The sequence below is a fragment of the Neopelma chrysocephalum genome, unplaced genomic scaffold, assembly GCF_003984885.1.
Source record: "Neopelma chrysocephalum unplaced genomic scaffold, ASM398488v2 Primary Assembly neopelma1_24, whole genome shotgun sequence".
NCBI lineage: Eukaryota > Metazoa > Chordata > Aves > Passeriformes > Pipridae > Neopelma > Neopelma chrysocephalum.
The window spans coordinates 49,354,916-49,415,863 of record NW_020897693.1 but is presented as its reverse complement, the minus strand read 5'-3'; the positions used below and the strand labels follow the sequence as shown (position 1 = coordinate 49,415,863).

The following is a 60,948-nucleotide window of genomic DNA, read 5'->3' as shown; positions in this document are numbered from 1 at the left end:
GCGTGCCTTTTGCTGAAATTTTGGCAATTTTGGTCACAGACGAGCTGTGAGTTCACACCAAAAAAAATAATACAAAAAATTTAAAAAGAAAAAAAAAGAAAGAGGAGGTGGTTGTGCGCTTGTGTCCGGGCTGGCCAGTGCCCCCGCTGTGGTTTCCAGCCTAAGGCGCGGTTCGGTGCCCGGCCCGGCCGCCCCCGCCGGTGCGGGCGGGGCCGCCCCCGGAGCGCCGCGCTGGGGCCGCGGGACTCGGCGGCGCCCGGCTCCCCATTGGCCGAACCGGGTATTCGGCCCCGCCCTCCGCGGCTCTCCCCGCGTTCTCATTGGGAGGTGCCGCGGGCCCAGCCGTAGTCCCGCCTCTCGCTGCTCGCCGTCCAGTCAGAAAATGGTTGCCGGGCAGGTTGAATGGGCCGCCGGCCAATGGGAGGGCGGCCAGCTGGCGGGCGCGGCGCACGCAGCCCCCCCCTCCTCACCCCCCCAGCGCCGCGGGCGGAGGGAAGGGCGGAGCGGAGGCTGCCGGGGCCCGGCGGGGGTGGCGCTGCCTCCGCCTCCTCCCGCGCCGTGTCCCAGCCCCGCCGAAGGGAGGGAGCCCGGCCGGCTGCGAACGAACGGGGGGTTCCTCCGCTCCCAGGTGGGGCGCCGGGCACGGCCGGGGCGGGAGGGCGCGGGGCTGCGGGCAGGGGGCAGGGGGAGGGCAGCGGGGGGACGAGCGAGCGGCCGAGGCGGGAGCCCCGACGGGGCGGGGGGGGCCCTGGCGGGGAGGGGGGTCAGGGCGCGGGGGGACAGGAGGGGACAGCGCGGAGGGAGAAGGGGACAGCGGGGACAGGTGGAGGGGTGTCGGGCCCCAGGGAACCGGGCTGGGCGAGGAGGGTACGGCGGGACCGCGGTGCGGGCACTGCGGCCCCGGGGGAGCCGCGCCGGGCGCGGGGGGAGCGCCCCGAGCGCGGCCGGCGGTGGAAGTTGTTCGCGCAGTTATAATTAGCCCGGCCGGGGTCTGTGCGGGCCGGGAGGAGGAAGGGGGAGGAGTGTAACTTTTCGCAGCTCGGGAAGCCCAAGGTTGTCTCTGGTTACCGCTGCCCACGGCCGCGGGAGGGGCGGGGAGGGGGGGAGGACGGGCGGCCGCAGGAAGCACCGACGCTCCTTCCACAAAGGCCAAATGGTGGCAGGAGCCCGCGGGAGGGCGGCAGGAAAGGGCTTTCCCCTGGATCCCCGGCGTGTCCATTCCGGCACCCCCGAGCGCTGCCGCTCGGTAGTTGCGACTTGTGTGTCTGCTGCAGTTACGTTTTTTAATAGCAGGTTTTTGTTTGGCTCAGTAAAACGTGTGTCAGTCCGGGCTGCGAGCAGGTGGATAGGTCTGGGGGGGAATAAGCTCGGTCTCCTTTATGCGTTTTGTAGATTAATCTCGCTAATAGATGCAGTTAATAATTTCTGCCCTAGTTAGGCCTGGAATTTTTCAAACTATGTTGGAACAGCTCGTTTCCAAAAACATAGGTAGTCTTCTGCTTTATTTTTGATGTGGCTAAAATTCTGTAGTTCAGGCATCTAACTGCAATGTGGAAAATACCATTAACATTGAAATGAACGGTATAATCTCAAAATTCTAAAGTGACCCCTAAACAGGTACTAGGAAGGGAAGACAGGGGAAAAAATTCATTTACTAGAGATATAATTCATACTGATTTACAGCTATTGTGTGTCTTCTATAGTTGTTTTTTTTTTGCCTAACAAATTGGAAAAACTAAACCTAATAACCTTTTCTCTGTACTTCTTCCTGACACTCATCCCAGTCTGAAATCATACAGGGAAGAAGTCATAACCTCAACAGTTACTGTTGCAGGAGTCCTTTAAGTATATAATAAAGGAATTAAATTTGATAACTTCTTGACTTCAGCTCCTTCTAGCAAAAGATTGGACTTCTCAAATCCAACAAACAGTACTGCTTCAGGCTTTTTTTTTTTTTTAGCTAAGGTGCTAAGGTCTAAAACTTTCCAACATTTTAATTTGCTTATTAGCTTTTTTAGGATTCTTTAATGCTAAATACTTCACATTCTAAAACATGTTCTTTTATATTCAGTATGTAGAAAATGCAGTGACTGCACACCTCTCCCTGTGACCTAACAAGTGCACTTTAATGAACCTCAATAGTGACCTTCTGATGTCCTGCTGTTTCAGAGCAAATAGGTTATGAATCTTCATTTGTCTCTTTGTTTGGGGCTTTTTTAATTTACAAATAGCATGGATTTCTTTATAATGGGAAAGAAGTCAGCTTCGAGGAGGAGGAGGAGGAGGGAGATGTTAATGTGTTTGTTGCTGTGGGTTAGATTTGGCTTTCTTAGGTCACCGGCATTTTACTGCTGTTTTACTGCATCTTTACAGTTCCGAGGTTCTGTAAGCGGAGGAGCCCTTTGGTAGCATCAGGCTATGAGTTGCTATGTAAGATGAACTGTAGGCGTTTACTTGCCCATCTGTCTCAATGTAAGACTGCCTTTCACTATGTATTATTTTCAGATTTGTGAAATAATGTATGAACTCTTGATTTTTGATCGTGAAGGACTGTGTTGACCTGGATAGTACTGATCCTTGCTCTTGTGGTACGTTTGTGGTTTGCTGTAGATGGGGTCAGGTGTCTGTGTGTGTGTTGTGCACAAACAGGCATGTTAGGTCCAATCCTGGCTCTAGGCTGTTAGCCTATGTAAGGGCTTTAATTCTTGGAATTAGTAACTGTTTAATTCTTCAGGTGGAGGTGAGACCCCAAGAGCATGGATCATGCGATTCCCTCCACATCTCCTAGCCTAGTCCATAGTTTGCTGTCACTTCAGCCCTTTCACATTTCCCAGAGTTTCCAACGCCTTGAGCTAGTCCATGATTTAATCCATGTGGTCTCTAGTCAAACTGCAGATGTTGCTTTATCAGGGTTTTGATGGAAATGATGCCACACTGAATATTAGATGCAATCATAGGATATCTTGCCAGCTATCTTCTCATACTGGTTTTGTTTATGCTGAAAATGAGGAAAGTTAGGGAATTTAATAAAAATCTAACTGCTTTTGCAGCCTGTAAGTGTTAGAGGATAATTCTGAAATGTAGTTCTTCACAGTGCATGGTATTATCTCCTGATTATCTGAGTCTGGAGATGATTGCAAATGTAAACTGGCATTCAGTAACCTGAAGAAGTATCAGTGCAAGATTTTATCCTAAAGCCTAACACTTAGAGGATCAGCATTCTGTAGTACTCCTTTATGAAAGATAATTTCCACATTTCATGTGTTCATAGGTGAAACTGTTAGGTTCCTCTTATTTCAGTGTATTCATGAACTTCAGTTTTTCTTGCTCACGTTTATCTGTTTTAATAGGATTTAGCACAAATCATTTAAAAAGTTGTATTGAATTGTGTGCTCAATGCTTCTTGTTTAAAAAAATAAAACCACCACACAGTAATGAAACACCCTGGTTTTGTTTTCTTTTTCCTCTTAAGTCACATCATCCTACCTCGGTGGATGGCTTGGCCTCTTTGGTAGTTCAAGACTCTTGGATGACCACGCTTTATGCAAAATCCGGAATCTTCCTGCCTGGACTCCTTTCCGTTTTCTGAGGGTAACTACTTGTATGTTTTTATGAAATTGTATCTTATGTGCATAGAGCACATTCTGATAATTGGCTGCAGATGTTGTTTGTGGGTTAGAATGGTAAACTGAAAAATATCTTTTAAAAACAGGGTATAGAATATAAAGTGAAGTGCTTAGACTTAGTGAATCATATAAGCTCTCTGGTTTGAGTGTTCTGAATTTGCACTACTGCTTTTTTCTTTTTCCATTATAATGAGGAATTATTATAATTCAGCAAAGCATATTGCCAGAAGATCACATTTTTCTTGGAAATTTGTTAACTAAGGCCTCAATCTCCCAGTGAGATCCACTGTTCAGCTGCTAAAATTGAGTGTTACGATCGTGTCTTGTGAGAAGGCAGCACTTTGGATGCTGATGTAAAGTTGTGTGTTACGAGAGAAAGTTCAAAGTGATGTCTGAAAATTATGTACCTAAATACCCCATACAGACAGCTAGAGTAAAGGCATGGTCCTCTATCAGGAAAAGAGCCTTTTTTTCTTGGTTGCTTTTACTGTTAATTGTCCATTTTTTCTGGTATAGTATAGGCATGCCAATTTTTACACTTAATAAGGTGTAACTTCCTTTATTAGTGGATCTTTTAGATCACTGTAACCTTAAAATATGTCAGTATTACGTAGGTGAATGCATCCAGTATCTCTGTATTTGAAGTAAAGAGATACTGTAAACAAAACAGATTGAGAACTGTTCAGTTGACTGGAACAGTTGAAGAGGGATGTCATCACACTTGCAGTTCTAATGATCCTTTGCCTCTCCAGTGGGATGCTTTGGTGGAATGGTGGTGATTCAGTTCTCGTTGCTTCCTCTGTGATTCCTTTATGTTCTCACTTAATTACAGTTTAGTTTTGCTATGGGAGATTCTAGGTTTGGTAAGTCTTGATCATGTATTAGCTTTTGCCAACTACTATTGCTCCTTAGTTTAAATGATTCCAGGCTCTTCTTCTTCTAAAAGAAAAAAGAAGTCCACCCAGAATCCCTGGGAAAAAAAGTCTGCTAAACACACTCTCATTAAAATGTACACCTGTGACCTTTATTTGTAGATGTGGAATGAGACGCACAAGTGACAGGGAAGAGTGACAGTGATTTAGTTTGTTTTCTTTTAAGGATGGAAGTTTCTCTACCCAACACTGGTACTCCCTCAGCAGCTCTCTCTCAGCCTCCAGTGTCAGATATCAGCTGCTGAGAATATGGTTCATCTACTGTTGCAAACAGCCTGGATCCACTCGTTTTAGCTGTGGAAGGTACACATCCTAACAGAGGAATTCCTTCTCCAGAGGAAACTTCTATGCTCTGAAACTTAGTTGCCACAGTTGGTAAAGCAAAGTTCTTACCAGTGCTTTATGTAATAAAATGGGAGTAAGGAACTCAGGAAGATGTCCTTAGGAATTTTCCAGATCTCATTAGACATAACAAACAGATTGTGTGGTTTCAAACAGATTGGAGGTTTCAAACTAACGTTGAAATCAAGGTAAAACTTACTACAAAGTGCTTCATAAACCTCATTTCAGCTCCTAAAATATTTGTGTATGATACAGGTTTATTCTCTACTTCCACAAATAGTGAGTGACACTGGGAACGTTATGAATTCCAGATTAATTCTGTGCTAAACTCGATCTTCTTCTCATTCCTTTTCTATACTTAATGAATGTTATTCAGCCTACTCTTATTTTCAAAATGTGGGGAAAATCCTTGGGTGTGGGGGTTTTTCTGTTTTGTTTTCAGGGTTGGTGTGTGTTTGTTTGGTTTTGGGTTTGTATATTGGTTTTGTTGGGATTTCTTGAGTCTGAACAGTAGCATATCTTGCTTCTGTGTTTCAGTTGCTTTACTGGTAACAGACATGGGTGTATTATAGGTCAGGATTTGTTGATCAAGAAGTTGACATTAATTCTCCTCTCTTTGAGCAGCTATTTTCTGGTCATTTCTAACTCCTGTGAAGAAGTTGTTGCATAGGAGTTTTGGTATGGGAGTAAGGTGGTAGGACTGCACTCCTCCCTGTATGCACACTTTTAGTCACTTGTGCCTTCTCCAGCAGTTACTCATCCTGGCTAAACTGGGGCAGGGCTGAGGGGGGTGGGGAGGCAGTGGACTTGAATACATTTTCATATATTTGAAAGTTGTCTCCAGGCCCAAATTACTTTTTAGTTTGGGTGTTTTCTAAGGTGTTTAAATCCTCCTTCCCTCGCTTCCTCTGAATTTTTGCTAGCAGCCAAGATGTGATGTTGTGGGGACCTCCAGCACTTGCTGAGGACACCAGATCAGATGCACTGTTCTGTGTGGTCTGACAGCTTACTGTGTTACGTAAGTCATGTTCAAGTGATCAGTGCTAAGTCCGGATGGGAGGAAGGGATTTGTGCTCTGTCTGTTCGCTGTACCTTCAGCCTTCCCATTTTCTTGTGCAGCTGGATATTCGTGGATATACGTGGATAAATATGGTATACGAGTCAATAGCCAGTCCGCCACTTAATTAAAATTATTCATGAAGTTGCGTTGCCTAAGCTAAGATGTGTGTCAGGTAGGGGAAGGGTTATCCTTAAAAACAGTATGCAGCATACATCAAATAATTCTGGGAAGTAACCGTAACTGTTGGGATGTTTGTCTTCCTTTGCACTTCCTGCAGATAGATGTGTGCTTGTGAGATGTGTCCGTGGAAGAGAGGGCAGAGCAGGACGTCAGGTTATCAGCCAGCCTGGGTCAGCCACTAACACAAGTCTACAATCCAGAGAGACTTCTACCTGTGTTTACTGTTACATGGCTTCTACAGTTATGAGACAAAGGAGACTTTGAAAGGGAATTGACCAAATTACAACAGCAAGGAGTCTCTAATTTTGATTTTAATACATAAGTTGCGTTACTAAAAACTAGACAGGCAGCTTTCACTCACGAGGTGCTTACATCTCTGCAGAGCTGGTATTTCTGTCCCACGAGAAAAAGTAATATTTCACTTTGAGACAGTCTTGGGCTGAAAAATGAAACAATGTGGCTGCATGGAAAGGGTCAAGCAAGTCTGAATTTAGTAGTGTTCTAAAAAGAAAAGCCAAAAGGGACCACTATCAATTAAATTATTTTTATCTGTATGGTGAAGGCCAGGTACTTTATTGAAGATCTTGCTATTTGAACATATTATTTAATGGTAAAGTAATAACTCCTGTGTAGTTGACTACAGTGCTTGTTTTGTGCGTGGAAAGTTCATGTTCACACAATACTAACCATGGCAGTCATGTTTTATATACTCATTATTTTTGAAGCTTTTCTCTGCTGAAAATTTAAGCTGTGTGAGGTTCTGAGTTCTAAACATTGTTTAACTTGCTCTTCAGTTCTTCCTCATCTTCCAAAAAAGTTTTTAAGTAGTAGTTTGTTCAGACAGAAGTAATGGAAGGTTTTCACGTTTCGTTATTCCTTGAGACTGTTTCCAGCTGTACTTTCCAACCATGTGCCAGTGGCAGCTGTGCTGCGCTATCAGACCCTGTGACAGATGGAGCTGAAATGGTGGCACGAGCCCTGTATTGTCCACGGCACGTCGCAATGTGAATTTTTCTTGGTAGCGTGGAATGTTTCTTCTGAGAAGCTGCACCCTGGCCAGGCCTGTTTGTTTGGTATTCTGCGTGGATTTGCCAACCAGGGACGTGCCTCTTCCCTCCCAAGTTTTTTCAAACCCCGGTGCGGTGTAGGATTACAGGGCATGGATGCTTCTTCCCATCTTAGCAGGGCGGAGTTTCTATGAAATGTCCTCCATGGAGGACTGGAAGAAACTGAGGAATATGCTGTCAGGGACAGAATTTCTACATACAGGCTCCACTGTAGTTCAGTAATGTGAATAGAGAGTTTGGTACTCCTAAATATTGAGTTCACTCTGCGTCCTTTTCTCTGTATCTGCAAGAAAATTTTAATTAAAAAAGCATTCTGCCATAAATGGCCTGTGGCTCAGTTTGCATTACAATAATCAGAGAAGATGAGAAAATTCCAGAAAAAAAGTTATTGAGATGTGTTGTTCCTCATTGTTCTGTTTTTTTTTCACGACAAAAGATTCTAAAATAGATCATCTGAACTCAAAAGAAAATTTGGTTGTGGAACTTTTTCAGGCTTCAAGAAAAGGGTGACTTGCAGCTTGCTGCTTTTATAATTGAACAGCAATGTACAGACCTCACATTTGAAGTTGGCATAAACTTTTAATTTTTGTTCATTTTATTTACTTACAAATTACAGAGTTATCAGATTGGCACGTTCCAAAATCCTGTTACTTGATCCATTTTTTTTTTTGAGATCGGAGTAGGTTCCAGGAATTGGGCTGGAGTAAGGAAGAGTGCAGTTTCTACAGACTCTTTGTACTTTGGTGTGCCCAGATTGTGCTGCTGTGAACTGGCTGTGCTGTTGTGTCAGCTGATGGAAGGGCTGACACTGTGCAGCAGCCGCTCGTGCTCTGGGCATGGCAGTGTGGGGTTGTGTGTGTTTGCTCTCCTTACTACCCAAAATTGAAGTGGGGTGAGCGTTGCATAACTAAATAATGTGATCAGCATCTTCTGTTGCAAAGTAATGCTGTCAAAGAGAGCATTTGAGAGCATGAATTTTGGGATTGGGATGTGATGTCTGCACAGTGCTACAAAAGGACAAGCTGCTTAAAAAATACGGAGTAGTTTGTTAAGGATCTGACCCTGTCAAAAATTCTTGTGTTAGAAAGTAAAGCAAAAGGCCTGATAAAATGTAGATTAGCTGGTAACAAAGGGGCTTTGTGTCTTTTGTAGGTCAGCAGCTGAGTGTGTTTGACAAGAACTGAAATTTAATGTCTCCTGTAGCAACGATGGCACTAGTCATTTTTAAATCCACTGTACCAATGGTACTCTGGTTTTTATTAGCCTTTTCCAAATTTTTGTGCAGCCTCTGAAGTCATCTAGCTCCTGGAGGGAAAGTTAGGGATCCTTGCAATTAGGAAAAAATCATGTTAAACAGACAGAAATTTTATACATAAGGTAGTGTCATGTTTGTGTATTTCAAAAAAAAACATCTTTGACATCTAGAGAGTGGGGAGTATGTTAAGTAGAAACATTTTGAAGTTGGAGCAAATTATGTTTCTTGCACTTCATTTTTCTGGCCGAGTGCTGTCAACTCAAGCATTGTTACATATTTCTAGAATGCTCTGAGACAAATTTTATGAAGGAAATTTGAGCAATGAAAAGAAGGGTGTCTGCCTATATGAGCATGAAGTATTTAGTCTAACTAGGCTACTGTTTGAATTGAAAAGTCAAACGTCATTTTAAGTTGTTTTTGTGTAATTATACATCCTTGCATATGCTAGTTTGCTTGCTCTTTAAGCTTGCTTACAGAATTTAAATACTAGCACGTTTTTGAGATGTAAGAAATTAACATTATTTATATAATTCAAATAGATAAAAATAGTATGTCCTGTGTGTTAAACAAAGCATAAATATATATTTTTTTAGAAATATTAAAAGCAGTAAATTATCAAATCCAAGCATTCTGAATGTATGAAATGTCAGAATTACTGTTTCCTATATGACTGTAATTTCGTTCCCTTATGAGTGTGAATTTTGGTTTGCTTTAATTAATGGAGAGGAAAAAAAAAAACCCTAGTATGCAGTGTATGTGAACAATGGTACTTAGTGAATAAATAGCTATCTTATAGTAATGTTATGAGATAGTGCTTTAGGTAGTGCAGAACATTTAAATGCTACTTAAAATGGAGAGTTAACAATTTTATTGTGAGTTTTCTATGATTTGCAGGCACTGATTTTTTCATGATGAAGGTTGGCATATTTAGCAACAGTTAACTTGTCCTGCGTAATTGTGATTTTCCATAGATTGTGTCAAAAATTATCAGTTACTGACAGTGTTGTCAGTAGTTTGAGGATGCCTGACACACACACTGATTCCCCCGAATACTTTGTTATTATATTTGGTGCCTGAACTTTGTATCCAGATTTCTTCTGATTTTGTTTGTCATGGAGTGCTTAGTACTGGCTGGTTCTGTCTGCTCTAAATGGGGTGCTGGAATGAGGGAGCGATACGTGATCAGTGTGGGAAGATGACCTGGGTGAACAGGCACACCACATCCAGACACCTTCTGGTTTTTAAAGAGATTCAGCTGGTACTGTGGCAGTTTAGCAGAAAACTTCAGAAAAAAAACCAGACTTCCAAAGTTTAAAAGCACAGCACTGGTAAAATTACGAGTAATTAAAGGTGAGGTTTTGTTGTTGTTGTTTTTGTTTCAAGAGTGCAGGTATTAGTGAACTTAAAATAGGCCTGTTAAGTAGAAATGCATTCTCAGGAAAAGTTGAATTTCATCCAGGTATGTCCCTTAAAAAAAAAAAAAAAGAAGTGTACAATTTAGAAGTCTCAAACCTAAACTCCTGTGGCAGCTGTCTGGTTTCTCTTGTGTGTTACTGAGGAGGAGGCACTGCTTGCTTGCTTTTCTGTTCCTGCAGAGGAGCTGAGTTCTCCAACAGCCTTGTCGAGGCAGATGGATGCAGCCACGGAGCCCTGCAGTGCTTCCTGCAAATCTGGAGAAATCCTGAAAGTAAAAGAGGCTTTATCCTGCTGCCTTCTCCTTGTCCCCAAAAGTCTAGCAACAGGCTAGCAGCTGGCAGCTGCGGCCATCAGCTGAGCTGTTGCTGGCAGTAGCCAGTGCTCACATGAAAAGGAAGTTGGGAGGCCCTCGGCAGCGTGCAGGGTCTGGATCATTGTGTATGAAGGATCTGCCCTTAATCTGCCACTGGGTGTCTAATTTATGATTGCTTAATTTTTTTAAATTGTTTGGCAGTGAGGTGTCAGCATTGTGTGTAACCAAGATTTTACCAGTGTTTCCTGTGCACGGTATACATCTTTTTCTGTGTTCTATACAAGTCATTGCATAGTGCTTGTTGTCTCTAATGAAACACTTTAGATTTGGAATGGTAATTGCAAAGTACACGAGCAGATATTTGTTTGGATTGCTTGTATTTTAGGGGGGTGTGAGTGTACAGTTTTTTGTACCACAGTGTTCTAGACCCACCGTATTTCAATGCAAGAGCACACAAAGCAGACTGAAAGCAACTAAATTCTATTTCTTTTCTTTGGTTTACCAAAATTGGTTACTTTTAAAATGTCATTTGATAGCCTCCTCCCTAATGTCCTTAGTGTGAAGTCAGTAGCAGTTTGTGAACCAGCAGCTGTGAGCACTGATTGTCGCTCTGTGAGCTCAGTGGCTCAGCCAGATTCCTTACACCATTTAGCCAAACTACTCAGCTATGGAATGGATATAAGGATCCCATGGGAGGCCCTGCTATTGGTCTTGCTGGGTGGTTCAACTATAGTCAAACAACTTTAAGTCACCAAAGAAAAAGAAGAAAAATTAGTTCTATGGAGAGTTCTCAAGAGACACTGAGCAAGACATCACAAATACCTTAATGACATAAAAATAGGTGTTGAAAACCATCTTTGAAATATTAACTACTATACCTAGGAACAAATATTAAAATGAAAATGGTGAAATATTCTGTATAGTTGTTATGATGCGTAGTGTAAGCATCTGTTTTATTTCACATAGACATTCAGATATTTCTCATTTATGAATTTTTGTACACTATATAATTTAAATGGATAGGAGGCCAAAAGCTCACCTATTAAAGATTTTAAATTATTAAATTCATATTCTCATAGTGGAATTAAAAGTAAACCTTAAACACAAAACTTAGAGGTATATAGCTTTTTAAAAAAAGAATTACTCTATTTCTTCCATATTTTCTGTTTAAAAAGAAAAAGTTGCTGTGAAACAATATAGCTGGAAGGTGCATCTTTTCCATGGAAGTAGTACTGAGTAGGATTTCATTCTGTCTCTTGATGTTGTATAACATCAGAGTCTTAAGTTAACCAATACAGGGGTTTCAGAATTGTCTGTAGAGGTGATAATCTTGCCCAAGGTTAACTCACAATTTCTCTCTTCCAGGTTCATGTTGGGGAGAGGTCTAAAGCGCAAACTGAGTGACTATGAGGAGAACATGGCTGGTCTCTCGAGTGCCTTTGATTCCAGTCGAAGTCTGCCCTATCCACTTAAGAGGCAGTTGGTGCTCAACATGTGCCTCACCAAGTTACAGACGTACAAAATGCTGGTGGAACCGAACTTGCACCGCTCTGTCCTCATCGCCAACACCGTGCGGCAAATTCAAGAGGAAATGAGACAAGAGAGTAACCAGCAGCCAGTTAACATCTGCCCTGGCATTGCTCCTAGTTCTCACAGCTACCCAGGGATGGAGTCATCTGGGATTTCTCTTCAGTTGCCTTCAGGTATTAGTCAGCAAGAGTCCAACTGTTGCGACTTGCGGTCTGTCGAAGACCCGATTGAAAACAGCCTGCTGATAGTTTCAGATGATGACATGTCGTCTGCCATTTCATCTATTCTGAAGGATTTAGACTTTGTAGAAGATATAAGCCCTCCTACTTGTCTGGTTCCTACTGGAGATGACCAGCCAAAGTTTCCAGAGAATACTGGTCTGAAACTAGAAGATGATAGGCAGGATTTGAAGGGAGCTGAATGTGTATTTGGTTCCTTTGAGATTTCAAATTCAACTAGTTACTTGAAGGATTTGGCAATAGATGACATTTTCGAAGATATTGACACTTCAATGTATGATTCAGACTTCTGTTGCCCTCCACTAATGCCGCCCAGATCACCATCTCTTGCTACAGAAGAACCATTGAAAACCTTTCCATCTTGTAATTCTTCTTCAGCAAGCAACATTCAGATATGTAGAACAGATCTCAGTGAGCTGGACCACATCATGGAAATTCTGGTTGGATCCTGATACTTGTTTTACCCAAAGATACTTTTTAACTGCCACTTTCATTTGGTTTCAGGATAAAAGCCACTGGAAAAGTTGTAAAGAGTTCTTTAAGACAAAAACTAAATAACAATTTGTCTGTACTAGAATTTTCTAAATAATTCCAAAACTTAAAAACCAAAAAAGTGGCAGATTTTTTTAAAAAAAGAAATATTTATTTATCAGAACTGTGCAATCATCATTTTCCTTCCAGGGTGTATGTGGAACAATAGGCACATACCCTCATCACCCCTCATGCCTCTTTCAATAAACTTTTTTATGTGCAATTTTTAATTTGACAGAAGAATTTACATGCAAAGCAAATTTCATATGAGATGATCTTTTACAAAGCCTCCACTTTATTTTTAATATCAGAGTCTATGCCAAGTTGGCATCCGTCAAGTTGCAGAGTTAGATCGTGTGGATTGCAGACACATTACTAGAGATGGGTATATTTTAAAAATGAGACACGCTTTGCTTTCTTTTGGTCAGAAAAGCAGATCAAGATACTTACCAGCAAAGTCTCTTGCATTTTCTAAAGCATTCAGAACTATTTATTTTTGTAAATTTTATAGTCTTTCTACATTTTACTACGTTATTTCATCATAGTTCAAATATAATGGACTTATAGTTGGATGTGTTTAGCACTACCTCTGAGCTGAAATGCTTTAACTCTTTCCAGTGCTTCATCTAAGACTGCAGATCTTTTTGTTTCCTTTTTTTTTTTCCTGGGGGAAAGTACTTCTAACTCATTAAGCTGATCCTTTGACAGTGACCTAGCTGATTTGTGAAATCAAGGGTATTCAATGTTTAAAAACTTTTAAGTATTTACAAGTGTAATTTATATGTAGATTGTGAAATTTAACATTTTTCTGTCAGTATTATGTGCTTAGATTTTGAATAATCTTGGCGTTCTTTAAATTAAAACTTACTATGTACAGGTAGCTTTTTATTCTGTTTTGGAAAACACTGTCCTCCAACCCTGCTTTCACTACAATGTTTTAAGATGATTTTTATGTGCAATATTATTTAAAAAGATACACATTTGTATACCTGGCATTGCGGGAAGGAACGCTTCAAACTTAAAAACCTCTAGCACCTTTGGAGGATACTCAGAGAGTCAACCATTTCTGTGTCCTTTAAGAAACAAAGCTGAGAACACTTGTTGCGACACTGCTCTGAGTGCTCCTGGAACACCCGTGGGTGAGTCAGTGCCGATGACTCAGTCCTGCCGTGCAGCTGTGTCCGGGAGAGCTCCGGGTCTGACCACCGCAGGGATGCGGCGCCGGGGCCACCTGGGCCTTGGAACCATCCGTGCTGCTGCCCCAGACTGTGCTGGGGAAAGAGGGGCACGTGTGGCAGGTGTGTGAATAAGGATATATAAACACACTCATTAGCTGAAGACGAGATTTGCAGTGAGAACTGTTTTTCCATGAGACAGTTTGGATACTGTGTCTCAGCCTGAACTGAGGTCTATGTCCATCCCTGCTACCGTCTTCTGAATTACACACTTGCACATTACTTTTTGGTTTGGTTTTTTTTTTTCTCCTTGGTTTTTTTAAGTGATAAAACTTTTACTTTCTTCTTGAAAGCTGCAGCACCTGTCTTGAAAATTTGCAGTTGTAAAAGCTTTGCTTTGATTTGTTTGTATTTTTGGGGTTTTTGTTGTTCTGCTGAGACTTTTCACGAACTGAGCATCGGCAGAGGAAAAAAATGTTGCCTCTATGTTGCATCTCACAGAAGTTGAAATCCTGGCCCTACTGAAGGGGCCAGGGTGTCACCTGGTATTTCTAGTCTTAACTGATGCTGTGGCACACCTACCTTGTGCAAAGATCTCCCTTTTTTACTGTGACTCTCTTGGTTAACAGTTAGCTGCCGATATAATTTGGTATCCCAAGCCAGTGGAGAACCATTTCAGGTCACATCCTTTGCAGCCATCTGGGTTGTTTAGCAACCGAAGGGTATAAATGTATTTATATGCATATATTGTATTGATTCTAATATAAAACTTCTGATCTAAAGTATTTTGAATTGCTGGATAAAGGGATTTGTTTGAAGAGTGTATAAATAGTTCTTGAAGAGGTACAGCTTCAGAATGTACACAGATTGTGCATTGTGTATAGACTACTCTGGCTTTTCCTCAGCCTCTTACTTTTGTATTAAAAATATGACTGAATAAATCCTTGAAATATTAAGGGCCTTCTGCACTGTGATGAAACAGAGTTGTGGTTAAAAAAGTCTTTAAATTCAGTGATGAGGGATAAAATAAAAAGACTGCATCTAATTTCTTTTTGCATTTAAAAATATGGAGTGTTACTATGCAGTAAAGATATTTTGGTATGAAAATCGTATCATGTAGCAAATAGTGAACACTTAATAAATCCACTTACCTTGCAGCACCTACTGAAACAGAACAGAAGAAAACTCACTTTTCAACATTTACATACTAAAGGTTTTTGTATACTGCAGAGAAAGATTAAACTGTTGGTAAATGTTTTATCAACAATTCAAAATGCAATTTTTGTTCAAGTCCTTGCTACAAAGCTCTGTTTCTAATTGGTTGCTTGTGTCACAGTGCCAAGACCATGAGCTGGTGTGTAATGCAGTTCGGTTATGTATGGAATTATGTGCAAAGGGAAGTTTAATTTTTAAATATGCACAAACTAATTTTAAAATCCTTCCATGTAAAATGAAGTTAGAGGCTAGTTGTGGTGGACCTATTTATTGTATGTTTGGAAATAAAAGCCACAGTTTTGCAGTTTAACCGTTTATATTTTGAAGACTTGGTATTTGACTGTTTTAAAAACAAAACAAGTGTTGCACCTTGCTACCCTTTTTTTGGTCTCCCATTCACAACTATCTAACATTTTCTCTAGGATTTTGTATCTTTTTGCCTCTTCCTGCCCTTTCTCCCCAGAAATTATGAACCTCTATGGAAATCACATGTGCCAGGCACCATAACAGGGTTCCACTTGAGGTTTCTACATAACCTGAAGGATAAGGATTCCCTTAGGGAAGCACCACAGCTCAAGCTGGGTGCCTCCAAAGACGGAGCCTGAACACTGAAATTCCTGGGCAGTTATACCTATACAATAATAATGATTCAGACCAATGAAAATATTAAGGTCTGGGGTCTTCATGCTTTTTACTGATTTGGTGGGTTTTGGTGTTTCAGTGCTAAGTGGCCCTTGTCTTGCACAGCATTGCACCCTCCCGGCCTGCTTTGCCCAAGTCTGTAGTTTGGAATTTGTCATGTTCTAATAACATTGTTACAGTAGGCTTTGTGTACTTTAGCTATTAATATTTAAGTCCTGCTTTGTCTGCTCTGGCTGTTATTAGCTCTGAGTTTTGACTAACTCCTTCACCATCGGGTCCTCTTTGTGCATCCCCACCAAACAGGGGATGGCCCACAGAGTGTTTTTATGATCAATGGAGCAGGAGGGGGGATTCTGTTGGGAGCAGATGACACGTTTTTAGCACTTAGCTGTCCCCTGGGTTTTGTCTCCACTGCCCTGTGTAGTCTTCCCAGCCCCTGCAGTTCTTAGTGTCCCCTCAGGGGTTGCCAAGCTTGAAAGCAAGTGTCAGATACGAGTGTCCTTGATGCACATACTGTTGACACTTAAACCTTGTGTGCTTGTCAGGCTGGGACAAAAACCCTGCCACTCTGGGCTAGCGAAAGGCTGTGTGTACAAATTAAACCAGCGGCTCCAGGTTTAAAGGTTTCCATCCCCTTCCTGTTGTGGAGCTCTACAGTGAGATCCTGACTCTTCTGCAATGAATTTCAAGGTTTAAACTGAGGCAGAATCCCAGTTTTCCCTCATTTTTAAGGGTTTAAATTGAGAGGAACCTATTAATGTGCCACTGTAAGAGTTACATGAAGGAGGACCTTCCATTTTAAGGGGTAAAAATGTTCATATATGCATTGAGGCATAACAGAGCACTCTCCAGCAGCCTGGTCAAGTGGAAAGTGTCCCTGCCCATGGCTCAAAAGCCCCATCCAATCTGGTTATGAACAATCTCATCATTTGATTAATGAGACTGCACTGGCTGCTGCTTACAGACCAGGAATTCTTCCTGCCTTTTGTCCTGGAGCCTACTGACCAGAGGGTGAAAAACATGTCTAGAATGAACTTCACAGAAACCTGGTTTTGTGACCACCATGCCATTGTGACTGACTTGTTACTGAGGAGGGCACTGCAGATGCTGCAGCACAGAGCTGAGCTTGTGCCAGTGGCAGTAGAAAACGCTGCCTTATGAGGGGGTGCTGCAGTTCAGTCTTTTAGGAAAATGTTTCTGAAGTATTGCTTTTGGGTCAAGCTGAGATTCTTTAGAGGTAGTGTAGGGTTCCATACACTTTTATAGATTTTAGCCACACTGAAAGATCTGAGCTTAAAACTGCAGAGCAGCTCAGCTCAGTGCAAAGCTGCTTCAAACATGCCTGGGGACATGTTGGTGCTACCCGGAGTGCTCTGTCCAGCTCTGTGTTCTGTGTGCAGGAAGGGACACTTAAAAAGACTAATTTCCCAGCTCAAGCAAGAGTAAAACACACAAAATAGCCTATCTGTTAGTTCTGAGAGGAAGATGAGTTGTAATTTTGAGTTACTAAAAACCAATATTAGAAGTGAAGAATTAAGTTGTGTGAAGTCACAGAAGTGTGTCTGTAGAAGTGTGTGTTATTAAAGCAGATGTTCAGGGAAGCTGGAAGATTTCTGGCATTTCAGGGTTTGCCCAGCATTCACAGCTCGCCTGAATTGAAAAAGAAAAGAATGTTGCAACTTCATTCCATACATTTTTCCTCTCATTAGGACCCCGCTTATCCCAGCAGAGCACTAAGCTACAGCTACACTGGCTATGCTCTGGCACCCAGACTGTGTCATGGGATGGCAATTTTGGAGGTTCTCACCCATTTTTCAGTAGAAGAAGCAGAAACTTCTGGATGTGACTGCAGTAAGCCTGCTGCATCTGCTGGCTGCATTGCTGCTTCTCTTTAAATATTCCAGAGTGGATCTGGAAAGTTAAACTCATATCCACAAAGAAGTTTGGGATTTAACAATTAATTTGAATTGAACTCATTTTTAGCCAAATTCCCTCTGTCGTCTTAACTGGAGTAGGAGTACTCCAGGAAGTCCCATTTTTTAAACTATGAAAACTGATCTTTTTAGATGAGTCTGCATTTTGAAAAAAACTGTTAAGCTTTTACAAGATTTCTTTTGTTTGTTTTTCACTCCATCTTCTCTATATGCAACCAACAGTGTACTTAATGGTATACTTAGAAACTATTCTGGGGTCTGAATGTCTCTCCTCCTTTTTAATCTCTTTTTATTGTTAATATTAATTAAATTCCACATTTTAGAATATGCGTTGAAAAATTTTCAGTCTTTCACAATTAAGTTTGTTTTTTGGGTTTTTTTGCAAAGCTGTTTGCAGCATTCCTTCCACAAAGGAAGCATTTCAGTAATTACATCACTGATTGGAACTTTGTAAAACTTTGTTCTATGGGCATATTTCCCTCTAATCTCAGCAGAGGAAAGAGGCATTCCTGTCTAGCTCTGCTGTCCAAAACTCTTGCCTTTCTCTAGTTTTCACCTTTTCAAAATCCTAAGCAAATGTCAGAAATCTGTGGTATTTGCTTTCCGCAAACACAGAGCACAGTAACATGTCTAGTTCATCAAAACTCAGGATTTCACAGCTGAGAGCTCACAACTAAGATGAGAAATGATGAAAATCGTAGCTTAAAACGTACTAAGACACAAAGTTTTATATCCTCCCTGCACCATTTTCACAGCACAGGCCCTTGGTGCCTCTGGGTGCAGCCGTGCACTCCGGGTGCGCGGCTGTTGCTGGCACGTTCTGCCGGGTGCCGGGGATGGCAGGAACAAGGAAATGACTAAAGGAAATCAACAGCCACTATTTGTGCAAAACACGCCAGAGGGGTTTCCGGCACCCCTTGTTTCCCAGGATAACTGCAGAAGGCAAGGCCGCTGTTTGCTACGCAGTGTGCCTGATGGTGGTTGGCTACACTTTGGTTTGTGAAAGTGATCTCTTGTCACTTGAGTCCAGTTTTCTCTTTGTGGGTGCCACCAAATACACAGATCGTGTCCAAATTCTGATGAGGGCTGGGGGGCTGCCAGGACTCCACAGCCTTGAAGCAGAATTGAATTACTTTGTAATTTGAATTTTGCTGCTCTTTTCCCTAGAAGAGGTGAACTCATTAATCTCAGGCTAGAAACAGGAGTTAAGAGGTCTCTCAGTTCTCTTATGCAGCAGTTAGGGCTCAGGTGGCTCAAAGCATCTGCCCAAAAGGGAAAGACCTTGAAAGGCGGAGCCTCTCACCTTTGGAACCCCAGTAGCTTTTTTATCCCAGTGAATCATAAGGGCTGAACCTTTTTTCATTTCCATTCTGTACCTTGTACAGGGCTGTAAAACCTGGTACTATGAGGGAGAGATGATGTATTCATCCTTTTCCCAGAGTAACAGTGCAAAACATTCTTCAGTACTTTTATCCAATGTTAGCAAAAGCAAAGGCAAACTTGAAAGCCCAGAGGGAAAGAGGGTCTGGGCTCCGGTGCATCAGCGAGTGCTACACACACTACAGGTTGCCCCTTCAAGCCCCTCTGCAGAGCCCCGCTTGTCTGAAAGCAAAAAAAGTGGGATTTTAGTCTTATAATTAATTTTAATAATTACCAACCCCAACTATTCATTCACCCTTTTTTGGCAATTTATTATTTTTGTGAGCTTATGACTACAACCTATTTAATACATATTTAGGTGCTCTGAAAGAATACAATTGAAATGGAAAATGAATTGAAATCCAGTGTTTACTGAAGAAGTTAACCCTGCTCTTCTATCCACATGGAGTTTCCAGGCTGGCATTGCAGAACTCCCTCCAAGGCCAGGGAAGCTGCAGAGCCACTTTCAAACAGCACTTTTCCAAATGCTCTGCTCCACTTACTGAGTAGCCAGTGCACAGCTAATCCCATGCTAATAGCACGAAGGTATCATAAGCATTACTAAAGTTATTACAGCAATTATAATGTCACTGCTGAACAGTTGACTAGGTTAAGGGTTGAAGTCTGTCAGTGCTTTATAATATTTTTAATTCTAAGAAGAGAATAGGCACATTATTAAATAATTAACTGACTTAGTTTTGGAACACCCAAGTTTGTTCCCAGCTTTTTACACGTAAAACATCACTTGCAGTGCTTAGCAAGTCTTTAAAACAAAAAGCCATATAAAATTTTCATATGGCCAAAGCAGCAAATAGATTAGTAACTTGTGTAAAAATTACTACCAATGCATAAATAAAGCTGTTGCAGTTGGCAGGGGAGCACCATGGATTCTCTGAATGACAGTGAAGTGCATCCCCTGTGGCACCCAAGCTGCAGGAAGACGGGCAACAGTCGATAGTTACTATAAAATTTTAAAAGAGCAGCAATTTACAGCATTTTTGTGCAGTGCAAGTCCCGAACTACAACACTGCTCAGCTTTAACAAGCAGGTTATGTGTGGTGTAAGTGTGGCTGAATGAATCCAACAAGTCCTGTTACAATCAGCTTCAACGAGGTGATTTATTTCAGTCAGAAACCAATGCCAGGACAAAACATTTCACTGCCCCCACCCCTATCACCACAGCAGGCTTTACCAGACAGAAGTTAACAGAGTTTTATTTTCCTAAATCCCAGTGGAAGACCCCAGATGTAGGAGGCTCCTCTCATTACATCCAGCAGTGGCAAAGCAGCAGATCTCAGCTGATCTGAACTGGACCAAGTATGAGCAGAGATGGTGACAGGGCACACATTACAACACACCTGAGCTGTGTGTAGATTTTGGCAGGGAAAGGAAGTTTTTGACTGAAGAAGCATTAAGGCTTGAAAGGTCAGTAGTTCAGGAGACTCCAACAGAGTATCTTTTAAGGTGTGATAGCAGCTGCAGCATTTACTGTAAGAGACACAACTCTGCAGAAAAACTTAGCAGGACAAAGTTACACCTTTAACTTCACAGCTAAAGAGGAGAAATCTCTTCTAATAATGTGACTTTAGGTACCTCATATACAGCAATACGTCACTTTCCTAAAGAACAGCTGTAGTCTGTAGTACCAAGTCAGTAACAAAATTAAGGTAAACTGCATTCAGTTCAAAAACAAAACAAAACAAGAGGTTTAAAAGTGCATTTAGTTCAACAAACATCACTACTGAAAAATTTCATTTTTAGGTTGTTTGTAGTGAAAAGGTGCTTCTTCCTTGGGATTTTTATATACTGTGTGTTTTCATTTGATGGTGTGGTTTTCAAAAAGAGGTTACAGGTGAAAAGATGACCATGTCTGGAATCTGATGATACAGAAAGCTGAGTGAAAAAGAAAACTGAAGTTAATTTTTTCCATCCTACAGAAAGTTAATCACTTTGCATATTTCAACTTAACTTTTATAAATGTTCATAAAAATAAAATTAGCATGGGGGGGAAAGGGACACAGCTAGGAAGATAAGTGGAAAACATCCCATTATATGATTTTACTTTCTTAAAATTAGATGGCAACATATGTTTTGTAACGAATTTTACTCTCAGACCCCAAAATGCAAGTCTGTTCCAGAAAAAAATTTGCCCAGTTACCTTAACTTTGTATCATGATTCCTTTCACTTTTTCTTCATCTATTTTAAACCACTTCTCCTTTGTCTAAACCCTGTCTCTATAGTTTACACTTTCCAAGTGTGATTCAGCCACTGTGATCCCTCCCTCACGTACTCAATTAAGAAAGCAGAACTGATCTATGAAGGAATGAGCTGGACAGTCTCTTTTAGTTCTTTATTTCTGAAATCTCCAGCCTATCATCTCTTATGTACAAGGTTCCCAGAGCAGTTACACACCTTCACTGTCCATTGCAGTAAATAGAATGAAACAGAGCAATGGAAGTGTGCCTCAGACTGTCTGTGTCCACAGCAACAACAGTGCTCAAGCTTATTCTCCACTGGGGAAGGGACCTTGGATGAAGAATATTCCTCCAAAATATTTTGTTAAAAAAACAGAATGAGACTGAGGTGTTTTACAACAATGGAGAACAACATAATTTTCATTCCAACTTGCATTGCTTTAGCAAGAAACAAACAAGTGCCCAGGTACCTTTTCTAAAGCTGTCAGAGAGGTTTCAAAGAGCAAAAAACAACTCCATATCCAAATAATTACACCAGGACCAAACAATTACATGAAGACATATGCTAGAACAGCTGGCTACAGCAGAGAGGAACATGTAAAATACACTCTGTAGTTCTTTCAGAGCAATTCTTACCTTGGTCTGGATCAATGCTTTGCAGTCATTGATACTGAATCCATCAAATCTGAAGTCATCATTATTTTTGACATTTGATTCCTCAAAAATATCATCCTGGTTCTCTGAAATGTCCTTAAAAAAACATTTTATTTATGAATTTATTTATACATTTCTATCTGATCTCAAAGTATATAACCTAAAGAGAAGTTTCCCTCAAATAACAACCACCACTAAATTTTACTTTCTGAAGCTGTGTTTCATCATGTGTTCCCCTTTGCATTAGGCTAAAACCAGTTCTACCTACTCACATGAATCTATTTGTGACTCCCATTAATAAAAAAGCCATTTCCAGTTAAAATTAGCCTTAATTAATGCCAAAACATTGCTGAGAAATATACCCTTATCAGTATTTTTAAAAGCAATGTAATTTTCCTGTAACAGAAAAGAAGTAATGATTTAACTTTAAGCTGCCTGGGCATTGATTTAATGCTGGTGTATCTGTGGTCTAGAAAGGAACAGAATGGGAGTTTAATTGTGTTGGAGAAATGTCTCCCATTCTCTCTCTGTTAAATCACAATTCTGTAAAAGTGACTTACAAGTGCAGAATAGGTCTTCTACCTTCAGCACTGTCGTTCTGTTTGTATATAACTTGCATGAAAAGTCAAATATGCCCAAAAAATCAGTAGCTTGCCAACCCCATGCTTCAGCAATCACATATCAACTGAAACAGTTATTTCTGAAAATTACTTGTGACTAATTGATCCCAACTAAATAACTGAATACTTAATCATCTGAGACAATTTCACCTTCTCAAAACAAGAGATTAAACAGAGACATTCTTATTTGAGATCTTTCAACACTGTTGGTTTGGTCTCAATTCAATTTAAAACATATTCTCCCTCAAGCCTTGCAAAAGCAGACAGAGGAATAATCTGAGGAAAAGGGAAGCTGAACACACTTTCAGTTCCTATACAGTAAAAACATCCAGTAATTACTTTAACAGACTCCCTGATTCAAGTCTAATTTTCACGTAACGGAAAGATATTAGAGGCTAACAGTTTTCTCATACTCTGAGCAAAAAAAGTAAACAGTCCTACTGCACACACACCTGAAAGCTAATTCTCCATCTATAACAAAATACCATCTAACAACAGGGCACTATGTAGGGGAGAGTTCAATGTAAAGACAATCAAAGTTCAATCCTGCACAATTTCATGGTTACTTGCACATAAATATGAGGAAACACTAAACTATCACTTTAAAAAGCTCTCTGTAAAAAAAACTTTTTGACTCACCCAGATCTAGTCCCTCATGCATCTGCATGTATAGCTGAGAGAGGACCAGACTCCTAACCAAGTGTTTATGCTGCCACACTGGCAAATCACTGTTCAATTACCTTTTGATTTGCATCTATTCCAAGAACACTCAGAAGGTTTTCTTGGCAATGAGATTTACTCCAGGGATGTCTTAAGATGGGGGTATTATCAGAGTCTCTAAGTGTTCTCCACAGGTTTCCAGAATTGATCCTAGAAAACAAAACAGAGTTTGAGGTTATAAGCTGTATGAGGTTTCCAGTGAATGTAAATAACTTTGTTATTTTCCCTACATACAGTTGTCTACTACCCTACCTCGATCTAACAAGCAACTTATCTTAAAACTCCTTCTACATTCGGACAAACTATCAACCCAATGTACTAATTAGCTTGCATGACAACTAGAGGAAACAGTAAGCCAACATGACTTTTCAGACAAGAAGGGCATTAGAAGCACATTTCAGAGAGTGTTATATGCCAACAGCTCACATCATTCAATTGCTTCTGTGAAATGTGGGCAGAGTTCAGCCCTATTAGTTCTGCACTTTGCGTTTTCTGTGTCTCAAACCTTTCTCCATTCCACAGGTCACAGTCCTCCTCTGCGGCACCTGCTGCTCAGGTGGGTGACCTGCACCTGCTTTGGATGTGCCTGTGCTACAAACCAAGCCAAAGGTGCTCACTGCTGAAATGGTGAGAATTACAGAGCTCTCTCCACATGGTATTTTCGATTCTCACATTGCATTCATCACATATAAAAATCCAGTTGGACTTCATTTAGTACAGGATGTAGTTATCATTGACCTGAATTATTAATCACAATAGGTCAGGGCTTTTTTGTCTGTAGTTGGTACTCTGATATAATACTGCAGTCCCTTTTATATATATTTCTCCACAATTTGATGTTGATTAAAATATAACACATATGAAGAGAACTTGCCAAAAGGATGCTCACATTAAATGTTTTAACTACATTTCTTTTGAGTCCTAGGACCTTTCCCAAGTATAGTCTGACCCAACTTTCTAGATGCAAAGCCTCAGAGTTATGCAAAAACAAATACAATACTGTTCAGTAACTACAATACTGCTCAACAGCTGCTGATCCCTCACAAACATGTAACAAATCTAGAAGCGTTCCAGCTGTTGCAAGAGAAATCTTAGTTAATGATGATAATTGCTATTAACACAACCCAGGAAAGAAGCCAGATGCACCACAGATTCTGAAGCACATCTGGTTTAACATGAGAAGAAGTTACTAACTGGGAAAATAGGGGGGAAAAAAAAGCTTGTGGGTTGTTGGTAGAAGCAGCAGCCTCTGATGATGAAGAAATAAGTGGGATGTGCTGTAAAGAAAGGACAAGCAAACAGGAAGAACAGGCTGCCTGTTGGGTTCTGGCATTCCAGAGGCTTAGTCATAAGAAGGCACACCAACAGCAGGAAAAACCCTAAGCAGGAATTTGTAATTTTGATATATTCCCTTCATTGTTTTCCAATGGCTAAAACACCATCCATTTCCTCTAACAATACAGCACAAAGTTGCTGAAATGAAGAGCGTAGTGTTAAGAAAGATTTTTGAGTGTACCACTGATTTTTACATTAGGAAATAAACTGTGTAATTGCTGAGATTGCTGAGGAACTTTTTTTTTTTAAACTGTTGATCGAAACTCATTACCAAAGTTGATTCTTCAGAAGTTCAGTTATCCCAACATCTTCATTATTTGTATCAAGCACTTGCTCTAAGCTTCTTATGCTTTCTGTGGACTGTGATACAAAGACTTCTGGAAAGCCCAACTTAAATAAATCCTCATAGCTGTGGTCTGCCTAGAAAAAGAAAAGAGAGTTTTATTACATATGTTATACAGGTCACCCCCACAGTCCATGAAGGACCTAGTCCAAAGACTACAGTTTTTCTGGAGATTGTCTTATTGTTTTAAATATTTATATTAATATTAATGGCACAGAGAGACTGAGCCCATAGTTCAGCGTTTTGAGTGTTTATGTAGAATTAGAGGAGGAGAAGCAAGAATCCAAGAGTTTCTGAAGAACCTCAGTCTCCAACTTCCCAGCTTCTAAATCATAGACTGGTTTGCCTATTTAGCACTCAGGACTCCTTCTTCTGCTCAGATAATTCAGGACAAATCTGACACACACATCAACTCCAAAGCTTGTTTTGCTAACTCAGTATTCAAAAACTCCTAATTCAGCCAAATGTAACACAACTGCTAAATGCTACAGTTACCAGTAAATATTTGCATTGTGTAGGTCTGTGGAAAAGCTGGGGTGAGGATGTCTCTATATCTTTGCATCTGCACCAAACTTCTTCCATATTAAAAATCAGAGCCAGATTTGCATACTTGTTACTCCTCCAGCAGTGATGAGGAGGAAGTTTGAGAGACTGAACACAGCCACAGGAGTGATCCAAACAGGCCTACTGGAAGTATCAGGGTTATCGAATGACTAAGAAATACATATACAAGGGAAAATGTGCATAATTTACATCCTATCCTAAAGGGATGTTATCATGCCATCTGGTTCAGAAGCTGTGTCCTTTTATTCCTTCAAAGGAGTTACTGCAATTTTCGAAATAAAAGGAATTAATTGACTTCACCATCCCTCCAAGGGACTGCAATCCAGGAGCAGCAACATTGTGTGAAAACAAGAGAATGGAACGAGTCAGTTTGTTTTCTTTGCCCAGCAAGCAACGATTTAATCTGAAAAATCTAAGTATGGATACTCCATATTTTGACAGTTTCATTTAATTGTAATTGAAACAGCTGAAATAAACTGAGGTACTTCCACAGTTTTATTATATTGAATTCAGACAAGTGCAGTGAATACTGAGAGAGTATGGATTTAATCTAATGATAAGTGGACAGAATCAACAGAGCTGGTAGAAGGATTCTGTACTTCTGAGCCTGCTTCTAGGAACAGAATTTGTGCCCCACGCTGCTCCCTCCTGAAGCAGGGCCTTGCTAAAATGCCTATCTTGATCAGCAGCTGCTGGGACACTCAGAGAGTAAAATCCTTTGAATCTTGCCCAAAGTGTCACAATACTTTCAACCACTTTGTAAATTATTTCAACTTACAACATAGATACTACATACAGGATCCTGAAAGATGCCTGAGAAGCAGAATTTTGTGAAAGCAAACTTGCTAAAGCATTGACAGTCAAGGATAAAACACTTCCTGGCAGGTACCAAAACTGAAATGGGATGGGAGTTAAGGGAAAGCCAGGCAGCTGCTCTTGGCTTTAGGATGGGGGGCAATTATAGCCACAGAGAGTGTGCATCAAGGGGAGCACAGCTCTACCTCAATTGTAGTATCTCCTTAGAGCCTGTGATGCTTCTCCAACACACATAAAAGTCACTGACTTACAGTATAGCCAAGCCAGATGAAAAATGCAAGTTTTTTTATTACCTTTATTACTGTCTACTTCAGTGTGTCTTTCTAAAACCAAATCTGGGTACATTTCCACTTATCTTGTAGCTTTGTACTAATTATAAAAACATGAACGCACACATTTCACAACTGTGCTTTCTGACTAAATCCTCTCTATCCCATTATATCAGAACACCACAGGGCTTAAACACGTGCACCCATCCCTCTCACAAAGGCCAGTATTTAAAGAGCACATGAAAAATCCTTTAAGTGTTCAGTTATGTAGGCAAAACATCCAGCTACTACAAGGAAATTAGCGATTGTTTCCATCTCAAGATACATGATTCTGCTCCAGATCAACATAGTTTAATTAACTGAAGCAATAAATATTGAAGGTCAGACCTCTGACCTCAGATGATCCACAGAGGTCCCTCCAACCTAACTGGCATTTTTTCTATTGACCACACGGAAGACAGAGCCCCAGTCCAAAGAGTTTATGATCTCAAACAAACAACACAAAAAGCACAGGGATAAAGGACAAGCTACACATACATTCTACACTCAAATCTCTCTCAGCACTGCAGCTGTTTCTCTACCCTTGACAAGAAAAGCCAATGTGAAACTCTAAGGATGGTTAATTTATTTAGCTCGTACTGGACATTTCCTTTTGCCTTTAATAGATGCAAAATAGAGCAAATGCTTCAGTAAGACTAAGATCTATTGCTTTTGGAAAGAAGCCAAGCAACCTGCTATATTCTATTCCAGTTCCAATCATTACAATACTCTGTTTTTTTCAACAGAAGACTTCTTGTCGGTCATTTTCAGCATTACAAAAAATTTGAGTTCTTTGTTTATGCACATCAACAACCAGGAATCTTGTGTATCTCCACTCAATCAGCGTGGGCAGCTTATCCCACCTGCATCTTTGTGCTTTCCCGAATAATACCTGTGCAACAAGTAAAATTCCTAGGCAAGGGCAAGAAAACCTGTCTCCAGAAAACCCCCGGTTCCCTACACCTATTAAAACTCATCTAACAGACTGCAAGGAGTTAAGTTGTTGCTGCTACAGATTAACCCCATGGAAGTCTTAGCTGATTGTTCTCTTTTTTTTCCAAATGTTGTAATTTAGGATAAAAATAGCAAGAACAGGGAGGGGCTGTTCTGTATTTTCATGTTCTCTCTTCCTTTTTGTTACTTTCCTCCCCTTTTGGTGATGCATGTCTGGTCCTTATGAAAACACATTCATCGCAACAAGGTCTAACCCTTTACCTGAACCTTTCTTTGTGCTGATAAGGATACATTACAGTATTTACCTGTAACATCATATGAGAGAATGTAACATCCTATGCTATAAAAATAAATGACAATAAAAGATTTCTATTCTTTTGTGTGTGCGTGTGTGTGTCATTAACTACTACCACCATCAGTCTAAAATTCCAGAAAGACTGTTGATATTATTCAGGCACTATATTAAATAAAAAAATAATTGTTTTTACCAATTTCTAACTCAATGTTAGGTTGGTTTTCTTCAGTGAGCTTGCAGGCAACTCTTAGAATTTCTATCCACCCTGCTTTTGTCACCCACCTTCCCAATTTTTTGTTTCCTATGCTCTTTCTTGTCTAGATTTTAAACTGCATGTGCTTCAGGGCAGGGCTCATGGTTTCTACGTGTTTACTTTTTCCTAGTGTCTAGAAGCAAAGTAGTGCATTACATTCTTTAAGGCTCTCCAGCAGGACTACTTAAGTATTTGTCAAACACTGTAAAGAAGTTGCTTTTGTTCCACTTGAGTTAGCTCCAAAGTAGCTTGACAGTTTCTCTCCCTGTACAACATTACCCTCTATAGAGAAGACAGATACAAAACTTGAGATGTAGGAAGCCATAACACAAACATTTCTGGTCCTTGGTTTACTATTATCACATACCTCATTCAGAGAGCCCAAAGCCTCCTGTATCCCACTGCACAGAGATGGCTCAGCACAGAGCTGGGCAGCAGAAGGGCTACAGCATCCGCTGCTTAACTCCGTGTCAGCTCCATAAGGTTTTGTTGACTTCACCAAAACTTCAAGATTATGACTGAATCTCCCCGATTTGTCTAACGACTCCTTGAAGCCTTCAAAATCACCCCAGGAACCACTGGGTTCTGAGGTACTAAGACTGCTCTCAGAAAACCCCTCACAACTTCTCCCTTTGCTGTTCGTTACAGGGAGGTTTTGCTGCATTACTTGGAGATTAATAATTTCTTCATTATTTGTCTTGTCATTCCTGTTACAGTCACTTCCACTGACAGACACACCACCTGCTTCAGATGCCAGGTCTTTTGGAGACCCCTGGTGTGACATGTCTGTATTAGTAAGACTTTCTGCTACTGACAGCTTCTGCATCTTTGTTTGAGAAAAATTAATTTGTTGAAATCCGTACTGCAAAAAGGTTACTGAAGTTCAGTTGCATTAGAAATCCGAGTGTTTCCAAAACAAAATCAAATTCTTCATTTCACCCCAAAGAATAACAACACTGCTAAATCAAAACAGGATGTCCTTCAGCCTCTCCTCCAGTAATCGGCATGTGCACGTAATTCAGCCTCACTTTCTGTGTAAGATATTTGCCTGCAAAAAAAGGATTAGAAATAAATACTTCTGTGATAAGGGCTGTGTAGGAATAAAGATCGTTGATAAGGTAGGAGAAAGAATGCTAGGGTTAAAATAAACACATTCCAGTATTATCCACTGAAAGTTGCTGTAGGCAAAATTATTTAAAATTTATATTCAACTCTCTGCCCACAAACCATTAAACTAGTGAACAATATTCAGCAAATATGTAACAGAAGTTGCTGGATATTGACTCAGTACTGAGTATACAGGAGACAAACCAAAATAACTATAAACAAAATCCAACACTTCGAAAACATTTTCCATAACTATTTCATCCACCTCTTGCACACCCAAGCAGTGCTCTTTCTGTCTGTATGGGCTGCCCCTTCTCGATGGTAATCCTATAAAAATACAGTATTTCCAACTATTTGAGTAATTGAGGCATGTTTAATAAGTTCAGTTTGGCATTGTAGATGACACTGGTGGTGATCATTTTAGCATTTATTACGAGATTATCATTAGATTAACTAATTATCATTAGATTAACCCCATCTCCTCAAGTACTTTTCCGAGCTATTTGGGGGGGGGGCAGGTTAGAACACACACTAAACCCACTTCTGGCCGCTCTTAGGTATTTTCTGTGCTTAACAAAACAAATTTTGTGTGTTTTTTCCCCAGGTTCCCCCCGAAGGCGGCCCAGGTATAGTCCGGGAGGGGCAGCAGGTCCCTCCCGACCCCAGGGACACGGGGCACGGAGGGGCCCCCCGGGACAGGGCAGGGCAGGGGATGCGCGTCCCAGAGCCGCCGGCGCTTCACCCCGGGGAAGCGAGTCCTCCACCCGCGTCCCCCCGGCGGTTCCTCCACCCGCGTTTTCCCCCTGTTGGGTGCGGGAACAGCCTTACCGCCGCTCCAGGGCCCGCCGCCACTGCCCGGCAGGTCGCCAGGGGCGGGCCGAGGTGTGCGGGGCGGTGCGGGGCGGGACGGGGCCGGCCGGGGACAGCGGAGCCCTCCCACCCTCCGCCCGGGAGCAGCGAAGGCAGAGGAGCCCCAGCCCTTCCTCAGCCCCCGTTCTCTCTCCCCTTTGCTTTGAGAAGCGCCTCCCCGGCTCTCCAGCCTCGCCCCGGGTTGTCCGCACCCGCATCCCTTGGGTTACAGCCGCCCTTCCAACCAGAACCAGCTCCTGCCCGCCGGGAAGAGGCTGTTTTTATAAATCGTGATGTGAAAAAGAAAAATATTAACTTCCCCTCCCTCCTCAACCAGCTTCTTGCTGCGATCTGGCAGGCTAAGGACGTGCAGTTTGATGGTGGTGGTTCCTGTTTGATTTTAATCAGAGAGAAAAATTTAGCTAGAATTCTCACATAGTTACAAAGTTCCGGGATACGGATTTAAAAAAGGGACAATCAACCCACCCAGAAATATAACCTCACGGTAAAATGGTAGGAACGGGCCAGCAACAGCCTCTCAGGATCTCCTCTCTCTCCCTCTGTTCTTTTGCCCCCCAAGGTATCAGGCTGTCCCCCCTCTGCTGAGGCTGGGGCTTGATCCACTCAATAGGTAAAGCCAGAAGGTGTGGATACAGTGCTGCAGACAGGTCACCCCACAGCCCGGGTGACCGTCCGATCCCTCCCACCTCCCGAGGACCAGACGTGTGGGCTGGAGGCGCCGTGCCCAAGGCTGGCTGCTCCCAGGGCTGGGGGGCAGAGGGAAGGACGCAGAGAAAACTCGTTAGCTCCCTGTCCTCGGGCTCGGTTAAACATCTGGGTAGTCCCAAGGAACAGGGGACAGTTGTAAAAGCAAGGAAAAAGGTTTTCTGGAGCAAGGCCCAAAGTAGAAAGCTTTTTCTAGGCACCATAGTACATATGTTTTCCAGCCCAGACACAGACACATGCACTCCTCCCACGCATCTGCCTCTCATTCCAGGCTGTAGTGCTTTATCCAAGGGCGAGAGGCTGGATTTGGGAGCGATGCCCAGACGCAGAGCCAAAAAGAGTTTATTGGCAACTGTCTGAAAGTTTTTTTTTGTTTTCTTTCTGCTTCGGAGCCGTTTCTTACCCTCCGTGGCCATCCCGCGGCAGCCTGCAGCTCGGAGGATATCCGACCAGCTCGGCGAGACTGTGATTGAGCCCCGAAGCGTCTGACACTTGCGTCATCGTCCCACGCCGCAGTTTGTGCTGCGGGGACCTGGGGGGTTCCTGCTCTCCCTTCGGTTTTGAAGGGAGCTCAGCATTTTTGCAGCGACTGAGGTTGTTTTGCTCAGTTTCACATTTTCGCCCTTGTCTTCTCTAAGGAAAACGCTACAAACAGACCGTGCAGGGGCTGAGGTTCTCCTCTCCTTTAACAGGCTTTGCACGCGGAGAGAAAAAGGTGTGTGGGTTTTGCAAACCTGCCCTGCCAAGTTCGAGGTAACTCTGCAGCAGCACGAGCAGGGTGGTGGGAGAGCTGGGGAGCATCAGAAGCTGGCACAGACCTTAGAAACCACAGTGCAAGAACAGAAGGAAACTGTAGTGCCTCCTTCCCAGAGTAACATGAGTAACTCTATTAAGGACTGGCCACATAACGTTGTTTATTTCTCTCCAGCACACACTATAACCCACCTTGGGAAAACCAGTTGCTAGCCCTGGGTCCCTGCAGAGGAACAATCGGCTGCACCATCTGCTGGGTGTTCCCACTGCTGCCTCTGCTCTCAGGCAAACGCTGCTGAAAACTCATAGAATTACAAGAAAAACCTGCACTGGTGTGTTTTGTACAGGTTTTCACATCCAGTGGGGTCAGTGAGAAGTACAGCCACCCTGCAAAGTGGATTTCACCTGCCCTGCTCTGAATTCACTCCTCTGGACTCAGGCCCAGCTGAGCATGAGTGTGACAGCTGCTACTGAGATCCCCAGCTCCTGTTGAATGACACCTTCTGACAGACTGGTTTAAGTTAAAAGCATCATCACAGTTGGATTAAGAATTTTCTCCTCTGAAGTACAGTGGAATAAAATTCCTGTTATCTGTTTGGGGGAAAAAAAAATCTTACAATTTTTCTGACCATGCCTTGTGGTTTACACCATAATTACTGTATTAAATCAATAATTTCTTTTTGAACTATCACTGGGTATGGGGTTTGTTTGTTTGTTTTTGAGTTTTTATTGGTTTGTTCGTTCATTTTGTTTTAAATAATCCAGTCTTTATTTAAAAGGTAAATAGACCAGAAGCTTCAGACATGGACTATAAGCTTATATTTAGATACTCACATGTATGTATCTACTAGGAGAGAACATCACTACTCAAAAATTCATCAATGCAAACAACTGAACTGACAGAACACTCGTCTGCAACTGTTACTACTGCTCCTACCACCATTCCCACTGGAATACTATTTGCGTTTAGTACTCACACTCCAGAATTATTCTCTTTTTCATTCTATCCTTTGGAAAAATAGCAATTTGCAGGGAAAAAATTCAACAGAATAACTGAAAACTGTTTACTTTCAGGTCAAACCACCACCATGCTGCTGTAATATGAATTTCTATCTGTTTGTGAAAGATCTGATCCTGAAATATTGAATTGTGTGGTTCCCTTGTAAATGACATGGGTGATTTTGTCTTCATTCATTTTTTTCTCCGGGGAAGAAAAAAAAAAGCAAGAAAGCAATATCTTTGTATGAAGAATTTTCAGGGGTTTTGGTTTGGTTTGGTTTCAGGATTTTTTTAGTGAAGCATTAAACAAGATTAGCTTGCCATTTAAAGGATTGACATATTTTCCTTAATTTGTATTAAATACTTGGATGTCTTTTCTTGTAAAAAATAAGAAGTTACTTGTAGCTAAACTGACTTAAAATGTCATTAAGAAAATAGAAGTAAACATTTCAGAAGTCAATAAATAATTTTGAATGATTCAGAGTGACATTTAAATAAATGAGCTGTCTTTTCAGTCAATGATTAACAATTTTTTTTCAACCTAAGTATCCAGATTTTAGAAGTGTAGGAGACTTCAGCAATTCTTTCATTTCCTTAGAAATAAAGAATGCTTGGCTTATTAAAAACCCACTGAAGACATCAGGTCTAAATATTGATCTAATTGATTAGCTAAAGCTTACATTTGAAAATGCGGTTGATTATTCCATTAAACTCCTCCCTGGAGGCACAGTGGGCTTGCCATACCTTCCCACTTCCCTTTGCTGCTGGCATGGATGGTTCAAAAGGTCAGCACAATCCATCATCTTTTTCCTGAGTTAGACATGGGAACAGCAGCTCTTCAGGGCAAACTTTACTTCTCCCCCGTGCACAAAGGGTGTGAATCCCCTGCTCCCACTGTGAAATATTTCTCTGGGTGCTAAACCAGTGTGATGGGAGTCACTGGCATCAACGAGCCACTGCAGCAGTCAGCAGTGCCTGGGCTAAAGGATGAACCAGGATTTTTCCAACAGCAGATGGCAGCTCTCCCTTGTCTGTCTTTTGTGCACACAACACATCTGTTAGTTCTCCTGAGCAGGGGAAGTAAGTCATCCCGTCTACACTCCACGTTAAAAAGGTATTGGACCACCGGCTTTATGTGCTGACCACAGAAAAGCCATTCCCTTTCATTGATGGGTTGTCAGTGTAGAAAGATCTACCCATTAAAAAAAGTGACATCCTGTGCCAGGAGGTGTAAGGTATACTTTGGGTCCCTCTCTTCTTCTTTCAGGTGTGGAAGATAAGGGAGCTGTAATCCACCTTTTAAAAAAGCTTAGATGTGCAAGAAATGTCTGTGCCCTGGGTTCAGTGGCTGCCTTGAGCACTTTTGTCTGGTCCAGCAGCGTGGCTTCAAAGCAATGCTCACGTTTGCTTCAATGGTTAGTCTGGTTCTCAGAGTGATTTTGGGGAGCACAGACTAGATGTCTTCTGGGGAAAGGCAGAGAAATGCCATTCCACACTGGCACTTCAGGGAAACTTTGTCTTCCAAATCCATATGTGGGCTGCACTACTTTAGGATCCTCCAGCAATTTACACAGCACATGTGCTAAAAGAAGACTTAAACCATTCAGAGCTCCCACAAGATCCTGAATTGCTTCTTGTGCCCATATATAAAAGGCCAAGTGCCACAGGCACCTTCCTATTTGCCAGCTTTTGTCCGCCTTCAAGTCTGCCACCACTGCATCATCCACTGACACTTCTAGTTTGAGATCCTTTCCTCTCTTCAGCTGCTTTCCCTTCTGTTGCCAGTCCTGCTTGCTGAACCTCTCGTTTCTTTTATCAGACCTTTTTCCTACTATCCATTTGCCAACTGTTCCCTCTTCTGCCTTCAGCCTCCTGAAAACACAGAGAGCTGTGACTTGGGCCCCTCATGGAAGTGGTATTGCTTTTTATTCAATGAGAGTGACGTGAGAGGGACAAAGGTTTCCTGGGTAGCAGAATAATTTGCTGGTAGAAGCAGATTACTAATGTTATGACAGCTCTTAACATGAGAGTACTGGCCAGCAACAGATTTCATGAGAATAAAGGTGATCCTCTTTTAAGTTTCATTACACTGCCTTGAGAGCACAGCAGACATGCACCTACTATGTGAGCACAACACAGCAGTAGCTGCTCACATGGATTCTGTCATCATGGTGGAGGATCTGAAGGAATGGCAGTGCTTTGGTGTGGCTCCAAGGTTCCTGTTCCTGTATCCCACAGAAGATTCCCTCGAGATCATACTGTAAGATCCCTTTTTTACCTCCTCTACACCGTAGCTGGCATCAGCACCCCTGTATCCATACCCTTGTATCCATATCCCTGTTTCCAACACAGTGAGTGCTGCTTTTCTATACAGGTTGCTTGGCAGGGGAGACAAAGTTTCTGATGGAATTACAGCTCTGGGCTCGGGTCAGCAGGGAAGAGATAAATATCACCAGACTGCTCAGGACTGGTGCCACACCTCTAAAAGCAATTCCACAGGGGCTACAAGCCACAGCAGAAATCATTCACACAGCAGCTATGTGAAAATATCAACATCAGAACTGTCTGCCAAGTCCTGGCCCAGTATGGATGGCTTTGCCTCAAAGCCATGAAACAAACATTTCCATGTTTGTGTAAAACAAATGGTAGAACAGCTCCTTCCTTCACTCAGCAGGGCTGAAAGCTATTCCAGGTGTCAGGCTGGCTACTGGAGCCTCTGGAGAGGTGTCACGGCCCCGAAACAGTGTCTCCTTCCAGAGCCACCAAGCTGCTGCACACACATCCTGCAGGAAGGCTTCTTGCAGGAGTTGAAGGAGGGAATTTAGCACCTTCCAGAGATTGATGTGTGAGCCCAGTCCTCAGAGAGACAGACTTACTGCACTGAATTATTCGTTATTTTGGGCATAGCCAATCGACATCCAAAGATCTTGCTTCTTGTGATCAATTCAGTCAAGCAAAGGATACTCAAGGCAGACAATTACACGTGCTGAGCTCTGAAACCTCCAACTCCTGCTTCTGTTAGTGCTGTGTTCTTGTGCTTCAATCTCTCCTTGCCATGGGTGTAGTCAAAGCAGAAAAACAAAGAACATATCTTCTCCTTATGGTACCTCTTCTGAACACAGGTGAAGGTGGGGCCCACACTCCCTAAACCCTCTAGAGCTTGTAGAAGGATGCTACATATCCCACATCTTCAGGAAGGTGCTTGTTTAAATGTATGCCAGTGGGATGTGGTATCAGAGTAGAATTGTATTCAGTGCTTCACAGTCATCCACCTATACCTGCTCCTTGCTCTATTAAAATTTCCCATACAGTTCCTGTTCTGTGTTGCTTTTTGTGCTGATCTTTCGAAATTGTCATATACATGTGTTAAATCAAACAGTCTCTGCTGCCCACACAGGTTTTCCAGGTGTGCAGACATTAATTTACTGAGAGCATGCTTGGTAATTTTTGCCAGTGCCCTACATGCCCTGTAAATGGAGTCGTGATCACTGTGGTTTGCAGATCACTAATCCTCTGTTTTAATGCCTGATTAGGTCCCAAATCCATCGTTGTTAGTGAGATGTGGGTGTGGGGAGGGCAGAAGGATTTCATCCTCTCAGCTGAGAGTTAAGCTGCTAGAGGTACACCCGGCTGGTGCTGTACCAGTCTATTAATTAGCTTGCCTGGAAGTTTCCTTGGTGCTGCTCAGTGAGGTGGTGGAAAGGTCAGACACTCCATTAGAAGTGCTGTGCTTCAACTTGAAGTTGTTGCATTTAACACTCAACAAATTTCTAGGAAAAAAAAATCAAATAAAGCATTAGCATAAAAATATTTTAAAAACTCAAGTCCCCACTTCAAGCAGCATTTGAAAGAACACCAAATCATGATAATTAGCATCTGCGTAGCTCCTTAATTACAAGGAGCTTCTTCATTCTTCAAGTGAGCTTCACAGGGGTTTTCTGAGATAAGTGCATCAGTGGTCACCACTGCACCACTTTGCACAGTGGGAGATGGAATTAAAGATGGTTTAAGTTACCTGCCCCTAAAATAAGACACCAAGTACCTGATGGATGTCTCCATGTTCCAAACTCCATGAAATTATATTGATTATCAGTAAAGGGGTGTCATTTTATTGCTTAAAATGTAACACTGCAGGATGAATGAAAAATACATACCATCCTCTCATGTTGGGAGGAGTGGCTGATACCCTGAGAGCTGTGCAGCCCTTCAGAAGGACCTCAACGGATTGGAAAGGTGGGCAGAGAAGAGCTATCTGAAATTCAACAAAGGCAAATACAGGGTCCTGCATCTGGGGAGGAATAACCCAGGCACCAGTACCCAGACAGAAACTGATGCACAGGAAGTTCCACCTGAATATGAGGAAGAACTTTATTGTGCAGGTGACCAAGCACTGGAAGAGATTGCTCAGAGAGGTTGTGGAGTCTCCCTCATTGGAGATATTCAAGAACTGTTTGGATGCAATTTTGTGGAACGTGCTCTGGGATGACCCTGGTTAATCAGGGAGGTGGGACCAGATGACCCACTGTGGTCCCTTCCAACCTTACCCATTCTGTGATTCTGTGATCCTTGCAAAAAAACCCAAACTTGGAATTAAATGGCAAAAAGGCATAATTTGCTTGAGTTTTGCATATATGTGTAAGACAGCCCTCTGCCTTTCCTGCCAGATGGTGTAAAGTAGTATGGCTGCGGTACAGACAACAGGCAATGGCTTAGCTCTCAAATAAAACAGGTGACAATCTCTGAAGCTGAGGTAAGCTGTCCCCTGAACTTCCAAAGCCTTGCTGTGCCTGCTTATGCCCTAGGAGGTGGGAATGTGCTACCTCGAACCTCTCACTTGGCTTTAAGATAGGTCATGTGTGTCTCATAGCCAGGTGAGCTGAGAACGTGTGTCTCAGGGCTAGGGCAGCACAGGGGAGAGATGGCAGCTGGGGAAGCTGCAGTAACTCCACTGCACTGAGATGCAGGTGAGCCTGAAGCAGCCAGGCAGGCTGTCATAGAATCATAGAATCATACAATATCCTGAGTTGAAAGGGAACCACAAGGATTATCGAGTCTAACTCCTGGTCCTGCACAGGACAACCCCAAGAATCTCACCATGAGACTGAGAGCATTGAAAGGGCCTGTGGGAACAAGCCCTTCTTTCCCACCTCTGCTATGAACATCCTCTGTGTGCTCTCACCTTGTCTATCCCTTCCCATCACAGCTAAAAACTTGGTGTGTATCATACTCCAAATGTTTTAGAACTGTGCATGTGGCATATGGACTGCATTAAAGCCTTATTCAGCCACCTCCTTGAGCTGTGTTTCCAGATGCTCTTTGCAGCAGAAGGCAGGCTTTAACCTCATTTTATCTGTATTGCAAATGGTAAAACTAAATACAGCTAAATGGATCACAATGTAGTTGTTTTTGAAAAGAGAAAACTGTTTAAACCTGCAAGGTTGGAGCTAACAGCCAGGAGCTGGCTGGGTCAGTAACACCACAAACATAAGGCCGGACAATTTACAGCAAAATCAAAAGAGGGCAGACGAGGGAACACAACCAACCCCTCCTGCACTATCGAAGCTATCACAGCTCCAGCTGGAAGAGGGCAGCATGTGTTTTATCTAATGGTTTATATTGCTCCATTGCTGAGGTCACATTTCTGAGAGCAAAACAAATCAGCCGTAAAACCAGGGAGCCTCTGCTGCAGCAGCTGGGTCTGGCCTGGAAATTCAAAGTTTGGGTCTAGATCCAAACTCTCCCCAAATGCCCAAGGACTTGCATTTTAAGACTTAGATTGTGTTCATTTCTATTTATGCTAAAAAACCCCACCAAAGAGAAAAGCTTAGCACGAATCTATGAGCAGCTGGCCTAGACTTCTCATGCTATTGTAAATGAGGTCAGCAGGACTCTGAAGGATATTGTCATAAGGTTGCAATTAGCAATGAGAATTATGCCACACACATTTTACATTAATGCAGTTGCAGTAAAAAGCTGTTGAATTCAGACATGAAAGCACACAGTTTGTGTCAACTAATAATACAGCAAAATATAAACTTTAGATGCAAAGACACACGAATAGTTCTTTTTTTTTTTTTTAAAAAAAGCTCTTGTTGAGAAGTTCAATCACACTTTATATCAATTTTTCATTTTTGAATATAGAGGGCATTAATTTATTATTCACTTGAATACAGACATGATTTATATGGGTGTGAATATGTCAGGGAAAAACATGTCATATGGATAGAATTATGTCAAGGAAAGGCATTTAGTTAACTAAAAGCCTCTTAAAAAGTAAATTTAGTGAGCTATTAAATTTTATAAAATACTTAACTATACACTATCCTGTCAGTCTATTCACCAGTTGCTCTCTACTTACAAGCTGTTGATGCTTTATATGCTGTTTAGGAGGAGAACCTTGAAGAATAAGGCGATTTGAAACTCAGATTTTTGAGTTTATTGCTAAGGCCTGGATACTTTTCTCCCTACAGTCAGTGAGATCAGTTCATTAGCTATAATTGGAAAAAACATTGGGTCCTCTCTTTTGAAATAATGATACTAAGGTTTCTATATTCAAACAAATTTATATGGAACGCCTGGTTGGCAAAGGTATTCTGAAATACAGAGAGAACTGAACTGAATATATTGTGATAGTGTTAGTATTTTAGATCTTTGCCTTGTTTAATTTTTAATGTATTAATTTTGCATTTCTATACAGCATCTTTCAACACAGAAGTACTGGGCTAAATTTAGTTCCAGGTAATGGAAAATTCACTAAGTAAGCAAGGGCCATGAATGCATTTGACAACATCTGTATGAGGGGCTGTGACAGCACAAGCTCCTTGCAGAGAGTCCCAAATGGAGGCTCAGAAGCCAATGACATCCGATGGCAAATGCCTGCAGTCAGCACATCTGGATCAGCACATCCTGACACCATTTGTTGCAGGGTCAGCCACAGTCAGGTTCAAGCTGCTGTTTTCCAGGCTGAATCCTTGTGGAGGACAACAATGGAATTTTCCTAGGCCCTCAGCTGAGGCTGCTGGTGTATTATGTGTATGTGTTACGGTATCCTGTTTCCCATACTCCCCCATTGGGGTAAATTATGACTAGAAAATCTCATTGCAGGACTGCCGAGTATTGGAAGGGCCATTAGTGACATGGGAAGAGAAAAGCAGCAAAGAAGAGCCTGTAGAGGAAAAAGCATCTGAGGTGGTTCCACAGGCTGAAAACAATCTTCAGACATAGCATGGCAAGGGAGATGTCAGTGCTGCAAGGGAAATGTCAGCTTAGCCAGGGAGCCACTGTGGTGGGAGATCTCTGTGGCTGTGGTTGAGCCATTGTTGTGCTCTGGCAGCTGCACTGCAGCTTTGCTGGGAATGTTTTGTGCCATGGCCATGGAAGCGGGTGGCAAGGCTGACTGCTGCTCCTCTTGCCACAGGGATGAGGAACAGGCCCCCCTGACACCACAGTCTACACCCAAATAGTTGGTTGGGTGCCTGCTGCCCACCCTCTAAGTCTCGGGATATTTGCTGGAAAAGATGATATTCGTGTTGTCCACTCTTCCTTAGATGTGATGAGAAGAACAGGCTCAGATCTGCTTCCAGCTGGCAGTGCAAGTGACAGAGGCTGACCCTCTTGTCCTGTGAGCCACATGCCAGAATTTGCTGGTCTTATGTCACAGGCATCCAAAGAGCTGGAGGAACTCCATCCCTCCATCCTGCTGACACACTGAGCAAGGCTCAGGGGTGGCACTGGGCAGACTGGTTAGCTCAACTGAGGCATGTGTATTAGCTCTGCCTCCCAAACTGGGGATTTTACTAAGCCAGCAGAACATCAGCTCTAGGTTTGGGGAGGATCTGCACTCCATCTACTTGGATGTAGCATGTGGCTGCTGGTTGATCACGCCCTGGGCACAGTGCTGTGATCTGCTGCTCAGGATTCACCCAGCCCTGTGTGAGGACACCTCGTGCCTCAGCCACTCCCTGTACCCCTCACGGGTTTTACACCCTGAGGGCGGGCTGTGAGAGGTTCTTTCCTTTCTCACTCTGGGCATGAGGATAAAAACACGATTACCCTCACTTGCTCCCTTTCTCAAACTTAACTATCCATCAGACAGTGTTTCATCCAAATGGATGCTTTGCACCTCATTCGCCAGACAGCCACACAAGCAGTCTGCAATCCAGAGCACTCCGAGTGAGACAATTGTCTGTTCTGTCCTGGTTTTGCTGTTATTTTTACCATTTTCTTTTACTACATCTCCAAAAAATCTGCATGTCTTAGGTAATTTGGCTTAATTTACTGCAAGGATTTCAACATTCAGTGAACCAGACCAAATTACTGATTTCAAATGTCTAGCCTATAGCATGGAGAGAGTCTTGAATCAATTACAACCAGCAGAAATTATGTGTGTGCAGAAGTGCAAGCTGGTTCTAGCAACCAACCCCTTTCTGTCTTTATACTTTTCCCGGGAACTGAAGAAATTTTTTAACAAGACGCAGAATCCATGATTTTACACCAGTGCTTTCTAGAGATCACTTTGCTGGAAGTCCTGAGGTCCCTGACACTGAGAAAAAAGGCTCAGCAAGTGACTTGAGATCACTGTGTCTGACTGGAGCATAGATATTGTATGAGGAGACACCCGGGGATACAATTTTCCTAAATTTTCCTTGTGAACAGGCAGTTACCTTCCCAGCTGTCAAGAACCTCTACGAATAAAACCACACAAAGTATAACTGGCCACTGCTATTGTAATTTAAAGCAGTTTCAGCCATCGATGGCTCATGCTGCAAAACATTGGCTTTCTTAGAGCTCTTCCAGATGAGAAGCACATGAGAGACTGTTACCAGGGTTGTGGCACCTTAATAGCTTTTAGTGCTTGTCCATACCTTTCCAATAACAGTGAGTTGTCAAGGTTGACTGGCTGATCCCAGTCACAAGTGCTGTGTTTATAACAAATATGTTCTGCAGCTACAGAACTCTTCCCTGTGTGTTTCGATAACAACTCTTCCTTCATTTGCTCGGATTTTTTACCAGCTTTATCACAATTTTGTAATAATTAAGATCAGGAAAAAGATTTGCAAAGTCCCTACTAAAATATTCTTCCCTCTTTTTAGCAGCAATTTATTCTAACATAATATATGAAATCACTGTGTGATAGGATACATTCACATCAAACTTTGCTTGTTCCAATTGACCCAACGGTTTCCTCCAATAATTTTTCTGTAATATAAAAATGAATCAGGTCATTTTATAGACTCGCGAGATGAGCTTTTGAATTAATTAATCCAGAATTTTACATTTCTGAGATGGATTCGTAGTGCTAAAAGTGTAGGTGTTTGTGCAGCAGTTTAAATAATCAGACTAAATGATTCACAGTGTATATATAAAGTTGCAAAATAGTCATCTTAAGGAAAACACATGTTTGAAGAGCATTTAATGTTTATTTTCCTATTATTTGAGTAATTTTGAAAGGCATTTTTCATGGATACAGAGTAAGAAATATTACAGTAAGAAATATTACAGTATTTTGCCTTAGGGGGATTGTATTCTTATCTTCTGACTTGCGAGAGGCATGGGGTGAAATGTCCAAGCTGTTCTAGCTGTCATAGCCACATAATATCCCTCTGAAGTATGTTAATATTCTCTCTGAGCTGTTCCACTGAAACCCTCCCACTACAAGTTGTCTTCAAACACGAGAAACAGCTCGAAGAACCCTGAAGCTGCAGGACTGTGTGATGCTGCTTTGGACATGTTGCAAAAGGGGACAAGAAAAGGCAAGAAATTAGAGCTAACTGATGTGGTTAAACTGTGGAAATTCATGTGTCTCGAATTCCATGGATTTACTTTAATTGGTGCTGCGATCTGTTTAGTTAAGCTGTCATAAATCCTAGTGTAAGCAATAGGAGGGGTATTTAGCAAGGCTAAGACAAGGAAGACTTGCTTCCCTGGGCTCTTTCCATAGTCACTGGAGAGAGAAAAAGGTTTTTCCGGGAGAACAGCTTGGGCTGTGGATCCACTGAATTGATCCCATGAAAAGATGATGAAAGATCAATGTCTCTTCTTCCAGCCTGTCCACTCCCTCCAGCTTGCTCTTGTACTCACCAGCACCATCAGTCAGACCAGCTTTCTAACACCAAAGACAGCAATGACCTGTTTTTCAGCTGCCAGGCTGGTGGCTGAAGCAGCAATGGGGTGACCTGGCCTTCTCTAGGTTGGGCTCCCCCTCACAGGGTGATGAGCAGTGCTTTGAGTCACTGAGGATCTTCACAGAACTCTGGCTTACAGGGCAGGACCACTAGTCTGCATTACACATACGTTCCTGTAAATATATGTGTATATATACATACAGATATTTATCAATATGTATATGTCTGTTTAAATACTAACTATAGAGACACATCCCCATGTTTGCCTAAGAAGGGGTTACATAAATGTACAAAAACTACATTGAGGAGCAGTTTGTTTAAAGTGTTGCTATGGCTGCAGTGGCTTTTGTGTACAGTTATTTAAAATACGGGCTTATGCAGAATGAAGTGACAGACAGATTTGTATCTTTGTGTGGTCAAACTGCCACTAGTTCAGCTCTGCTTGTTAGTTATGACAAAGGACAGCATCTCTTGTGCCCTGAGTGAGCAAGGCTGGAGCTCACTACTCAGCTCTCTTCAGGTAGCTGTGACTCAAACAACTACTCTGAAGCTGTTTGTTTGCTTGAGAAAGGAGGTGGATGTGTGTCATTTCCTTGCGTAGACACACAAGCATAATTTTCCTTTCTTATTTTTTTTTCTGTTTTCTTGGTTTGTTTGTGCTTTTGTTGTTGTGGGGTTTTTTTTATGAGATGGCAAATCACTTGGGACAAGCAACGCAAACTGCATCAGAAGGCCAAGGTTTCTGAGCACAAAAAGCTGAAGGATCTGAATTTTTTAATTGGTCTTCATTTGAACTCCTAAAAAAAATGCAAGAGGCACCTGAAATGTCAAGGCACTTAAAATTGTTGTCCTTGGATTACACAAGGGTAAAGCAGTCAGTGAGCCTATCAAACAAGTCATGAAGAATTTGAGAAACATGCGAAGGAAATGTGGCGTGGAGCCTGAGGTTGAAGGGACTGCAAAGGAAGTGATTTCAATGAAGAGCAAGTGAGTGCTTGACAGACATGAAAGAAATACTTGTTCATCCCTATGGATAGTTCAGCCTTACCCATTTTGTGATTCTGTGGTGCCCTGTGCATACCCTCAGCTTCCCCAGGAGTCCACGGGCAAATGTTGTGTGCAGCAAATAGATTCCAAACCCATGAGCCCCTCTCTGGTATTTCAGATCAGTTCTGCCAAAAATGTCTTCCAAAAGTCAATTTGCAATTGTTTCCATAGCTGTGTCTTTATAATGGGGTCATTAATTATCCTCCATGTTATTTATGAAACAATTCTAGTGACTTTCAGATTTGGCCTTTCCGAGCTGACATCTGTGCTCCAGAGATGTATTGACCATTGCTCTGATGCCTGTGAGCTCCACCTGGGCAGAGTCTTGTCCAGGTGACCTCTCTGGAGATGTAGACCCTCCACCGAAGCAATCACGCTGGAACAGGGCCCAAAGGTTTTGCTCCAGGAATTTCAAAGTGGAACATGCCAGAGCTGGGCAGAGGAATGCCAGAACAGCTGCTGTCTACTTTCAAAATTAGGACAAAATGAATGATCTTGATTTTATGGAGGAAATTCTTGGATGTAGCTTGTATGGTGCATCCCTAGTGCATGCTACGAAAGTTCATATGCCACCATGTGAATGGAATATATCATGATCTGTTAAGTGCTGACATTTAAATATTCGTACTAGCTGAAGGTGTTATATCTTTTTTTAGAGTTGCTCACCTTCATAATTACAACCAGTACTTGTATTTCTCATTCAAAACTGTGAAAGAATGTCGACTCTTTTCACTTCCAGCCATGCCATTATCTGTTGGACTCATCCAGCTTTTCCTCTCTGATGGGTACCTCAGCAGGATTTCAAGCAGAAAGGATTTGTTCAAGCTGATCACTTTTTGGCAACAGAGGCAGAAGCACAAGTATGAATAAATTCCCTAGTAACTCCTAATTTAAGAGACAAGGATAGAGAGATCAGAAAGATAGTACGTAGTTGGTGAGGGTTCAGACTCGTTTGGCTAAAAAGGGACCCTTCTATCCACAAAAAAGATACTGCCTGTCATCAAAGACTTTATAACCTGAAATTGCGATTTCATTTGTGTGGGTGATAGTCTGTGCCCACAGCTGTGCCAGCGTTGCTATGGCTGTTATTCACCATCATTTGTAAATACTAAACATAAATAAATAAAATTGATGTCAATCTTTATCTGGGAGGAAGTGTAGCAGAAACAGAACATCTCCCAAGGGATCTTGGCACACTGTGAGGTAAACCCAGCACCTCCCTAAATAGACGTATAAGCCTCTGTAGTCTGAGACAAATATTTGTTCTCAGTGAGTAAATAGGGCAAGAGCTGTGTCTGAGCACTGCACATGGTCATCGTCATCACTAAGCTGCTGGTGGGCACCATGGCATGGTTTGTTTTGCCCATGTTCAGAGTTGCCAGGGTCAAGACTGCTCCTGCAGATCCCTTGACCACAGCCAACATGTCCCAGGCACAGAGAGAAGTGAGCAGTATCAATGAAGACTGTGGCACACCGTGACCAGGAAACAGCCTGTGCACCATTTTATCTTCCTGCTTGGATGCAGCCAAAAATCCAGTGCTGAAGCCGAGCGCTGTGGGTGTTCCTTGGCCTCTGTGTATTGGATGCCATCTGGGAGATGGAGCAGATGCTGGTGTCCATCACACACTCAACACATTGGGCCAAGTGCATGAGTGAAACTGTGGAGCCTATAAAAGGATTACATGTCTAAAATCCTCATTGGATGTGGGTCTCAGTCACCCAATAAGACACTGATTAGGCATTTAAATGAGTAACTGTGGCTCTGAAAATCCCCCCTCAGTAGACACCAAGGTCCAGAGTATCTGAACATCAAAGATCCTTCATTTCCTGACATTAAAGTTCCTCTGGCTTTTGACCATCATGCTCTGGACCTGCAGATCTATAAACAAGGCACTTGTCCATGTACATCTCATGATCTTGACACAGGAGGCTATCACAGTACACTGAGGAGACTGACAGAAAGGGGCTCCCACCAAGTGCAGACATCTGTGGCTGCCTGAGAATAGCAAAGCCAGTGTTGTCTCCTAGAAGGTAAGACCTCATCAGCAAAGCACTCACTGGGATTGCAGGAAATCCAGGTTCATTGCTTACCTATGCCTTCAGGGATGCACATTCACATTTCCTAGGACACCACTCTCACCACCGAGTGTCTGAGAGAAGGTCTCTCCCAACTTCTGCTTGACAGGTACATTTTGTCAGAAAGATAGCAAATATGTTAATATTAAGGTAATGCCTTGAGGGTCAGGAATCCTGTAGTATAAACTTTGTTGCTGTTCATCTCCTCATGCAGACGATTTTCAGATGTAGTGCATGGGTAGTCCCAGAAATACAGTTTGAAAATCAGGTTGAAAGTCCAAGTGATTGTCCCAACCCCTACTGAGGGACTGATGCTTGGCAGCCCCAGGTCTTCAATGCTCCAAATATTCCTCATGAAAGAGTATGTATACACTTTCTCAGTATGATGCTGTCTCACATATTTTGAAAGAAAAGAGTGGATTTTATTCCCAAAAAGAAACGTGCTGAGGTCTCTCTCTTGGCAGGGTGCAGGATATGGATCCCAAACGGATGGAGGCCCAGGCTAACAGCTCTAGGGAGGTGTTTCATCACCACATGTGGGTGAAGTTTATATAATTCTTTCTGCTCTTCTCCCAGGAACCTGGTGACCCTGGATTACACATCGAGGGCCTGCTCCTTGTCTAAGGAGCCCAAGTACCCAGCAATGATGATGGATTTCTCTGTGAGCTATGGGCACATATTGCTGTGATAATGACACACTTCCATCAGCTCCTGAGCTCACAGTGCTGCAGGGGTGCTGAAATGTGCTGGCTGGATGCAACCAACACAAACCACAGGTCTACATCCCACACCTTAAGGTGTGTTTTGCAACCTTAATAGGGAATTACCTAATTTATTCATAAAGCACTGTATGAGCACTCGGAGTTGTTAGTCATTGGATTGAGCAAATACACTACTGTTGACTTGTCTCTTTTGCCCATCAGTTCCTCTATTGGTTATTAAAATGGTAAATGCCCACTGCAACTACTTGAGGCTCCTGAATATTGCCTTTGTTGCCCTGAAGCCAGGGTAGGAAGGACACATGGCTGGATCATATGCAGCCATTCTCTGTATATGTCTGTGTCTGTATGTGTGCACATATGCCTGGACTGACAAACACAGACCATGTTCTGGTTTATGTTTCAATATTGTACCACTTACAGAGTGACATTATCTTATTCCAAGCAGGCAGTATTTTGCAAGAATCAATACTCCTCTTAATTAAAAATGGCTAAAACCTTTACAGACTTTTTTCCAAAGATATCAAAGTACTTGGCAAGCAAAGAACTAAATCATGTTCCTATATCATCATATTGACTTTATTGGAAATGCTTATGTAAAGGAAGGTATAGGAACATTAGCCTATTTCCTACCAATGGCAGCAGAAAAGGTGAGGGAACCTTGTGTAGTTTATTTTCAGAAAGGACCTGGCATTCCCAGCTTGACCAAATGCAATACTGGCAGGCCATTTATTCTCTTCCTTGCTCTTATTTCTGTGAGACAGGGCTCCTGCTGGATCTTACCTTTCAGTGCTGTTGGTATTCTGCTGGATTAGACCACAGGTTTTAATAAGTCAAGAGAGGTGACTCAAGATCCTTATCTTCACGTTTGGCGGAGTGCTGGAGTAATCAAAAGGAAGAATTACACTATCGAGAATTACACTGTCAAGAGAAGACCCTGTATGAAGGCAGGATTAATGAAACTGCTCCACACATTTTCTACTAGTGTGTGGCACTGCCTCCTTTCCTCTTACCAACCTGTGTAACACCCATCCTATGATTTTTTTTTACTGCTGTAGTATCCCAACAGAAGTTCTTAGAGATCAGAAGGTCAATTAAACAAGCAAGCCATGATTTCTAAGCAACACATTTGTGAAGGTGAAGAATTGATCACTTTTGCTGGATGCCAAAATGATCACTCAGTAGACCCTCAGTCTGGGCCAGACAAAATTGTTTCTCCTGCAGTTTTCAGAGCAAATGACCAGGTACAGCACACAAAACCACACGCAGAGAAGAAAATTGAAAGGAACAATACATGAGAAATTACAGAAATACTGAAAAATTCAAGTTGGAAGAGACCTCTAGCTACCACCTAATCCAGCTCTTCACTTAACCAGGGCCAACCACATGGGTTGCTCTGGACCTCATCAAGATTTTTGCTATCTTCCAAGATGGAGATTTCCCATTCTCTGGGCAGCCTGCTTGACCAGTGCTTGTCTGTCCTCCTAGTAATTTTCTGTTCCTTAGCAGGTGAGCTTCTCACTCTCCTACTTGTGTCCATTGCTTTTTGTCCTATTGCTGTGCACATCCAAGAAAAATCTGTCTGCATCTTCCATAACCCTCCCATAAGGTAGCTGAAGACAGCAGCAAAATCACCCTCAGTTTTTGCTTTTTAAAGCTGAACAAGCCCAGTTCCCTCAGTTTCCTTCCTGTACATCACGAGCTCCAGACCCCTACCTATCCTATCTGCTGAGCCCCCTCTTCTCTCAGGCCTTTTTTGATTCAAGGACAGATCAGTGCAGCTGAACAGTGACCCACTATTCAAATTGTGCTCTGTTAGAGAGAGAAACAACTGCACTGAGGTTACTGGGGCATTGTCAGAGCTATGTGGGCTCCAAAACACTCCTAAACCATCAATTTTTAAAATGCAGCAGTCTCTGGATCCAAAGTGCTCGTGAGTGTGGCTGCCAAGGTAGTTCTAAATTTCTGCTCCTTGCAGTTATTGCTACGGGAACATTGCTGGCGTAACATTTTCTCCTGGAGCCTTCCTAGAGCACCTGCTTCTTTCACCGTGTGTGCAAACATCAGCCAGGACAGATGCTCAGGAAAGAGTTGAAACCCCAAAGCTCACAGGGCTGACACCCTTTATCAGAAAAGAGGCCACCCAAGTTCTTGATTTAAGGAGGGAGGTGGGAAAAAGTCTTTGAAGAAGAAGAAGAAGAAGCTTCCTTAAAGCGTTTAAGGAAACCCTTTCCAGAGAGAATATTAAAAAATGCATGGGTGGGGTGGGAGAGAAAGAATTCTTATTTATGTATAAAGTTACACAGGGAGACAATGTCCAAAATCACTGAAAAAAAGAGTCTGTGTGTCTCTGTTTTCCTGAGTTATGACAGCATGTGTTTAGTATTATGGCTAATACATTTTAGGAGCCAAAGTTAACATCTTCCAAAGCATAAAGGGTTTTTTGGTGGGGTTTTTTTGTTTGTTTTTTTTTTTTTTAAAGCTCAGTTAAATTCTAGCATTTCAAACCTACTTAAACATAGCAAAATAAAAATCTCTGAAAACTCTTTATTTACTTTTTTGTGGTCAAAACAATTATGTAATTGGATAAGCAATTAGGTCAGTTCAAATTGGTGAAATTCTGCATTATGGGGCAGAGAAAATTATATTTGAACCTGCAGAAAAAATTAATATAAGAAATATAACGGAGGGGTTTTTTCACTAAGAAAGGACAGCCACGCAGATCTAGTCTAGGGGCACCTCGATGTAGCTTAGGGAAGCAAACCTAAAGACTTCATGGGATGATGCATCATGCACATCCCACAGCACAGAGCTGCCACAGGACAGTTGGATGCAAGGAAAGGTGGGTGGAGAGGGTGTCTTTGGAGGCTTTGCAGAGTTCTTGCACCCCACTCTATATCATTTCAGCTGCTGAGGCTGTTGTCTGTGGGTTTTGTGCGCTCACAGTGTTGGAATGAGCAGGCTCTGGAGGCAGAAAGGGGGGATAGGGGCAGTTTGTGCCTCCCCACCCAAGCATCAGATCAACAAGACGGTAAGGCATATATGTGTTTCCCAAATGGCTTGAGTAATTTCTCTTTAACTCAAACTTCTTTTTGTTTGTGGAATAAGGGATTTCACTTTTAACAAGATCACTTCAAACCAAGTTGCTGGGAGCTGAGAGCGTGTGTGTTTTGTCAGGGGATTTTTGTGGAGCTGCTGGTAGGAAGGTTGCAGAACTGGTGTGTTAGGAGGATTTCTAATGTAGGAGAGGGCACAAAGCTAAAAGGATGCTGCTTTCCCCAAAATCAGTTCTCCCACATCCTCTCCCCTCTGATGGTCTTCAGCTCTGAGCTGGTAGTGGCAGATCCCTGCTATGATGTCATACTGCCAGGAGATGTATGTGAGACACTGTGGGCAGGACAGGCTCCATCCCCCTGGCTGGTTCTGCCAGGACCAGGTTTTCTGCAAGGGTCTTTGTTCAGGACTAATAGATTTGGCTTCTTTTTTTGGGTATTAATTGCCCAAGAAAATATAGAACTTCTATTTATTGTTGACACAGGGGTTTTCTTTAATGACTTTCCTGTCTTAGGGTCTTAAAGACCAAGGCTAGGACTCAGTGCAGCACTTCATAATGCCTAGAGAAGGGGACCGCTGACAGCAGGAGCTGTGATCCCTTCCAGGAGTCAGTTCTGGCAGGAGAAGGAAAGCACAAAGCTGATGGAGTTTCTCACCTCATTCCTCCCTCATCCAAGGACAGTTAATTCCATATGGTTGAAAGCAGGGAAATTGAACAAGAAGCAAAAGGCCCCTTAATTAAAACCTGAGGGATTCGGCACAGACTCAGTGCCACCCAGTGTCAGACAGAGCTCCCATCCATCCAAGCTCGATTTCCTGTAATTTGTTTCATCTCACCAAAACAGTGCATAACAAATCACCTTCTCAGATAGCATGAGGAGATAAGCTGTAATTCCACAACAATTGGAAAAAAAATGTTATCAAGGACTCTTTGGGCAAAGAGCAACCCAAGCAGGGAGAAGATGAGTTCTGGTGGTTTTCTTCATGAGCTGAGCAATTCTGTTTTTTAATCCAGCAGAATGAGCGAAACACAGAATGGTTAACTTGATTGATGCTGGCATTGCCCAGGCTGCCAAATATCTAGCAGCTGATAGCTAATTTGTACAGCTTCTTTCATCTGACCGATCCAATAACTTTTCCAGAGTTTTAGAGGGAAACATGGCCAGATCCAATTTCTATAATATCTTCAGAGTACTGACAGAAGAAACAAGTCAAACAAAACATGGGCATTTTCTTTTTCTTCACAAAAGGCCAGGAGAAAGCAAAACAAAGGAAAACCCATGATTTTTCAGTGCTTTCTGAACTGGGTGGATCAGCTAATCTCTGCCCTATGAGTCAAGGCAAAGAGATTGGAGAACACGTTTTACTACAGATCATCTGCAATGGCAAAGACTTCTGTGAAAGAAGATACACCTCACTTGAGTATTTGCTTGGTTCTCAACCTTGGCCCCTGAGTTTTACCTGTTCACACCTTCCTTGCCATTCCAGTCTCTCCACCTCACTCTCTATCTGAAACTCAGAAAGGAAATATTTTTGACAGCTGAAGGCCCGTCTGCTCTGCAGGGATGTTTGGGTTTGTAAAATATTAAGAGATTTGCTCTCTTCTGTGGTTACATTATTAACCCTGCACTTACCTGGCCACCATTTCCCAGTGTTACATACTCATAATTTGCAGTGGTAATTTGGATACACTTAGATGAATTTTCTCTAGGAGAATAAAAGTAGCAGGTTTGTAATCCTCACTGTTTCTCAAGCCCAGCTGCAAATCTCCCCATTCCCCATGCAGTCTGAGGCAACTCCAGATATAAAAGCTTTATAAGAACTTGTAGATTTGATTAAATAGATTAAATAGACACAAGGATGAAATTTGCAGTGATCTTCCTGGAAGGCTGAGCAGTGGATGTGAGCAAGAACCTTCTTACAAATTTGAGGTCTAATCACTTTAACCCCTCTGTGTTTTAGAGGTCCAGCCAGCAGGCAGAGATGCTGGAGGAAAACCAAGCCCTCCAAAACTTGTGAGGGTCCAGTGAGTGCTCTACAACACTGAGCATCAACCTGTATTTACATAGCCTATTATAAATCACTTATTTAAGAGCCAACAAAGCCTTTCCTCCCTTCACTCCCCTCTTAAAAGAACATTAAGCAGCAAAACTATCTGGACCCTGGCCCTTGGCTGAATGCTCTGCCCTTCCCCATCACAGTAAAACTCCGAGTATGTGACAAAAGCAGCACTCCTCAGTTGTGATTTTGCTCACAAAAACCTGTCACACAGCCTGGAAGCAAAGCAGATGAGTAATAGCACTCCCACACTCGGATGCATAACTGACCATTGGTTTATTCCATACAATAGGTGTGCACACAAATCCCACACTCACAGCAGGCCCCCTCACAGAAATCTTCCCCTTAGGCAAGTCATCAATACAACTACCATTAGTTTCACAAATAGGCTTGTGTTGCAAAATACAAATGCTTTCTAAGTCAGAAAGTCCACCTAGCCTGGTCTCTTCTTTCTGACAGCGACTGGAAGCAGATTCCTGAGGGAAGAGGTAGGAAACACAGTAAGTACTAATTTATCTATTCCTTGCTTACGCCGTCCCAGCCTAGATCCCTGCAACTGGTGCTCTAGGGACTGTGACCTATAAGTAGCATCTGAACCATCGTATTCAATAGCTCTCAGTGGACTTCTTCTCCCTGAGTTTGTCTAAACCTGTGTAGGCTTTTGGCCTCCACAACATCCTGCAGCAATGAGTCATGACTCAGTTATGCATTGTGTGAACAAGTACTTCCCCTTGTTTATTTTAAAATAAATCTGCTCCTCGCTCTTTTCACTGGACACTCTTCAGTCCTCATGTATGACAAATAATGCCCTGTTGTTCCTCATCCACTTTCTCTTGGTGACTGCAAAACCCTCTTTATTTCCCCCGCTTAATTATTCCTCATGTCCTTCCTATTTATTGCTTTTTAGTCCCTCTTGTACCAGGAATCTAACAAGATCAGTGTCCTCGAATATCATCCCATACTTTCTGCCTGAACTAATAATGATCCTTATGAAGTGGAATGATCACTTTATGACCCAAAGGTAGAAGTACCCATGAAAAGATGAAAAAGATTCCCCGATGTATCATTTTTGGATGGCGAAATGTGTAGGAAGATATCGCTCACCTGCTTCTAAATGCACCAGCTCTTGTACCCACTCCATTTTGCTACAGTAGTATAACCACAGAAAAACTGAACTCATCAGGATGAATTATCTGAATACTGGGGACAGAACTGTGTCTCCTGGCTAAAATAAACCCACCTTGACTTGTTTTGTTCAGTAACGAATCCTTCGACAGATTAGTCCAAAGTACAACTCAATAGAATTCAAAGGAGTTATGGATGCTCAGTTATCATGAACTCTGACTCTACTTGTCTTTGAGTCACATAAATATAAGATGTTGGAAGTTTAAGGTGTGGAACTGCTATCAAAGCCACACATCCCTTTGCATTGTAACTGGAGCATCCTTTGGCTCGAGGGTTTGCTAAAAGAATGGAACAAACATCAAGCAACACAGAAATTGTTTGGGGCTGCATAAAATTAGCTAGTTATCCAACATGGGGAGAGGATTTTTTATTAGAACAAGCAAATGCTTGCTTTATTGGCATCCCATGGCCTGTTAGCAAGCTGTAACACTCTTCTTTCAAAACAGTTTGACAATGCAATTTGAAATGAATGTGAGACATGGGAGTGACCTCATAAGACTGATGGAAAATAAGGTTATACCAAAGGAATCTGACAGATGTGCAGAAAAATTTGTCTGCCCTCTATGCCTACTGTGTATGTGCAGGGCCCTATGAGGCAGCTATTTTAACAAAACTATTTTTTTTTGCACATTCATTATCATTACAGCCAGGTGAAGAAAGCAAAACTATAAAAATATGAAAATATAAAAAAGTTATGAATAGTGGCAGCTGTAGATGAGCCCCTAAAATACTGTCAGAGGTCAGGTAGCATAAAGTAATCTCCTAACCTTGATGGCCAGGGACTGACAGAATCCAGGCCTGAAGTTTGGTAAAGGAATTTATTCTTCAGAAGTGATGGATTGAGGTTACTTTTCAGCAGCAAGGTCACAGCACTAAGATAAGGAAATACAAGGGAATCTGTTACTCATCATGGGTTTATCTCACTGTACCACAGTGTTGCTACTCCTAATTTACACCAGCACAAAAGCGAGCTGAAGGAGTTCACCACTGTGTGAGTGGTGTTGTAAATAAAGTCTTATGTGTTTCACCAGCTATCCCAACACTGATCTCTTCTTATGTCAATGTAGGGATTCTCCTCAGGGGAACGCTGGGTACAGAAGGGAACTGTGGTGCCCAAACAGGTCTCCTGCTCCAAACAACGTGGGCTGTAATGGTGAAGTGTCACAGATTGACCTATGGCACAGTCTGGGCACAGCCCTGGTCCCAGAGCTCTGCCCTGGTCCTGGAGGAGTTGTCACCATACCACAATTACAACCTGCTGGTAGTTTTTACCTGAGCTGGTAAGCCAGTGATGAAATCCTCACTGGAGAGTTGTGCCTGGCGCCTGCAGCCAGTAGCATCTTAAGACCCCATTCATGGTGATCTGGGTGCTTGGGCAAGGGGGGGAGTTCTCCTGTGGCTTCCTGGAAGGAACCAAGTAAGTTTAGATGCTGTAGGGATGGGGCAGCTAGAGATTCTCTGAAAAAAAAATACACAAAAAAATCTTTTATTCACTCAGAGGAAAACGAGGTGACTGGAGACAGAAAGGGGACCAAGAAGCAGAGTTCAGATGGTTTCTTCTGTTCCCAAAAATGCAGCTTTTGCTCTCCAGCCTTCTCAGGTTTTTTGAGCCTTTCTATGCACTGTTAGCCTGTGGACCTAGGCAGAAGGAGCAGAACTTCTTTCATTTTCCAAAAAGCAAGAGCAGACTGTGCCCAGTGCTGGGTATATTTTGACCCCAGTGCTGTTCCTGGTGAAGCTGGAGCAGAGTTAAGGCCCATAAAATAAGGCATATCCAAAAAAATGAAGGAGGACTGAAATAGCCTCTACTCTGGACAGAACTAGAAATGGCAGAAATAAAAACTGCAGCTCCACAGCTTGATCCAGGAAGCTGAAATCTGTGATGCACTTATAACTCTTAGCCTTCAGCAATGGAGAAGGATGCCATGTTGATGTTCCACTTGCCAGAGAGATCCCTGAATTCACTGCCCTGGCAAACTGCTGCCAGCAAGGGGTTTGGTTGGTTTTATGTGTTGGGGTTTTTTCCCCCTCTGCTTTCTTTGGTGGAGAAAGTAATTTTTTCTGAGTTTGGAAGTTTCTGGCCTTTGACCCCCATCTGCACATGGAGCAGTTCAGGGTCAGCCCCTGGATGGGGAAGGGGTCAGAGCAAGGAATATCAGAAGGATGGCTCTGGAGAGCATAATTGCAAACATTTCTGAAGGACACTGAAAAATGGTTCCTGCTGTGTCTGGTGTGGAGCCACAGCAGCCAATGCAGACAAGCTCTCCTGCTAGAGCCAAGGGTATGGCAGGGAGCTATCAGACAACTCTGCTCCTACAGCTGCCAGCCCTTGTTCTCTCAGAGAAGAAAAAAGGGACTTTCCCTTAATTCCTTCTTTCCATTCTCTTTGTCTCTCCCAATTCACCAAGATTACATGCTGGAGGATATACTTAGTTTGGTGAGGGTAGAGTTAATTTTCTCCATAGAATCTCGTATGCTTGCTGCCTGCCAGGGTCAAACTGTGAGAGAGGGAAAAGCTGCAGCTCCTCTTGCTTCGCTCTGCATTCTCACACCCCTTCCAGATCCTCTGGGAGGTCCCAAAATCTCTGTCTCACTGCTGGAGGAAGCTCCTGCAGGCAGCACTGTGGAGTGGGATAAAGCATCCCACGCCTCAAACTCTCTGGACCTGAGAGCAGCCGTGCACAGAGGAGGCTTGGAGAGGCTCATTTTTAAGTCTCCTCTGGGATCTCCATTGCTCTACCCTAAATCAAGCAAATGCTGGTTGAGAGCTCTGCTCCACCAGGGAGCTGAGACCCCGTGCTAAGACAGGATGGGAAAGCTTCCATCAGGCTACCCTAAGAGTATTTTCTTCACTTGTGAAAAGTCACTGACCTGCGCACTTGTGTTGGTGTTGCCATGGGAAGAACAGCTCACCAGGAGGAGAAAGCTTTGACAAACTGGCCCCAAAGAGTCAGCCCAGGCTGATGTTCAGCTGAAGAGCAGTCCTAAAGGGTTTTTGACCCCCAGAGTTACACAGACCCATCTGTAGTGTGGACAGTTGCAGGGTGACGACCAAACAAAGGCACTCCAGGAGGGATGTTTTGCTTTGTCGTCATACTCAGGCAGCATCTCCTGGGGGAGCATGGGCTCCCCTTGTGCTCCCTCATGGAGGCAGCTATAAGCAAACCACCACAGGATTCACTGGCCAGGACTTAAGTGCATCCTGGGTACTCTGGATATCACCAGTAGTGCTTCCTGGATGCTTGCTGTAGTTGCCAGCTATGAGTGACAGCTCCACAAAGGGGTTCCTCAGAGGAACTCTCTGTGGATGCAGCAGCAGCAGTGGGATTAAACATTAGGATTTTGAACACATCCATATATAGATGGCTGAGTGGAGGGAAGGAGGGTTGCAGAGCTCACTGAGGCTGAGGTTTGTGGGGGATGCACCAGAGGGATTTGGTACACCTCCATGGATGCACCTGCATCCAGGCCAGGCCAGGCCAGGGAGAAGTAAGATGTTGCTGCACCTCCAGCCAGGTCTGTGCAGACAAGCTGGCCCCAGCAAGCAGCCTCAGCACCACCCACACAAATTGTGGTGCCTTCCCACAAGATCAGAATCAATCCCTTCAGCATTAGACTGTCATCTTGTTTGCTTTCTTACCCTTTCCCTATATATCCCAGAGACAGTGCAGAGAAAAACGTTTTCTCTGCTATGGCCATGCCCATGTGCATCTGAGTAAGCTGACATGGTTCCAGCCTGAGCCATTCTAATGGCTTCAGGTTTAATCATAAAGCACCGCTATAAATAATGGATTGTGAGAGACGACATCTTCCAGTAAATCCTGCTGTGTCTGCTTGTGTTGGGATCACTGCATTATGCTAAAGTCAGCTGCTCAGGAGCTATTGATATGGGGAGGCACGGAGTTGATGCAGGAGGGAGGGAGATGGGTGATGATGTAGGTGACCAGTTTGATACTCAGAGTGGCCTGACTCTGCTCCGTGACAAACTGTGGGCAAAGTCAAGTCTAAGTCCAGTAGGAGGTGGATCAGGTAGCTGTGTGCTTGATTTGTGGTGTAAGGGGGATTTAAATTGTTGATGTTTGCTGAGATCTCTGGCAAAGAGACTACTAGGTGAGGGACTGATTAGCAACCAGAGAAGCAGGAAAATGGCAAGGAACTTCAGTCAGGGACTAAAGGATACTCCCTTCCACTTTTACAATGGATTCACAGGGATTTCAGGTGTGATCTGTTAAACTCACAGTGAAAACGTTCATATTGCTCATACAGCTGGAACACACCACTCCTCAGGACCAGGGTACACAGGATCAGCAGCTGGAGCTTGTCCTTGCTAGGAAATGTCTTACATTACACTGACTTCTCTCTGAAAACAACACCATGATTAGACAAGGCCTGAATCGATTTAAACAGAATTCATGAAGGGATTTTCATGGCCTCCTTTGAGCAGTACCCTGAGTTTTGATTTTTTTAACATCAAAACTCCCATGCAAAGTGCATATCCTACAGCTCCCAATGAGTTACTGAAGAGCTGAAACACCAGTTGCTCAGGCACTGCCCAGCTCAGCTTTGCAAGACTTGCATGATGCTGGTGAGCAGGAGCAGACCCATCTGGGTGACAGATGCTGTGCAGGGACCCAGAACGAGCACAGGCTGTGCAGGCTGCAGGATTGGAAGCCGTGTAGCCAGGATGTAGCACTGCTGTTCCCGAAGGAAATGCATGTCCTGCAGCTCCCTGCTCCTCTCTCAGCGCCGTATGTGCTGCGCTGTATCACCCTGACAGCCCGCCTGGCTCACTCACATCTCACCGCACACAAATGCCCTGAATCTCCTCTTCAAAGGCAGCTCGGCGCAGGTCCCCACCTCCAAAGGTTTGCTTTTACAACACCCCCGCACGGCGAGCCATGGATAATTAATGCCGATGGAAACAAAGGACTTCACAAGCCTACCCAGAAGGGGATGGATTGGAAACTCCTGCCACTCACTAACCTGCTTTAACAGTAAATGACTCTAATGAAATATCGTGCTGTGAACAATCACATGCTGGCTCTGGACTGACTCAGCACAATTCCTGGGGCTCTCTGAGCCCTGCATGGCTGAAGGAGGCATCACCCCCCCCAGGCAGGCATCCTTGCCTCTGGCTGGAGGTCCAGTTCACAGACCCGTTGTTTCTGGGACATGCACCCTGGGCCAGGCCATCCTGCTGCTCAGCCACTGCCACCGAGGGGTCACTGTCCAGACCGGGGCCGGAGCCACAGGTAATGCTCCAACAGTGCAAGGCAAGGAACGCCTTGTGTTTCCAAATATCCCATATCCCACCTCCCTGAGTTTGACTCAATCCACATCTAGGGACCTTAATCGTTATAGGAATTTGGATGGCAAATTATTGTAAGAACCTGAAATATCGTCAGTGAGCAGCGCTTTTAAAACAAGAGCAGCCGTGCTCTTGTTTTTGCTCTTTCAAACAGCACGAGAGCTCTGGCTATTTATTTACTTGTTCAGCACTCTCAGTTTGCAAGCAAAACTTTATTCAATTTTGATGTAGAATGAAACATTTCCTGGTGTTTCAAGGCCATTCACATTTTTCACTTATCTAGATTTTTTTTGTAGCTGTTCCTCCTTCTCCACTTTTCCATCCTGAATCCTCCTACCTGCCAATAATGAAACTTGGAGAAAAGGAGTTAAAAGTAAAGAAAACCATTCCATTTTTGTGTTGAAACACAGCTTTACTGGAGATTGAAAACATTCCAGGGGCAGTGCTAGATGGGTGGGAAGAGAAACATAAGTTGTTATAATCACCTTCTGACTAGGACAGCTCCCATTTCCCCCAGCTTCCAGTTCCCGAAGCCTTGCTGAGCAGTCAGTCCCTGTGCCTGCTGAGGGCTGCTGCAGTGTCCCACACCCCTGTCTGCAGCATTTCAGCCTCCAGCCAAATGGGGAGAGCTGCAGACCCGAGTATTTAATCTTTCCAAGGGCTCCTCTCGTCTTGGAGACACACCATACAAATCTTCACTACTTAATGCAAGCTCTTGGCCTGGCCCTGAAATATTGAGTGGTTATGGCAGAGAAGGAGTCTGTGATGGGTGATCAATTAAAGATGGCAAACAGGCTGTCAAGGACTGTTCCAGGAAATAAATTTTTTTTGAGTAATTTTTGTGTGAGAACATGAGGAGGGTAAGTAGGGAAAGCTAACAAGTGCATTCGCTTGGAATGAATAACAATCTGAGTGAGATACACAGGCTTCCCATTAGCAAGCAGTAGCACAGGAACAGCCTCAAACCTAGATTTTAGGAACAGATTAAGAATATCAAAAGCAAGTGATGTAACTACTGCAGAAAGTCAGAGTTTTTAAGAGAGTATTCACCTCTGAGGCTGGCTATCAGCTGCCAGTTCACCAAAGCAAACTTCTCTTTGGGATGGCATTCTATTCTCAGGTCAAACCACACTGGGCTTGGAGAAGCTAAAGCCTCAGCTGGTTCAAATCAGCAGTATCTCCACCCAAACCCAAGCGAATTAAGGTATTTACACCTGTGAAGTCTTCCTCTGGAGATTTGCTGAATGGTCTTAGGGAGTGCAGAGAGCTGAGAAAGGGCTGGACAACAGCAAGGAGTTTCTGACCTCCTGTCCTGACCCTGAAAGTTGCACCTACTTAAGCAAAAACATAGGTATTAATACTGTTTCTCTCTTTTATTTTTTCCTTCCTTTTTCTCAGCACCAAGCAACCAGGGGCCCACAATGGGCCTCTGAGCCTCCCTCTACATCCCAGGGAGGGATGTACCTTCCCTCATCCAGTATCATGGGACTCAGACCTTTCCTTAGGGCATAGCCCATCTCCTGGATGCACTTCCTGGCCAGCCCTCCAGCCACTGGAAAACAGGATCTCTTCATTGCTTTTAACAGTGAGCCTGGGATGGAAGCAGCATCAAACAGCAATGATGGGAGTGGGACAGCACAGCTACCAGGGGTGCTGGACCAAAGGCTCCCCAGAGCCCATCAACCCAGGGCTGCCTGCAAGTGACAGTTGCCTCAGGGCCACAAACTGACCCGTCTCTGTAGGCTGCTTGTTTGTGTATTTCTCTGTGTTAAATAATTTGAGGAATTTGTCAGTAACTGCTACAGTGAAAGCAAGTCAGCAATGACGTGATGCAATGTTCAGATTTATTTAACTATCTAATATTATCACAGGGAGATTTTCTCTTCTGTTTACCCCTGAACCCTCTTGCTCTTATCTGTCATTGTTCTTCACCCTCTCTGGATCCTTCTTTGGCCTTTAGGCCATATTTTCCCTTTAATCCCACACTCCCTCATACGTGCCCAAGTGTACTGCCTGTCTCCTTCACCCTGACCTTGTTTTGTGCCATCTTCCACACCATCCCCTCCACCATGAGCATCATTTCCAAGGTGTGCTGGTAACTCTTCCATGAAACATCATCAATAGGGACCCATGTGCCATTCCTCACTCTCGCTGGTCTGTGCTGTTTCTCCTCCACCTTTCCCCCTCTACTTCCCTTCTAGGGGTCTCTTCCAGCATAAACAATTTTATGATTCCTGTGCTCTCGATGAGGCGAGTGCACAAGCCAACCTCTTCGAACTTTTCACCACAATTAGGCAACAACGGAGCTCCAGGGAGAAGGAAGATCTGGATCTCTTTGGTGAGAACCAAGGTGCCCTTGGGCAGGAGCACAGCAAAAGCTGAGGGAGCTGAAGAGTCGGAGTGGGGCTGTGAGGGGTGTCACAGGGGGCCCTACTGCACAGGGTCTTGACTGCATAGTGTGCTTTACTTATCCTCCCACTTCCAGGCACTTTGGTATGAAGTATTTGTGATATTACTCTATTCCATTCATGATGCCACTGTTGCAACTTAAGTAACTCCTCTTGGATCAGAGCCTGCTGTCTTCTGGACATGACCCACCCACTCAGAAACGCTAAAGGAAACTAATAACAATATATATGTCTTTTTCATCAGTGAATCTTATGGTGCTCCATGAAAGATGCTCAGACAGTCTCTTCTGCATAAAGGGGAAGCTGAGGCTGTTAAGGGTCTTGTCCAAAACCACCCAGAAAGCCAGCATTCAAATCTAGGAAACCTACACTTCAGTGCAATGCTCTGAGTTGTAGGTCTTTAAACCTACATGAATGCCTACATGACATGAAATGCCTTTTCCTCAGTTCTCACCTTCCTGGAATAACAAAAATTACTTTGAAGTCCCAGGTCACATTTCACACATTGCCTGTTGTGTGAGTGTCTGCAGCCACCCTCCCCTCTGGACTGGGACCAGTAGGATCATTCAAATCAGCAGAAGAGACAATTTCATGGACAAAA

The 60,948-nt window shown here is 42.9% G+C and overlaps 2 protein-coding genes across 11 annotated transcripts; one reads left to right on the top strand and one right to left on the bottom strand.

The window, feature by feature from the left end:
• Nucleotides 1-483: 483 nt before the first annotated feature.
• Nucleotides 484-15,254, top strand: LOC113963196 (SERTA domain-containing protein 2-like). 10 transcript variants are annotated; one of them, XM_027674120.1, is made up of 4 exons: nt 484-628; nt 2,506-2,588; nt 3,473-3,601; nt 11,557-15,254. In XM_027674120.1, the coding sequence occupies exons 3-4, from the start codon at nt 3,543-3,545 to the stop codon at nt 12,410-12,412; spliced, it is 915 nt and encodes a 304-aa protein (XP_027529921.1). In that variant the 5' UTR covers nt 484-628; nt 2,506-2,588; nt 3,473-3,542; the 3' UTR covers nt 12,413-15,254. The 10 variants fall into 10 exon arrangements, with proteins under 10 accessions (XP_027529921.1, XP_027529925.1, XP_027529930.1 ...); XM_027674124.1 differs by lacking the exon at nt 2,506-2,588 and adding an exon at nt 2,374-2,472; XM_027674126.1 differs by lacking the exons at nt 484-628; nt 2,506-2,588 and adding exons at nt 1,114-2,178; nt 2,374-2,472.
• A 4,756-nt stretch (nt 15,255-20,010) lies between these two features.
• Nucleotides 20,011-29,914, bottom strand: CLBA1 (clathrin binding box of aftiphilin containing 1). The gene is made up of 6 exons (XM_027674260.1): nt 29,870-29,914; nt 28,302-28,982; nt 24,673-24,821; nt 23,087-23,216; nt 21,709-21,822; nt 20,011-20,769 (listed from the first exon to the last, which is right to left on the bottom strand). The coding sequence occupies exons 2-6, from the start codon at nt 28,758-28,760 to the stop codon at nt 20,602-20,604; spliced, it is 1,020 nt and encodes a 339-aa protein (XP_027530061.1). The 5' UTR covers nt 28,761-28,982; nt 29,870-29,914; the 3' UTR covers nt 20,011-20,601.
• Nucleotides 29,915-60,948: the final 31,034 nt, after the last annotated feature.

Excerpts from the sequence above, each read along its gene's own strand:
- LOC113963196 (XM_027674122.1), top strand. The coding sequence starts at position 3,543 with ATGCAAAATCCGGAATCTTCCTGCCTGGACTCCTTTCCGTTTTCTGAG. Across the intron at positions 3,602-11,556 it reads TTTTCTGAGGGTAACTACTT|GTTCATGTTGGGGAGAGGTC; the intron begins GTATGTTTTTAT and ends TCTCTCTTCCAG.
- CLBA1 (XM_027674260.1), bottom strand. The coding sequence starts at position 28,760 with ATGCAGAAGCTGTCAGTAGCAGAAAGTCTTACTAATACAGACATGTCA. Across the intron at positions 24,822-28,301 it reads CTTTGGGCTCTCTGAATGAG|GCAGACCACAGCTATGAGGA; the intron begins GTATGTGATAAT and ends TTCTTTTTCTAG. Across the intron at positions 21,823-23,086 it reads GAATAGATGCAAATCAAAAG|GACATTTCAGAGAACCAGGA; the intron begins GTAATTGAACAG and ends TGTTTTTTTAAG.